The sequence below is a fragment of a genome, unplaced genomic scaffold (assembly GCF_019419815.1).
Source record: "Pyrus x bretschneideri cultivar Hongxiangsu unplaced genomic scaffold, Pyrus_bretschneideri_v1 Contig32, whole genome shotgun sequence".
Classification (NCBI taxonomy): domain Eukaryota; kingdom Viridiplantae; phylum Streptophyta; class Magnoliopsida; order Rosales; family Rosaceae; genus Pyrus; species Pyrus x bretschneideri.
The window spans coordinates 3,325,102-3,391,789 of NW_025999635.1; the positions used below are offsets into that span (position 1 = coordinate 3,325,102).

Here is a 66,688-nt window from a genome sequence, read left to right on the forward strand (position 1 = left end):
TGTACAACCAATGCTCTACCAAGAACGATCCCTGACCGACTTGGCTCTAGATACCAATTGTTGAATAAGAAGAGTATCCAAGATAACTCTAATGATCCCAAGAAGAAGAAAATAGAGCACACTCTTAAAGAAAGCTCACAAAACAAACTAATTAGCAAAGCTTTTCTTATTTAGCTTTAGGCTTTGTTTTTCCTTGGATGATATACAATGCTTGGGGACTTGGGTATTTATAGCAAACCAAATGAAAGCTACACCACACACTTACTTCACCTACAACATCCACCTACTTCACCTACAACCTTTACTTACTTCACCAACCTCACACACTTACTTCACCTACAAATGACATTGATTCTCAACATGCAATGTGCTGCAAAATTAAGTTCAAACATAGTATGTAGCTCAGCATGATCATGAGCATCAAGGGTTTAATAGAACTTTCCATTTACAGTCGCTGGAGGGTCCTTAAGGTATCATACTCTTTCTTTTATCTTTTTCCTCTTTCTCTTTGATACCCCACCAACTTAAGGAGGGTAATAATTTTCTTGTAATGAGTACTAATTTACAGTATCTGCTACATTGTCGGTCATATTATAGACAATGTAACAAATACTACAATTGGTACTCATGAGCAACCCATCCTTTTTAAGGGACCAGTAGATGTTAAACGCCATATTTACAATCCGTTGTTTTGGGTTCCTAATTGATATTAATTGCAGCAAATGGATCAACAATCTTATACTCAAATCGTCTTGTCCTCGCTGGGTCTGACCATGGCCATAACACCATTCATACGATTCTTGTGCATACCTCATGTACACCTCAGACAATCAAGTAGCAAAAACGACTGCGTTAGAAATATTCAATCATTACTGGCAAGCAACTCGGAAACATTTCAAATCCTTTGCTGTGTCCACAACGAAGAAAGTGTATGCAACATGATCGCCCTCCTGGAGGCGTCAAACCCGACAGAAGCAAGCCCGATTTGTGCCTACATTTTCCATGCAGTCAAACTCACTGGCAGCGCAGCACCACTACTAGTCCCTCACATGAAACAGAAGAAGAAATTTACACACAGAAGTGTACCCACGAATGTTCATATAATGCGAACCTTTGAGAATTACTTGAAAAATTCGAAAGGGCCGGTTGTAATTGAAGCCTTCACTATGACCGCCCCCTATAAAAGCATGCGTGAGACGATTTGCCTTGAAGCCAATGACAAGAAAGTTCCTCTAATTATCATACCATTTCATGAAAACCACAAGGATGTGATTGGTCCCAACTGTCCGACTAAGGCAATAGGCCAATTCAACATTAACGTACAATCATATGCTCCATGTGCAGTTGGGATACTAGTTGATAGAAGCCTGTCTTGCCGGCTGAGCTTGAATCACTTCTCTTACAATGTTGCGGTGTTTTTCATTGGCGGGCCTGATGATCGCGAGGCATTAGCTTACTCAGCACACATGTCGGGTAATACCAAAGTTTCCATCTCGGTGTTCAGGTTTAATTTGGCGGAGACAGTAATAGAAGAAGAGCAGCTGAAAGAAGCGAAGCTCGACCAGGCTTTGGTTGACGAGTTTAAGCTAAGCAACATTGGGAATGATCGCTTGAATTGGCATGAAATGGAGGTGGATGACGGCGTGCAGCTTATGGATGCCATTAGGCAGTCACATGGCGATTACGACCTTGTGATGGTGGGACGGAGACACTCGGAAATGTCACTAAGTAATGAAGAAATGGTAGATTTTATGGAGAACGCGGAGCTGGGAGTGATCTGCGACATGCTTGCTTCCTCAGATTTTGTGGTGGAATGGTGAATGTGTTGGTGATGCAAGAAAGTAGGGAATTCGAACTTCGAACCGCTTCTGATGAAAAATGTAACGAGGTATTGTAAGTTGACATACATTGCAAAACCAGCTTGCAGGGGACAAACTAGCTAGTCACCTGATAGAGTGGGTTTCGCAGGATATATTAGGATGCGAAGACCTCAAGTACTAGTTAGACCATAGGCTAGCTAGCTTAGGAGAATCAAATACAGCCAGCTAGTAAATTTTCAATTTTAGTGTGATTTTGCTGACTTTGGATTTTGATGATGAATATTCCAAGCCATAAGTTTTGCGCTATGCCTTCTAAATTCAGGAAAAGAAAGTGTCATTAAATAAAATACAAAATACTCCAGTTTCATTTTTATTATTGAAACTTTCATTTTCCTAAATTTTTGTACATACATACGTGTTTAATGATTGATGTGTACACAAATTTTTTTTATTATTTTACTTTTTTTAATGTCCATATGGCGCCAGATTGGCACGTGGCACCCATTCATTGTCTTTGTCGGCACCACGTCATCATTTAACGGCGGTTCTAACGAAAAATTTAACAAATGAATGAAAATATCGCAAAATTATGACGTTACTCCAATTCCATTTTTGTTATTGAAACTTTCATTTTCCTAAATTTATGTATAAAAGGAAATTACTTATGTTCGCATTTAATGATTGATGTATACACAAAAATGCATGCATAAGAAAATATGTATAAGAAGGTGTTTGGGTTAATATTTAACATCGTGCTTTATGAAATGAGGCCCAAGGGTGTCACAGCAAAATGAGGACTTGCCTGAAGCCCAACAAAGAGGCTTGAAGCAAACTGAAGCCTTTTCAGCCAAGGTATAGGCCATGTGCCTAGGGATGAAGTGACAAATGACAAAGACCAACTCAGCACAAGCCAAAAAACACTTTCTAAAGGCATTACAAGTAAATAGATGATGACTCACTACCATCCAAGAGCCCTCGACCAAGAGTAAAGCTAAAGCAGTTAGGCCAAATCGTCCAAAAAAGGAGAAAGAGATACCACAGACAAAGACACTTAAACAACACTCAATTAACATACAAACACTGCTCTCAAGCCAATTCCACCCAAAAAACTGAAACTTGTCCAGATTCATTCCTTTTTAGCTAAATTCCCCTTAGAAAAGCCATCTTTTGTCTAGTATAAAAGCTCTGCTATCTTCCCTTAGTGTTGTAGTATCGATTCCCTCATGTAAAACATATTTACCATCCATCCTTTTTAGCATATAACCCTTGTAAACCCAAAGAGAAGTGGCTACAAGAAGTTCAACCCAGTCTGACAAGGTTAAATCTTGCCCAAGTCTCTTTATTTGTACTTTAATTTAGTAGATCTGTCGCTTAATGTACTTTTTAGTATGTATTCAAGTTGTTTCCACCTGTTTTCTACCTAAGAGCCCCATTTGCATTCGAATATGGTTAAGTTAATGGATCTACCTTCATTAAAGTGAACTGTAATCTAGGAAATAGTATTAAAGGGGCCTGAACTCCTATTGTTTTGGACGTACAAGATTATGAACTAAAGGTCCTTGTTTACAAGGTAAGAAAAAGAACTTAATGCAAACTTAACTCATCTGTGACAATCTTTTGATAATAAGAAGTTTAAGTAATTTGGGGCACAAGTAATCAACTTAAATCACATATGTTCAACATATGTTATACTAAGATAGCAGTGGCACGCCAACATCCTTGTTAGTTTTAATTTTGAGCTACAAGGCCTACACCTGAGACCCCACAAAGGCACTTTTTAAAACTAACTACTAACCTATCTTGCAATACACTAAGCAAGAGTAAGCTCGACAACACAACAAGTGTCAAACCCTTGAGGAGTTGTGCGAGGGGAAATCCTTTAGCCCGAACAGAAGGCTCATGACTTTTGCATACACGAAAATTACGTATGTACGTGTTCAGTGAGAAGAGTATCCTCTTAATTTTATGAGAATGCGTGCCCTAATTTTGTAATTGTCCCACCTATTTTCATACGAGATGGATTGATAATTGTTCGAGATTTTTTATGTGCATTGGGCATAAGAAAAAATCCAGCCCATCAGTCTTTGGAGAAAAATTTTGCAATGGATCTTTTCTTCCTTTTGTTGTTAAAACTCTTTAGTGTCTACTATTATGCCTTTTTTTGGGCCTTTATCTAGTTTGGCAAGCATGTTGTGACAGTTTGGAAATTTAAAAATTGTTGCCTAATCAAGGGTCTGGAGTTTCTTGTAAAAAATGACCTGGTTTTCTACTTGCAGCTAGTATTTCTTCTTCCCTGTGGTTTTTACTTTATATAGTTGTAACTACATTTAATTACTTATCAATAAGTTGTTTATTTATATTTGTGTTTCTTTAAAAACAACGCTTAATGAATTATACGAAAACAGACTGAGATATTTTTGAATGTGACGGTCACATTATTATGTATTGTTACTGATTCATATATTATAACACACGTCGATTGGTAACCGTCGTACTGAAAAACTTCTCCACAAACGATGAATAGTGTTTGAAAATTGCCCTTGCTTGAAATATTTAGTTTGTTGGGTGTGATTTTTAAAGCTCTCACTTGAGCGCCCACATCAGTAAAACAGAGGAATAACAAGAAAAAGATGATTTCATTAAACCATAAGATTTATTTAACACGTTGCTTAAAAATACAAAACAATCTTGAATCAATGAAGGCATGTCTGTCTGACTAAATCGGATGGTGAGCTCAGTTTTTGAAATCCTAGCACCATATCCTCTATATCGGCTTTGATGTATCGAAAAAGAACTATAAAACAGAGCAAGAACTAGGCCCCCAAATGCAGGGGAACTCAAGACAACAATGAAAAATCATACAACTGATATAAGGGAAAAATGAAAACCCGGTAATCGGGTTTTTACAAAAGTTGATGTGGATATAATCTTCAGATTCTTAACACAGAGGCAGATCCGCTGGTGGTGGCTCCATCGTTTGCAGTTCCCCAACTCCATTGTCCACCAAGAACACCATGGCCAAACCCCAGTTGATGTGAACATCCAAGTGACAATGCATTATCCATGCACCTACATATATCAAACGTATTGGATAAAAAAAAAATACATATATCAAACGTATATTTAAGTATAAACAAATCCTAGAAACGTTGCTATTGAGTTTGAATAGTGTAGAATAGAATATTGTCCTGTGAAAAGAAAAATTAAAAATAAAAAATTGTTACCTGGATTGTCAGCGACGAATCGGATAACTGCCCATCCATTCGCAGGCACTGCCACTGTGTTCCTCATAGGTGGATCAATAAGGTTGAACTTTTGGGTATCGGTCTTGGCATTGAAATTTCCAAAACCTTCGGCAAGGATGTAAAAATCGTATCCGTGAAGATGGATAGGATGGTTTTCGGGTGTGACGATGCTTGTGTCCTGCAGCACAACCTGCACCCTTGATCCATACTTCAAGTTGTATCCTCTAGTGCCCGACAAAGGCTGCCATAGAGAACGGCTCACATTGCCCGTGTAGTCAAATTTCTTCGGAGGGTTTGCTGGGAAATCAGTGGTGAAAACTCCAGGGATGTTTTGTTGGTAAGCCTGAAGGATTGACATGTTGTTTGGAAGCACGAAGGACACATTGTTCATGCTGGGCAGTGAAGCGTGTCCCGTTTGGGCCTTGGCACCTTCTGGCTCTGAAATGTTTAGGGCAATTGTTGAGTCCAAGACCGATTATGAAGAAGAGGTTTTCGTCGATTTCAGTTGGGACTTCAACTTTTCTTGGACTTCTGAAACTCTTGGTGAAAGCAGAAGCAGTGTTTGTGTCATTGAAAGCAGGGAGTTGTGGCATAATCGGTTTGGCTGTTGGACCGTTTTTGCAACTGGGGCTGCAAGGAGCAGACCTGTATTCAAGAATGGCGGTGGTGGTGGTGTTGTCGAATGCTGCATTTTGCGCGCTGAAATAAGCACTCGCCGCCAAGTAGTACCGGGCTGGTGGCTGGTCACCCGTGATTAAAACATCGGTGGTCTGCCCAGGGCCTAGCATGAGTACCGTGGTGGTGAAAGGTTTGGTGTAGGAGGCATCAGCACTAACAACAGTGAGTTTGTGGTTGGCCACGGAGAAGAAAAGAGGTTGGTTGAGGGCAGCATTGATGACTCTAAGAAGGTTGGTCTCGCCGGAGTCTATAGGAACTATGACAGTGTCTGCAAAAATCACAATAAAATTTTATCAGTTCATACGTGGCACATAAGACTTACTTATTACATCAATTATTAGGGTCAGTTTAACTTAGTTGATTATTGCACGTAAAGCTTTTCTTGTGGAATTACCTTTGCTTGAGCAATTGTAAAGATCGCCAGGTTGACCATTGATGGTGTATGCATCAGAAACATTTGGAGCTCCTCCTGTCCTAGTAGCCTGCCTTATAACATCAATAGGGTTAGCATCCCACCATTCACCGAGAAGAAGGGTTGTTTCGCGTTTCGGTTTAGTGAAGGGGTAGGAGTCTCCTTGTTTAGGATGAATGATGAGTGCGCCGTAAACGGTGGCTCTAAGCCATGAACTGTGAGCATGCCACCAGAGAGTACCTTCTTGCCCTTGAATTGTAAATCGGTAGGTATAGCTTCCTCCTGGCCTAATCGGGCACTGAGTCACAAATTCTGGCCCATCTGCCCATCCAGTTCTAATCTGCCTAATCCCATGCCTGAAATGAAGAAGATAAGGCATGTTGATTAATTTCTTCGGAGAAATGAAGAAGATAAAGATTCTCTTGCGAGCCAGTCTGACAACAAAAGAAGCACGAGAGTAAAAACTTGTATTCATGTGCATGCACGCAGGCGTGTTAGTTACCAGTGAATAGTGACATTGTATCGAGCTTTGTTTGTAACTTTGATGACAAGAGTGTCACCATTGTTTACTTCCAAGGTTGGTCCAGGGTACTGTCCATTTACTGTGATGGAGTTGTGGGTTTTGCACAGCCTCTTCACTTTTGTTGCTTGAATCTGTATTCCATTTAAATATTAAATATAGTGAGAAATGAGTACGTAAGAAGAAGAAGAAACGTACGTGAAAAACAAGAGACGTAAAAATCAAACTTACAACAAACTCATGCTGGTGAGTTTTGGGTTCTGCCAAACACATTGTCGATGAAGCCAATAGAAGGCAAAGGCCGAAAAGGCATAAGGAGAGTCGGATTTTGTTGCTGAAAATGGCGTTGAGTACCTCCATCTCGATCGATTAGCTAGGCTATGAGCTCGCTGATGAACCCTTAACCTTTGAATGATCGAGAGAAGGTGGTAGTTTGAGGTAATAAAGTGGGGGGATGCTTTTATAGTAAAACTTTGAGGAGAGAGGTTGGCAGATTAGGTTTTGATTCAAAAAATGGTCCGAGCCTTGAGCAAACTTAGTTCAACCCGGTAAGAGTTGTTGCACCCACTGGCCTATCCCTAATACATTACGTCTCCAATGCAGCTTGCTTCTCAATTCTTCTTTCTGGGATTGAATAATTCAATAAGAATAATGTTAGGAAGACTAAATTTATAGACAAAGTTTTGAAAACTAAAATACATGAAAGTTGATAATTGGTTTATTACTTACACGTTGATAAACGTGCTTATTCTTATTAGTGACACGTCATTTAGTTTACAAATTTAGTATCCAAATTTGATCTCCCTAACATTACCCATTCAATAAAGCATTAATATTGGTATTTTTTTTTTCATATATGTTAATGCAACTACAAAAAGAGTAAAGTTAATCCTACCTTTTTTCCCAACGTAAGGACAATCGTAATGGTGAAAAAGACCAAAACTAAATTAGAAACATACTTATAAGTCAAACCCATTGTTCTAATCAACCTTAAACCCTCAAGTAATCCTTTGATGAAACAACATTATTTTAGTGATTTTCTGTGGCATCACGCAAATGGAGCTAGCACTCAGATTCAAGCACATAATGAATCATTATGCTAAACACATAATGAATCAAGATAATTAAATCGATATTTTTGGTCTCTCCTTTGGCTAGCTAAAATTATTTTTGTTTCTAAGAGGGTAAGGTTTATGCCTCCTTTCTATTTTCATGCATTTTTTTAATTCTTTTTTCTTTTAATATGAATGGTTAGGTTTATTTACCAAATAACGTCAAGGTTTTCTACAAAAAAAGGGACGGAGGTTAGAAGAATCAAGAGGGAAAGAGTATACCGATTAAAAATATTTGCATGAATTCGTCAAACCAGCTTTTTCCTTCCTAATGTGGTACGGGAAATCAATAAGCAATCTGCCTAAGGTCCATTCTTTAGAGAAAAGTGGAAAAGTAATTTAGCTTGAGAAAACTAAGTCGGATATGTGGTTGTTCTTTTCATTGTTTTCAAATATTAATTTTTCATAAAAGTTACGGTTTACCCATGTTTCATTTGTTGATGATGTTGTAATATAATAGGTTTTGTCATATTTTATCATCTCATAAATATAAGTTAGAAATATATGAATTATTATGCTCGCGTTTGTTAAAACTGTGACTAGATCGTACATTGTTTTTCAATAGAACCATAGATTCAATCGAAATCAAAACCTCAAGTAAGGCTACTTAATAAATTCATAAAATCAACATTCAGAAGTAATTAATTGAATTAATTATATTTTTCAATATCTATGATTACACTAACACCACCACCAAAAAAAAAAATGTTAAAGAAATTAAAAGCCCACAAAGCCACAATGAGGTTGTACTAGGTCACGATCGATGATCAATTAGTTGGTTAGCTACAACAAGAAGAGATGATCGAGTGCAGGGAATTTGAGCTAGGGTTTCTTAATTTATTATTAGTTAATTAATGTTAAAAGTGGACCACGCAGGATCAATTCTCAAGTTTGCCGTTAATTTGATAGGAAAGATGAGTAGATTAAGTCATCTCTCTACAATTAGGTGGCATATGTTGCATGCGTTACAATACATCAAGATTTGATTGGGTCTAACAAAATTCAGTTAGAGAGTGATGGATAGTTAAACAGAAAATTTAATATATATTTACAAGAATTCTGTTTAAATTAGGTAGCCTACACAGCAGAACACAGGGAAGGTATTATCCATGTAATTAATGTCTGTATTAGGTTTTGTGGCTATATACGAAGAGAATGAAAGGTTGAAGACCAATTAGTGGCTTCGTCATGGAGTTCACTTTTTCTGGGGCCGGAAAAACTCACAAAGACATTTCAACTTCTTCCTGACCACCATTGCGTGATTCACCAGCACCAAAAATCGAACACAACATGTCATGTGAAATAAAATTTAGAGGAAGCTAGGAAATGGCATCTTATATTATGTAATGTTAATTGATAATTAGGTTTTGTCTTTAAGCCAAGATTGGAACCATAGCGCATCTCAAAATGAGAAGATATAGAGCAATGCCTAGTTTAGCTACAAAATTTTGATTTGTTTTGTTAACCCTAGTGCTTTTGTAGGCAAAAATGAAGACGTGCGAAGATCATATGTCCTATCATTGATTGTATCGTGATGTAGGAACAACATCTACCTTATCATTGATTGTATACATATATGTGACTGTGAGTCCTCTCTTATTTACCGATCGATTGGTTGATATAGTATATGTATTAATACTTGTTAATAGAAAAAAATAACTATGGTGTAGCTATTGGTTTGATCCCAAATTAGGAAGCCTTAATGTTGTTTTGTTGTATCGTATGGTTGGGTATGTTACTTTGTATTAATGCAAATCACTTTCTCAAACCAATTAGAAGCCACATACACGATGTAGGCCTCATCGACCATAAAACTTACGTACTCTACAATGTCAGACAAATGTTTACACTACACTCATCACCATGTGACGTGCAATTGGTCAACCTAAGAGTTTTACACCAAATCACATAATATATAAGGGTGTATTTGGTACTCTACTTGAATCTAACTTTTTAAACTCAAAAACAATTTTCAATTTTTAGATTTTAAAAACTTGTTTAGTAAGATTATTTTAAAAAACTGAACTCAAGACTAACTCAAAAATATAATCTATTCTCTAAAAACATAAAAAAGTGAGTTTTTATAATTTTTAAATTTAAACTAACTCATTTCTTTTCTCTCACTCTTTCTCCCTCACTCCAAATCTCTCTCTCTCTCTCTCTCTTTCTCTTTTCTTCTTTCTCTCTCCTCTTTTTTTTTTGTTTTTACCTTTTTCGTCTCTCCTTCAATCCACTATCTTCATTCTCTCGGTTCTTTCTCTTTCCTTCAATAATCTTTTACTTTCTTTCCTTCTCTCTCATCTTTCCCCCCCCTCCTGCAACCCTATATTTTTAGATCTCTTTGTTTAGTTTAAGTCTTAAGATTTAAAATTTTTAAATCGCAAACCAATCAAGTTTTTGAGTCTTAAAAAAAATTGTTTTCAAAAAATGTTTTAAGAAATGATTAAAATCTTCAAATAGAATACCAAACAGATCCTAAGTGTTGTAGAAACCCTAATGAATGTCTCGTCACAGACAAGGATTGTCTGCCCTCCTACTTCCGTTGCCCTCCCGTGCCCTCCTATTTTGTGTGGTCACGGTTAAGCCACGTCAACATTTTATATTGTTTTTTTATAGAGATAATAAGACAAAATGAATAGTAATATAAAATGTTGATATGGTTTAACCGTGACCACATAAACAAGAAGGCATCGAAAATAAGAGCGCAGACAATCCTTGTCCGTCTCGTCACTCTCTTGCAGATAAGTTGTCCCTTTACCGGCATAAGTGTTCAAAGAAGTACAATAGTACATGCAAAGTTTAAGTGATAATTAGAGTGACAAGGCCAGACCAGCTGATTACCTAATTACAGGCAGACAGATGGTGACAATTCTGTTAGTCATTTTGAATGGAAGCTTTCAGCGATGTGTACACACCATAAACTAGAACAGCGAGCCAAAGAAAGAATGACGGGAGGTGTTGGATTGGATAGGTGAACAAATAGCAATTAACATATAGTTGGTAGAGTTTGTTATTGACTTTTATTTTCAAAATCTTCCGTTGACATCGGAAGTGCAATCAGAAATTGTTATGAAATATGCAAATAATTACAATAAAAATTGATTCACAATTTTATTATACTAGTCTCTTACACGCACGCTCCTTTACATTTTATTTTAATTTAATTTTTTTTGTGTTGTTTTAAGAAATAAAGGAAATAAAACTGCCTCTGCATAGAGCGTGTGACAATTTTCTCTTTTACTTCTTATTCTCTACCTACTTGTAATTTTTATTCTTTCTATTTGTTGAAAATATTTTTAAAATTTTTATTTTTAAACAAGTAAAGAAATAAAGGAAAAATAACTATCTACCACGTAAGTAGTTTTGTTTTGTTAGTTTGTATTTTTTTTTTTAAACTAAATTGTTTCATTTTAAAATCCTAATTGGGAGAGATAATTTTACAGATTGTGAATAATTCACTTTTTTTTCCTTTACTTTATATATACTAGCATATGGCTACACACTTTGTGTGTATGAACACTTTATTTTTGTTAAAAAAAAATGAAGGAAAGAGAACGTGGGTGGGAGTGGAAGGTTTTTTATTTTTTTAATAATAAATATATCTTAACATCACCTGTATGTGAAACTTTAATTAATAAAAAAAGTAAAATTTGGTTTGTGAAATTATATTATTACCCATCATTTTTTTGTGTGATAGAAGACTAAATAGTCTTTTTACCCTCTTTTGGTTGACAATGATGATTCTATTAATAAATAGTTTAGATATATATAGATATATTATTTATTTCACAATTGAATCAATTTAAGAAAGAGGTAAACCTAAGGACTTATCAATAGGTAATGTTGCTTCAATACCCAACAACGGCCTATTACAAAACCAGTAAATAAAAATTAAGGTCATCTCCAATAAAGAGAGCTAAAGGTCTTAAAGTTAAAAAAATGACCTAATTTGTCAAAAAACACATTTTCAATCGATAGCTGGGCTATACTTCTATGGAGTTCATCAGACCATTATTTGGCCAAATGGGCATCAGGCTATCCAAATATAGCCCCCCTAGCCTCTTTTTTGGGGCCAACTCTTTAGTTGCAATAATTGATTCAAATTCAACGGCTAGATTTGAAAAAAAATCCAATGGTGGTTTAACTAAATTAACCAATAAATTTAAAGTATAAACTCAAAACTAATAAATTATTAAGATGGCTATGTTTAGCCCCTTTGGTTGGATATGGTATATGAGTATGGCTTGACATGGATCATTAAATTTTTTTTTTTTTTTTTTTTTGCAGGGCTATGTTTATCCCTTTTGGTTGGAGATGGTCTAAGGTTGTCGCTATAAAGGATTCACTTTATTGTGATTTTCAGTTATATGCTTTTGCATGAAGGAATAAAGTGATTTTTCAAGATTAACTTGCATTTTCACTAAAGATTTGTTCCAACGGTATTTTTACCAAAAACACTTTCAATCATTTTTAAAACAGTTCTGAATGAGCCCTGATTCATTTTTGTAGAGTTGAAGAGAAATATCTCAATACATGTCTTATCTTTTTAGAAATTCATATTTGTAGTAATGAAATACTACTTTTCCTACCCCAAGTGATAAATGATTGATTTTTTTTTTTTTGACAAATAATAGTGTTATTAACTTGGTTAAATTATTAGTTGTTAGAGTGGGGGAGGGGACTGCGGGTGGGGGAGAGGACCGGAATCGAACTCGCACCAAGATGTATAGGCATCATTATTTTCCGCTACTACGGTAAAATGTCATCTATGATAAATAATCGATTACAAGATGGTATATATTCTTTATAAAGGAACAAAAACTACCTTATCATTGGAAAGTACATTAATATAAACACTTTGTAAGAAGAGTTGATGTAAACAAACGAGTCAAGGTGGATTGTTCTACACTAGCACTTCCACATAATAACTCTACCAGGATAGATACAAAATACGTGCAGAATCATCATAGATGAACTGATTGAAATAACCAACCAAAATTTACTGTCATTATATACTTAACAGAAGCAAAGCCCTCGTATGGGTAGGACAATAATAAAAAGCCATAGAAAACCGTTTAGATATTTAAACTAAAAAACAAATAATCGTAATTGTTTGATTCTCAAGACATTCTTTGAACCAATCGTAGTTTTGTTACTTGAGGTACACATATCCTAAACAATAAAAAAGATCGAGTAAGAAACTAGACCCCCCAAATGCAGGGGAAACTCATACAACAATGAACTTGAACAACAATGAAATCATACAACTGACAAAAGGGAAAAATGAAAACCCGGTAATCGGGTATTACGAAAGTTACTATCGAGATGATCTATAGATTCTTAACAAAGAGGCAGATCCGCCGGTGGTTGCTCGACTGACTGCAGTGCCCCAACTCCATTGTCCACCAAGAACACCATGGCCAAACCCCAGTTGATGTGGACATCCAAGTGACAATGCATTATCCATGCACCTACATATGTCAAATATTTATTTAAATGTATATAAATCTTAAAAACATTGACACTGAGTCATAATTTCAAAATAGAATAGTCTTGTTTAAAAGTGAAATTTTTACCTGGATTGTCAGCGACAAATCGAATGACTGCCCATCCATTCGCAGGCACTGCCACTGTGTTCCTCATAGGTGGATCAACAAGGTTGAACTTTTTGGTATCAGTCTGGGCATTGAAATTTCCAAAACCCTCAGCAATGATGTAAAAATCGTATCCGTGAAGATGGATAGGATGGTTTTCTGGTGTGACGATGCTTGTGTCCTGCAGCACAACCTGCACCCTTGATCCATACTTCAACTTGTATCCTCTAGTGCCTGACATTGGTTGCCAGAGAGAGCGACTCACATTGCCAGTGTAGTCGAATTTCGTCGGAGGGTTTGCTGGAAAATCAGCAGTGAAAACTCCAGGGATGTTTTGTTGGTATGCCTGAAGGATTGAAATGTTGTTTGGAAGCACGAAGGACACATTGTTCATGCTGGCTGTGAAGCGTGTCCCGTTCGGGGCTTGGCACCTTTGGGATCCAAAATTTTTCGGGCAGTTGTTGAGTCCAAGACCAATTGTGAAGAAGAGATTTTCATCGATTTCAGTTGGGACTTCAACTTTTCTTGGACTTCTGAAACTCTTGGTGAAAGCAGAAGCAGTGTTTGTGTCATTGAAAGCAGGGAGTTGTGGCATAATTGGTTTGGCTGCTGAACTGTTTTTGCAATTGGGGCTGCAAGGGGCAGACTTGTATTCAAGAATGGCGGTGGTGGTGGTGTTGTCGAATGCTGCATTTTGCGCACTGAAATAAGCACTCGCTGCCAAGTAGTACCGGGCTGGTGACTGGTCACCGGTGATTAAAACATCGGTGGTCTGCCCAGGCCCTAACATGAGAACCGTGGTAGTGAAAGGTTTGGTGTAGGAGGCATCAGCACTAACAACGGTGAGCTTGTGGTTGGCCACGGAGAAGAAAAGAGGTTGGTTGAGTGCAGCGTTGATGACTCTAAGAAGGTTGGTCTCGCCGGAGTCTATAGGAACTATGACGGTGTCTGCATACAGAAATCATAATAAAAATTTACTAGTTTATACGTGGCACATAAGATTTACTTATTACATCAATTAACGGGTAAGTTTAAACACATATTATGTGCGTGGCACGTTAAACTTAGTTGTTACATCGATATCATAATGTTTTATCAAGGATAGAATTGCAATTATGGTACCTTGGCTTGAGCAGTTGTAAAGATCACCAGGTTGACCATTGATGGTGTATGCATCAGAAACATTTGGAGCTCCTCCTGTCATAGTCGCCTGCCTCAAGACATCGATAGGGTTAGCGTTCCACCATTCACCGAGAAGAAGGGTTGTTTCGCGTTTCGGTTTAGTGAAGGGGTAGGAGTCTCCTTGTTTAGGATGAATGATGAGTGCTCCGTAAACGGTGGCTCTAAGCCATGAGCTGTGAGCATGCCACCACAGAGTACCTTCTTGCCCTTGAATTGTAAAGCGGTAGGTGTAGCTCCCTCCTGGCCTAATCGGGCACTGAGTCACAAATTCTGGCCCATCTGCCCATCCAGTTCTCATTTGCCTAATCCCATGCCTGAAATGTTTATTTTTTATGAGAAAGTGAAAAGTAGATAATTTTTAATTTCTTACGTGACTGTTAGACAGCATAAGAAATATGTTGTTAGTTACCAATGGATGGTGACGTTGTATTGAGCTCTGTTGGTGACTTTGACGATAAGAGTGTCACCATTGTTTACTTCCAAGGTTGGTCCAGGGAGCTGTCCATTCACTGTGATGGAGTTTTGGGTTTTGCACAGCCTCTTCACTGGTGTTGCTTGAACCTGTATAAGCGTATATCCCATTTAAATATTAAATAAATGGTGAGTAGTTTATTAAGTATATAAGAAGAACACATGAAAGGGTCTAAAACATATGCAATTATACAAGCGATACAGAAATTAAACTTACAATAAACTCATGCTTGTGAATTTGGGGTTGTGCCAAGGACATTGTCGATGAAGCCACGAGAAGGCAAAGGCCGAAAAGGCATAACATGAAGCGAATCTTGTTGACGAAAATAGCGTTGAGTGCCTCCATTTGTTTGAATGATAGAGAGAATGTGGTAGTTTGAGTGCTGAAATGATAGAGTGGGGGATGCTTTTATAGTAAAATTTTGAGGAGAGAGACTGTTGTTTGGGGTCAGCAGATTAGGTTTTGATTCGAAAAATGGTCAGATTCTTGAGCAAACTTAGTTCAACCCTGAGGGAGTTGTTGCACCCACTGGCCTATACATACCAAGCGAATTATTTCTTCAATGCTTGCTTCTCAAGTCTTCCTTCTAGATGGGATTGAATAATAATTCGATAAAAGCATGAATATTGGTATTTTTGCATGTATTTTATGTTAATGCATATACAAAAAGAGTGAAACTCCACATTTTTCCAACGTGAAGACAATCGCAACGGTCCACCGACCATAACTAAATTAGAGGCATAATATATCAATGGTGCGTTCTCTCTCTAGTGGCAAAAAGCGGTGCATATATACCTGCACGGTTAGCTATACCCCTAGAAAATATTTCACAGATCGATATTCGTCACATTCTGTGTTGACCATGCATATATATAGTCTTTTCTTGAAGTTAATTACATGAAGAATCAAGAGGGAAAGAGTATAAAAACCATATAAATCTTGCATGAATTTGTCGCACTATCTCCTTCCTTCCTACCGTGGTACGCGGAATCAAAAAGCAATGCGCGTAAAGTTCATGCTTTGGGAAAAAGTAATGCTAGGTAGATTAATTTTTTATACCACATTTGCATATCATGTGATGTACATGTATTATCAATAAAAAATAAATACAGTAATCAACACTTAAGTAATAATTTAATCATTAATAACTACATATGTATAGTTTATAAAATATAATTTAATTAAATGATCTCTCTAGTATTACCCAAAAAGAAAAGTGGAAAATAAAGTAGAGATGGTCGAGGATTTAGCTAGGTTATTATTAATTAATGTTATTAAAAGTGGACCAACCAGGATCAAAACTCAAGTTTGCCGTTTGAAAGGGAAAACGAGTAAATTAAGTCATCTCTCTACAATATTATAGGTGGAGTGTGTTGCATGCACATTAGCACATTACAATATGTCAAGATTTTGTTAGGTCTAAGAACAACTCGGTTACAGAGAGATAGATACTTAAACAGAAAACTTAATAAATATTTACATTAATTTTCTTTAAATTAGGTAGCCTGTCACGCAGCAGATACACTGGGAAGATATCATCCATGTAACTAATGTTCGTATTTCTTTTTTTTTTTTTTTTTTTTTTTGGTAATTAAAAGTTTAGGGGAGGGGAAAATACCCTATTTCAGGGCCAGGGCATACTACAAGCTTCTTTAAGGACTTAAGAGGTCTTAGTCCCTTTTTTGATATTTTACAGATAGCCCACTAAGAGGGATTGCTGGCAGCGGGACTCGAACATAAATCTTAGTCTAACAAATAGAACAATATTTACCAACTCAACCATATATAACTAGGTTTTGTATAGCTATATATATCTATATGGCAAACCTTTAAGGGAAGAGATCTCCATTTTTTTTTTTTTTATAAAAATGGGGATTAGTTGTGGAGTCCATACCACATCAAACTTTAACGATCCAAACCATCTATTTTTCAAGTTGCACCTCATATATCATCCTTGCAAAGCATTAGCCAAATCGTAAATATTTAAGACATCTAATTGAGTTCAAAAAAATTAACGAATACCTTGTTATACAAGAAACAATAAAATTTTATCTTGATAATTAAATAGGCAAATGGTTTTCAGATTGAATTGAATTTTTGTAAGAATGATCTATAAAACAAGACTTACAAAATAGACAGTTCAGATCGTTAAAGTTCGATGTGAAGTGAGCCCCACACCTAATCCCTATTTATTTTTTTCAAAAAATAAGGATCATTTTGCATAAAGGGCCTACATATATATACATACATACATACACACACACACACCCACTTTTACACCAAGAGAATGAAAGATTGAGACTATAGCTATGCCCTAGCGTTTATCTTTTAGGATAAAGTAGAAGTTAGAGGAAGCTAGGAAACGACATCCTATACATTTATGTTGTGTATGTTTTACTATATTGATTGTAAGGGTCTCTAAGCTATTAATGGAACAATAGCATCTCAAGATTAGAAGATATTAGCAATGCCTGGTTTAGCTACAACATTTTGATTCGTGTTGTCAACTACAGTGCTTTAACTTGTAGGCAAAAAATAAAGATGTAAGGAGATTAATTGTCCCGTCAATGATTATGTAGAGACGTAAGAAGAATATATGATCTATAATGATTGTGTACATATCAATCGACGAGTCTATCACTCTTATTTATCACGTATGTGATTGGTTATTACATATAGTACATTTCGTAATACTCATTAAAATATAATTTTACTTTTGTTTTGACCGCAAATAAGGAAGCCATCATTTTTCTCTATTGTATGGCTGGGTATGTCACTTTGTATTAATGTACAACATTTTTCAAACCGAGTCGAAGACATGCAGTATATATTGATTGGCCATAAAACTTACGTACTTCGATGTGATGGGATGATGATTTCGGAAGAGGATTCCCTCCGGATCTACTTTCTGAGGATCTTCACATTCTAGCCGTTCATCGTATATTGTGCAATCATATTTCGTCAGGTACTATTTGTGTTTAGTTTTAAATAAAAAAGGTGAAATGGTTTCTGACTGTACGATGCATGACGCACGATAAATGACTAAGATGTGAGGATTTCTAAAATTCCCACAATTTGGATCCAAATGGGATCCAAATCTACCATAATATCATGTCACATGTACCAATTCATGTGACGAAGTTACGCATTAGATCATGTGACGAACGCTTTTAAAACGTTAACAAATGCCCCGCCACTCCCTTATAAATATAGGTATATCTTCCACTTCTAAAATTAATGTACATCTTGGCATAAAGATTTGTCTCACTTTCTTGTTTTTTTTTCCTAACCTTGTGGTGTTGTTCGACTTGTTTTGTAGGTTTAGACCTTTTAAGTTTGACTTTAGAGAGATTAGGCTTCATATCCTCCTGTTGAAATGTCACACATCAATCGTATCTATTAGAAAAGAAGAGTTTAAATACCCTAGTCCCCTCTAACTAATACCGAGGTCTTTTGTGGTAAAACTGTACACCTGATGGATTGTGCATGTAATAATTACCAAGTTGGGGACAATATCGGTGTTGTTGAAAGTGGATCCTCGGCCCATCTCTTTGATAATTCTACACCCCCTCCTCTCTTTTTTCATGTATATATATTTTTTTCTTTGTTTTATGAGAAGTAAAGTTTATATTCCTCCTAACTAGATGTAACCCTTTTTTTCGTTATCAATAAAATTCTCCTCGTATTGCCGATATTTTCTATTAAAAAAATGAGTACATGCAAGCTTGCAAGTGATAACGATTGACAAAGCCAAATCGACCAACTAATTACCTAATTACTCGCAGACAGGAATTTAGTTAGTCGTCACTTTGAATGGAAGCATGTCATCTGATGTCCACACACCAGAAACTCGATCAGAAAGTGAAAGAAAGGAAGAAGATCGAGAGGGAGGGGAGGTGTTAGATAATTGGATTAGATAGGTAAACAAGATTACATGACAGCAATTAACATGTAGTTGGTAGAGTTTGTTATATATTGACTTTTAATTTCAGAATCTTCCTTTGACAACCACAATAATAGAATTCGTTATGCTAAGAAACCACAAGTTCTTCCTTTGACAACCCGCCACAAGTACAATAATAGAATTCGTTATGCTAAGAAACCACAAGTTTCCTTGTCAAACTTTGTCCATCTAGTACTTTTGTCTTGCTTTTTTCAAATGGGTCGATTTTTTTTTTAATTTAATAAATTATTTTTATTTTTCAATGTGATCGGTGCACAAGATGGTATATCACGTGTTACTATACAAATGGTGTACCATATGTGTTCAAAAATTAATAACTTAAAAAATAAAATTTTCTACCACTTATATAAAAATATATAATGTACAGTGTTCCGGTCATAATGAAAAATTTCTCATTTTCTTGGGTTTTCGATCGTTTTCATTGGTAGTTGCCGGTGGGTGTGAAGTTAATTACAATTCTAATTATGTCGTTAGTGCTTTCTTGACCCCAAAAGGGGACTTTTGCAAGCTTTTCACACCCTAAATGACGTGTGGGATACTTCCTTTCTTTTTTTGTGAAATGTATTAATTCTTATATCCTATAATGCTGCTCTCCTAAGCCCTCGTGTGAGAACTAAATTCATATTAACTAAAATATTATATTAGTTTAGATTCAAATATTTAAAATATTTAACAACTTAATAACCATTAGAGAAATTAGAGCCTATTTTGTATTCTACTTGAATCCAACGTTTTAGACTCAAAACCAATTTTTAAGTTTTACAACTTGAATACTTGTTTGAAAGGATTATTTTTCAAAAACTGAATTCTAAACAAACTTGAAAATTAGCCTACTTCTATAAAACACATAAAGTGAATTTTTAAACGTTTTAAACTCCAAAATTCACTGCCACTTAGTATTACGGTCTAGTGGTATTTCTCTTCACATGTAAGTGAGAGGTATTAGGTTCGATTCTGGTCAAACGCGAATTTGAACCACATTATTGCTAGTCCATTGTGAGGTTAAACCCACACTTTCCCTCTCTTTAATGTAAATAACATCGTTTGTTCAAAAAAAAAATCCAAAATCCACTACTTTTTCTCTCTCTTCTTTTCTCACTCCCTATTTTTCTCTCTACCATATCTCTCCTCTCTCTTGTTCTCTCTAATCTCCCCTCTGCTCTGACCTGCCAATTGGGTTGTTGTAGATATTTTATTTCCTTTTTAATTATTAAAATTTAAAAAAAAATTCAGTCTCATAGCAAACAAGTTTTTGGATCTCAAACAAAAGTGTTCTTAAAACATGTTCTTAAGAAATGTTTTGAGAAACTATGAATTTTTTTTTAAATACGACACCAAACATGCCCTCATTATATCGTTTTGCTTTATTAAGTTATTAAACATTTCAAGCATTTAATCTAAACTAATATAATATTGTGACTAATATGTATATGGTCATCACAGGTCCTCAATAATGTTTCATAGTTCATACTATGCAATAAAATCCATCAAAGACTAATCCTCAATCCTTTTGTGATTCAATCATATATCTCTTCAAGTTAATCTGCAATTTGGATGGAAACTACGTGCTTCCTTATAACCACTTATGTGTTTTTGAAAAACATATGAAAAACAAAGATACGTAACGTAATAAAAGATAATACAGAATTTAAATACGATAAACATCATTCAAAATTTGAAAAGATTTGAAACAAAATAAACACACACACAATTTCAAAGAAACATATGTGTTAAATATTCAACCTTACTAGCAATTATGTAAATCAAACATCTTTTCCAGTAGAGAGAGAGAGAGAGAGAGAGAGAGAGAGAGAGAGAGTTCTTATTTTCTTTTTCTCCAAGATAAAACAACAAAAAATCGGACACACTGAAATATGGTGTCCACTTAGGGCTTTGTCAAGCGAATCATAATTGTATGGCCTCTCAACCGATCATTTATCTGTTGAATAGAATTTGTAAGTGGTCCACTACCAAGTTCAATCATGCGTTAATGTTGCCTCCAACTTAACCAAATAGACTCAACAACAATGATAGGTGATAACTCTCACTCATGCTCTAAATTATTTCGAAATGTCTCGGTACAATTAGAAGTGCGTGGCCTACTTTCAAACTTTAGTATATTGTTAATTTGAATTAACCCAAACATAAAACTCAGATTGAGTCCTTGTGAAGTCAAATCTTGCAGGCCCAACCCTACAAAAGCTTCCGTTCCGGCCCACATTCTGTTTCATTCCGGACTTTTTACGTTGACGCCCAACCACCTTATACGATATAATTGGCTGTCGACAAAGCCCAATCAAAGCTCAATCAAGCCTACTTGGGCCTCTCAACAGAAGCCCAATAAAAGCCCAACTTCTCATGCATTGTCGTTAACACGTGGCAGCCTATGTGGCGGAAGCAGCGTCATAACCGCCACGTACGCAAAAGAGGTTGCCCATTGGGCCACCCGAGTCACTCAACTCGCTACTCACTAAAAACTCACTACCTTTGCCGTGTCATCCCCGGTTTCACACGCAGCAACAGCTCTTCCACCGCCACCACCACCACCTCCCTCCATTTATTCATTTATTTATCATTAATTTTTAATTTCCCGGCAAAAAATAAGGGGGAAAATGATGAGGCAGGAAAACCACGGCGACCAGGAGGCCGACCTACATGCATCCCAAGATGACATGGAATCTCTCGTCCTTGACGAGCCACCCTCATCCAACGGCCAATCCTCGCCCTCCGCGTCCACCTCCGTGGACCGCCACTCCGCCACCGGAACAACGGCCACATCCTCGCAAGGCTTCAATTCCATCCTTGAACCCCCGTCTTACGCCGACGCCATCTTCACCTCGTTCGATTCCTCCTCATCCAACGGCCACGAAAGCCCTAGGCCCTCAACTTATCAATCGGAGCCTCCGACAAGATCCGAATTTCTCAAGATATGGGTCTCGGAGCCTCAGAAGGAGCTCGAGCTCAACAATTCGCTCGTTCCCGGCGGGACCTCGTACTACACGTACCTGATCACCACCCGGACCAACATGCCCGAGTACGGCGGGCCCGGATCCGAATTCACCCTACGGAGGCGGTTCAAGGACGTGGTGACGCTGTCGGACCGGCTATCCGAATCGTTCCGTGGGTTCTTCATCCCGATCCGACCCGATAAGAGCGTGGTGGAGAGCCAGGTGATGCAAATCGAGCAGTTCGTGGAGCTGCGGAGGGCGGCACTGGCGAAGTACCTGAACAAGCTCGCGGTGCATCCGACGATCAAGAAGAGCGAGGAGCTGAGGCTGTTTTTGGTGGTGAAGGGGAAGCTACCGCTAACAAGAAGCATCGACATGGCGTCGCGGGTGCTCGATGGAGCAGTGAGGCTACCAAGGCAGCTGACGGGGGAGGTGGCTGTCGTGACAGATGTGAATGAGGCTGCGCAGCCGGCCAAGGGCGGCAGGGACTTGCTGAGGATCTTCAGGGAGCTGAAGCAGGCGGTGGTGAACGATTGGGGCGGAGTGAAGCCGATGGCGGTTGAGGATGATAAAGAATTTTTGGAGAGGAAGGAGAAGGTGGCCGAGTTTGAGCAGCAGCTTAGCAATTTGTCTCAGCAGGTATTGTTGCTAATTTATGGGTTCTTTCTGGTAATTCAACATAATTAGTATGTTCAAGTTCAAATGGTAGTTAATTATTGTGATGCACTTGAAGATTTAGATAGTTGCAAGTGCCAACTGAACTAGCGTGATCATTTCGATCAAAATGTATGAAATATTTCGACTCCAGTAGGATTAGTTACGGGATTATGAAGTTAAGAGCTTACCATTTCTGTTGATGAGCATTGTCTGTTCTAAATTTGGCAATTTAGAATACGGTAGAGGAGAATGAACGAGATTTTCGCTTTTTGCAGGCTGAATCACTAGTAAAAGCTCAGCAGGACATGGGAGAGACTCTGGGGGAATTGGGGTTGGCATTTGTGAAGCTGACCAAGCTTGAGACGGAGGGAGCCATGTTCGAACCTCAAACAGTACGAGCCAATGACATGAAAAATGTGGCTACTGCTTCTGTTAAAGCTAGCCGATTGTACCGGGAGTTAAATGCGCAAACGGTCAAACATTTGGTAACGTACATAAGCTATATATGTCTAGACATTAAATTTGCGGAAAAGGAGTCATATTTGATTCTCTTGTTATCTTAGCCTAATGTTACATATTTATCGCAGGACAAACTCCATGAATATCTTGGAGTAATGCTGGCAGTCAATAGTGCAATTTCAGACAGATCAAGTGCTTTACTGACGGTTCAGACTCTTTCGTCGGAATTAGTTTCGTTGCAGTCCAGGATTGAGAAGCTTGAAGCTGCAGCATCCAAAATATTTGGTGGAGACAGGTCCAGGATGCGGAAAATAGAGGAGCTTAAAGAAACTTTAAAGATTAGTGAGGATGCTAAATCTTGTGCAGTCAGAGAGTATGAACGCATCAAGGTAAGCTCTTAAGGCATCTAGAAATTACGCAATTCAGTTTGCATCTACGAGTTCTAGATTCATTTTGATGATAGTTACTAGCACCCTATATAGATTTCCCCTCTTCCTTTTTATGACCTAAAATCTGCAAACAGTTATGCATTGTGCTAGTATTAGTTATTTTTAGAAATCTTACGTTTTTAAGTACATATGATGTAGTATATAGCTTGATTAAGACAATAAGCGGCTTAGCGGAAGAAAAACAAATAAAAGCAACAAATAGAAATAACAAGAGAGGGTCTGGAATCACTCCAGGGGCTTCGCCTCCGAAATTGAGAAGTACACCCTAGGGAGCTGTTATTCTGAGATTTCACCGTGATATGTTTTGCATTGGTGTTTCAAATTGAGAGAAATCTAGTCAATACCAACTGACGCAGAACCAAAAGTGGGTAGGGTAGGTTACTTCTACACCCAAAGAGAATCTTCGAATCCACCACAGGACCCTTGAAGCAACAAGGAAAAGATAGAAGAAATACTCTCTAGAACATTCTTGATTGCATGATAAAAGAATATTACGTTAGTTCTCATAGGCCCAAGTACTAATTGAGAAAGGAAGCAACAAAACTAATCAACAAGATAAGAGAGTTATCAGATGGAGCTGTTATTCTTCTTTTGGTCCTCCGCCGTTAAAGCATGTGCTACTTGCCGTACTTCAGTAGCATGTTATTCAAATTTTAGATGGTGAAATGTGGTAAGATACACCATCATGTATAAATTGCTTTTGTGCATGCGCACCTGACGGTTCTTCATTCTTACTGAACTAACATGAAAATATTTGTGTGGCTTCTGTTTCTGGCAACCAATTTTTATTTAACATTCATTCATGCTGGCTTTTGGTCCACGTTAAGCTTGTGCAGCTGGACTAACTGGTCAGATTATCTACCCATTCTCTAAACTAACTTCAAAACCGTAGTTCTTTCCTCTTCCTCTAGTCTTTCCATTTTCTCATGACATTTAGTGGAGGCGGGCAAATGCCAAGGGATCTCAAAATTCATGCCCTAGATTTAGGGATAGGATTGGAAACACGTTGTGGTCATTTCGTTGCCCTTCATGTGTTATCTAATGCATTCAGCTCATGCCGCTGAATATTCTTTATCTTGTCATTCGATTATAACTACTAGAATTCCTTGCTAAGCAAATGTTTGTTTCAGTTCCCATTTTGATTAGTCACAATGCCAAACTAAAGAGTTCTAATTTGATTGGAAGAAGAAAGATCTCATTTTATACACAATGTGTTTGTGTACAATCTCGAAGCATGATTGTTGGTGAATCTACATGCAGGAAAATAACAGGAGTGAGCTCGAAAGGCTTGACAGAGAGAGGCACGAGGACTTCATGGGCATGCTGAGAGGATTTGTTCTTAACCAGGTATCTCCTGCTCTAAACCTCATTCATTGTTCGTGCTCTTGTAAAGTTTTCGCTTCAAACGGCATCTCAACTTCATTTTGTAAGTCCTTGAATAATAGTTATGGTACGTTCTTCACATCTAACAGGCTGGATACGCGGAAAAGATGGCGAATGCTTGGGAGAAGCTTGCGGAAGAAACAAGCGGGTATGCGAATGAGAATGATGCCAGCTGACATTGTTGGCCGTAAAATTTTCGTGTTTAGCTTTTCATTCTGTGTCTCTGCATTTCGTGCATGTACACTAGTTACATCCCATTTGCGATATACCCCAACAAACTTTCATCCTAACCAACCAAAAATAGGCCTCAGAAGACTATTTTAACCTTCAATGCATAGTTTTTATGTTTGATCCAAGCAGACCTATAGTTGACTAGAGATTCTAATATCTACTCCCGGTAGATCGCGCTATTAGTATCTCTCTCATCACGCGACTGGAGAATTATAACATATCGGTGATGAGATGGATACTAATTTTGTGAGAGAGGGGTCTGTTTTCTTGCATTAAGTATCGAACACTGCGTCTTAGTGGATTAATAAGAACAAATTGAGGTTAAATAAGTTAATATGATTAAGACATCATCAATCATTAGACTAGAATTAATTCGATCAATTCGATGTGAAACTTTAGCAAAACGTATGTATGCCTTTGTTCTCACTCTAAGTTGGCTTTTTGGCAAGCTATGTCGTTTTTTAAGGTGGGATGTGCAATTTTCGATGATTGTCAATAAGTCGTTGATAAACTAGACTTCATATGCGGTTGCACGGAGGACTATTTAAACCTTGTATTTTAATTTTTAATTAAGTATGCCTTAGAGGTTAAGAGTGAAAAAGGTAGAGGAAGAATATGGTGTACTTGGAATTAACAAAAGACTTGGTGCAAAATCGAGTGCAATGACGATTTAAGATTCTACGACCGATCTCCCTTAGCACGATAAGACTTTGAAGTTATTGTATAATTAAATATGCCTTGGAATTAGAACGACCACACAATCACAAAACTCTTAAGTTATGCAAATAAATCATTTGTGACCAAAATGTTACAGATTTGAGTCGTGGAAACCTCTTTGCAAAGCAAGAATAAGGCTGCGTATGATATAGGGTTGGAATCGCCCTTGCAAAGTGGGAGAACCTTGTTGGGTTGGAATCGCTTATTTAGAAAATTGTATCTACGAACACTGATGAAGTGTAACAAAAGCAAAATTAATATTCAAGAATGAAAGAATCTTAGACTAGCCATAGCCTCTTCCTAATATGCCTACCGAACCCCTTTTGCTGGAAACCATTTTTCACTCATCACTTGCTGATGGGGCTCCAGCTCAGTCATCGCGGGAACTGGTGGCTGTTTCGGGTCTAATCTCCTCTAGCTGCTGCAGAACCCGTTGAACTTCCGGCCTTGCAGACGGCGAAGGATCAACGCAATGCAGAGCTAGTTTCAGTGTGTTTAGCAGCTCGTCGCCGATCATAGAAGCGTCCCTCATCAATTCCAAGTCGAAAACTTCATTAGTCCACTCCTTTTTTACAATGGAGGCAACCCACTGCGGCAAATCCAAACCGTTCAACGGCTCACCAGGAGATTTCCCTGTAAGGAGCTCCAATATGATCACCCCAAGGCTGTAAACATCAGTTTTCGTGTTGGCCTTCTTGAGCTTTGTACTTGGAATTAACAAAAGACTTGGTGCAAAATCGAGTGCAATGACGATTTAAGATTCTACGACCGATCTCCCTTAGCACGATAAGACTTTGAAGTTATTGTATAATTAAATATGCCTTGGAATTAGAACGACCAACACAATCACAAAACTCTTTAAGTTAATGCAAATAAATCATTTGTGACCAAAATGTTACAGATTTGAGTCGTGGAAACCTCTTTGCAAAGCAAGAATAAGGCTGCGTATGATATAGGGTTGGAATCGCCCTTGCAAAGTGGGAGAACCTTGTTGGGTTGGAATCGCTTATTTAGAAAAATTGTATCTACGAACACTGATGAAGTGTAACAAAAGCAAAATTAATATTCAAGAATGAAAGAATCTTAGACTAGCCATAGCCTCTTCCTAATATGCCTACCGAACCCCTTTTGCTGGAAACCATTTTTCACTCATCACTTGCTGATGGGGCTCCAGCTCAGTCATCGCGGGAACTGGTGGCTGTTTCGGGTCTAATCTCCTCTAGCTGCTGCAGAACCCGTTGAACTTCCGGCCTTGCAGACGGCGAAGGATCAACGCAATGCAGAGCTAGTTTCAGTGTGTTTAGCAGCTCGTCGCCGATCATAGAAGCGTCCCTCATCAATTCCAAGTCGAAAACTTCATTAGTCCACTCCTTTTTTACAATGGAGGCAACCCACTGCGGCAAATCCAAACCGTTCAACGGCTCACCAGGAGATTTCCCTGTAAGGAGCTCCAATATGATCACCCCAAGGCTGTAAACATCAGTTTTCGTGTTGGCCTTCTTGAGCTTTGTACTTGGAATTAACAAAAGACTTGGTGCAAAATCGAGTGCAATGACGATTTAAGATTCTACGACCGATCTCCCTTAGCACGATAAGACTTTGAAGTTATTGTATAATTAAATATGCCTTGGAATTAGAACGACCAACACAATCACAAAACTCTTTAAGTTAATGCAAATAAATCATTTGTGACCAAAATGTTACAGATTTGAGTCGTGGAAACCTCTTTGCAAAGCAAGAATAAGGCTGCGTATGATATAGGGTTGGAATCGCCCTTGCAAAGTGGGAGAACCTTGTTGGGTTGGAATCGCTTATTTAGAAAAATTGTATCTACGAACACTGATGAAGTGTAACAAAAGCAAAATTAATATTCAAGAATGAAAGAATCTTAGACTAGCCATAGCCTCTTCCTAATATGCCTACCGAACCCCTTTTGCTGGAAACCATTTTTCACTCATCACTTGCTGATGGGGCTCCAGCTCAGTCATCGCGGGAACTGGTGGCTGTTTCGGGTCTAATCTCCTCTAGCTGCTGCAGAACCCGTTGAACTTCCGGCCTTGCAGACGGCGAAGGATCAACGCAATGCAGAGCTAGTTTCAGTGTGTTTAGCAGCTCGTCGCCGATCATAGAAGCGTCCCTCATCAATTCCAAGTCGAAAACTTCATTAGTCCACTCCTTTTTTACAATGGAGGCAACCCACTGCGGCAAATCCAAACCGTTCAACGGCTCACCAGGAGATTTCCCTGTAAGGAGCTCCAATATGATCACCCCAAGGCTGTAAACATCAGTTTTCGTGTTGGCCTTCTTGAGCTTTGAGAGCTCCGGGGCTCGGTACCCTAGTGCCCCGGCGGTTGCAATCACATTTGAATTGGCAGCGGCGGTCATGAGGCGGGAGAGGCCGTAGTCCGAGATCTTGGCGCTGTTCTGCTCATCAAGTAGAACATTGCTGGATGTGAGGTTTCCATGGATAATGTTCTCATTGCCGTGGAGGTAGGAGAGACCTCTTGCCACGCCCTTTGCTATTCCCATTCTTGTTGGCCAATCAATCGGAGTTTCCGGCCCTCGAGCTGCAACGAAATCAAACACAGCGACCAAATTGAGAAAAATCAAAACCCGATAAACCGAAATTGAATACAAAGTACTTAAAATCATTTGCATTAGGCTTACCATGGAGGAATGCTGCAAGACTCCCTTTCGGCATGTAATCGAAAACCAGAAGCTTTTCTCCCTTAGGTCCCAAGTAATAAGCCCTCAGAGCCAGAAGATTCGGGTGCCTGATTTTCCCAAGCACATTCACTTCCGTCTCGAATTCCCTCTGGCTTTTCGTAATCTTCTCTCTCAATCTCTTCACTGCAACTTCACTCCCGTCCTCCAATGTCGCCTTGTAGACAGTCCCAAAAGTGCTTTTCCCCATAATCTCCGCGGTTGCGCACAGAAGATCATCTGCTGCGAAAGCCATTGGGCCGTCAAAATGCACCAGTTTTCCTCCAGCCTCTCCGCCGGATTCAGCTTCTCCCCCAACTGCCGGAACACCCTTTTCAGTCCTCGCAGCTCCAGCCCTCCCCGCGCCTGCGCCATCCTCGCCTTTCGATGCAGCTCTTCCTCTTATCAAACAGCAGAGCAGAATGCAACAGAGTAAAAACAACACTAACAAAAGAACCCCTGCTGCTATAAGAATTTTATCTTTGGTACTAAGTCTGCGGCGGTGCTTCGAAGTCTCCGGGCCCGGAGGCGGGACCCTCTGTGATGGTGCCTCGGAAGGGCATGGAGTTGAAGCACTGTACCCGCACAGCTGAACATTCCCGGCGAAAGAGCTCGAATTGAACTTCTGAGAGAGAAGAGCGGGGACAGCACCAGAGAGGTTGTTGTAAGAAACATTGAGGAAACCAAGATGTGATAGACCGGCAAGAGAAGCTGGAATTTCACCACTGACATTATTCAGCGACAAATCGAGGCGGGTGAGCGTCGAAATGTTGCCAAGAGCTGCAGGAATCGGACCCTGCAATTTGTTCTTCCTCAGGTTAAGAACAGAGAGGTTTTTCAAGCTTCCAAGACCTTCCGGGATTTCGCTTTCGATGTTGTTTCCTTCTAGATTCAACTCGGTTAGAGAGGAGAGATTGGAGAAGCTAGAAGGTAAGCTTCCATTGATGGCATTGTTAGAAATATCTAAAATTCTAACCCTCGAAAGCCGCCCTATTTCATTCGGTATAGCTCCATCGAACTGGTTATTTCCAAGTTCAAGCTCTTGAAGGTCACTCAACCTGCCTAAAGACTCCGGGATCAAGCCGGAAAGATTGTTGTGGTCGAGAGAAAGGAATATGAGGGAACGTGAGCGGGAGAGACTACCCGGGATGGAACCCGAAAGCGAATTGAAGCTCAGATTCAGGCTGTAAAGTTTGGTGGAGTTAAAAATGCTGTCTGGGATGTTATCAACGAGCAAATTGTTGCTGAGATCAAGATTTTGAAGCAGAGGACTGAACCCTAAAGAAATTGGGATTGAACCAGAAAGTTTATTGTTAAATAATTGAACTCCCCTAAGGCTTGGAAGGTACCCCAAAGATTGAGGGATTGACCCTCCAATCTGGTTGTCATGGAGGCTGAGCTTCCTCAGAGCCTGCAGCTGTCCCATTTTTTCGGAGATTCTGCCACCTAACCCCTTCCATGGAAGCTGGATCACAATCACCTGCCCCTGAGCGCACTTGATTCCGGCCCAGCCGCCGGAGCAGGCTCCGTATCCGCTGTCGTTCCAGCTCCTTAAGAACCCCTTTGGGTCGTCGAGCTCGTGCTTGATTGCTTGAAGGGACTGGTAGTCCGCCGCCGTGACAATGACGCCGTCCCATATTTGGGGCCGGGCCGGGTTGAGGAAGGAGAGGAGGAGGTGGAGAAAGAGGAGGAAGTGCGCGCACTTGGATTGCAGAGTAAGAAACTTCCATTTTTCCTTCTTCTTGTCGGAAATCTGGTGCCAATTTTGAGATGGGTTGTCGGAAAATGTGTGAAAGATTTGATCTTTGCTGTCCATGGTCAGAAACAGACCACCAACAACGGCGAACTGTTTGTGTTGGATTCTAGAGAGAGAAAGTGAGAATGCTGGAGGGAGAGGGCGAGGGAGAGAAGGAGGGAATGGAACAGGAGAAAAAGAAGTTGGTGGGATTGAAAGCCTGAAGGTGGGTGTTTTAGTGACGACTGGGACTGGGCACGTGAGGATTCTCTGAGTTTAGAGAGAGAGAGAGAGAGAGAGAGAGAGAGAGAGAGAATCTTGATTGTTACTGTTGTATTGGGTGGAGAGAGAAAATGTCATGTGGGTGGCGGACGCTCTTCTTCCTACAGAAAATCCTAACGGCTAGTTTCGATTGCTGAATTCATAAATGGCAATGGGCCAATGCCTAGGGTTTTTATATTTCTTTTCTTCATGCATTATATATATATATATATATATGTGTGTGTGTGTGTGTGTGTGTGTGTGTGTGTGTTTGTATAATAATTTGAACATCTCGATGATCTCGTGGATGGAGGTGGGAAGGTTGAACTGAACTTGTTGAAGTTGGGGTTTTTTTATTGCTTCCACTGGCTCCTCCTCCCCCTCCAACGGCTATCTTTCCCTCTGGCGGGTCCCGCCGTTTTAAACATCGTCAGGTGCAAAAGCCTGCAGCAACTACTACTGCATCCGGCAACTTCTTAATTTTTCTGTCATTTTTGTGGAATGACTGTTTTGCCCTCATCATCGATTCTATTAGTAAAATTAACCGATGTGGTGGAAAAGACTTACAGCTCAAGTAATAACGAAAATGAAAATTGTTACTCTGCATTAAAGGTCTTAGATTTGAATTTACTCTTCTACACTATCGTTTGTATAAATAAATAACCATTAGAGGTGGTTGGTGCCTTACACGTTGACAAAATTTCTCCTATTGTAAGTTGTATACAACTATGTGACATGTGAAGAGTAAAATGGATACGTAATTATGTACAACTTATAGCGCTGATGATGATTTGACCTCATCGCAATATACAAGGCTGACCCAGGCCCAATGCGGTCAGGGCGACCTTCCGATACCCAAAAAAATTAGGGGCACTAAAATTATTAGTGTGGCATATTTATATACATTTTCATAAGAGTATAAATTTATAAAATTTGGTTTAATGACAAAGAAATTTAACTAGAACTGGTGATTTTGTTGTTTGAAATTAATGAGAAGGTCTTGAGTTCAAAACACCATGTGTGCTTATTTAAATTCCAATTTTTGCGAATTTCCTTTCGTAACAGTATAAATTTATAAAATTTGGCTAAATGATCAGAAGTTTGATTAGAAACAATGCTTTTTGTATTTAAAATTAGGATGAGAGGTCCTAAGTTCAAAATGCTATGTGCATGTTTATTTTTTTCAATTTTTACGAATTTTTGTTTGGTTGTTAATTTATTTTTAATTACTAGCTAGTAACTATGTGGGTTGCTATTTTTAAACATTCATTCTATTTCAAGTCTAATCTCCAACAAAGGGTAATGCGTAGACTAAATTTTTAGACCAAATTGGCAAATCATATGACGTGTCATTAAAAGGTTTAATTTGGTGCCTATTCATTATGTATACATATCCTTAAAAACTCGAAAATATCATTATTTTTTTTAGTCTTATATTGACGAGGTTAGTAAATAAGAAAAAAATACCTCACCATTTATACAAAAACACTTTAAAAGTTCAGATGGAAGACAAAACTCATAATCTATCTACTTGTAAGCCTGAAGTTTTTTTGTTTCCTTTTCTCGAAAGAAAATAAATTAGTTTTTCCATGTTTAAATTACTGAGTTTGAAGTGTTTTTGTAAATATAATGTTATCAATATCTCATGTGTAAAAATAAATAATTTTTTTTTATATGAAGTGAGGGCACTTTTTTTGGCTTCGCCTGGGCGGTATATCGCACTCTCTTTAAGAGAGATTTTGTGTAGGGCGCCCGTGCTATGTCACATATTCTCTGCACTTAGGTCTTCCTAATTTGGTAGAACCAAGTTTATGAGGTCTTCCTTGTGTGCTTCTTTAATGATTACCACAGACTTAGATGGTCCTCTACCCAATGGATTGTGAATCCACCGTGTGAGAGTTCAATTCTTGTCGTTCGCTGACAAATTCTAACCGTTTATGCGGCCATTAATGGATGATGGAAAACCAAATGGCTCGAATGCTAAGAAACATTGTAAAGAAAGTCGTCTTAACAATCATAACCGTTGTACATAAGAATTTCTCTTTTATTTCTTTGAGGAGGAGAAAAAATAGGAAGTCATCGTAACAATCATAGCCGCCGTACATAAGAATATCTCTTTTATTTCTTTAAGGAGGAGGAAAAAATAGGTGAGGGCTCGAGAAAGTGGTCCATTACGGCTTAACCTCTCGTTTCATCATTCATGTTGGAAAACAAAAATGTTAGGTTTTGACTATTTGAGGACTTGGGCCCGACCTCATTAGCCAATGGAAGCGGGCCACGTCATGGTCCCCTCAAAATAGAGAAGTTTTAGAATGATGTGGTGGTCCAGATTTTTATTTAATTTTTGACAGAAAGAAAAGATAGAAGAAGAAGGTACATCCTTTTCTCGTTTTATTTTTTGTTGCGGCTGATGAAGAAGAAATGAATCATTTATTTTAGGAAATTTTAACGAAAAGTTTCTAATACTGTTTATTTTAATGAAAAATTATATTTTTACATTAAAAAGTCAATCATTGTACTATTCACTTTAACATTTATTTTGTCATTATCGTTAAAACTTAAAGTTTTCAAGCCATTTTCATTAGTTTTCCTTTTATTTTATTTTATTTAAAACTTATAACGGTTTTGGAAGTACTTTTGAAATGATCGACAGTGATTTTAACATAATATTTTTGGAATTAATCCTTAAAAAAATACAAATAAAACATGAAAAAACACTTAAGTACTTTTAAAACTCAAAATGTACTTCCACTTATTTTAAATGAATTTCTAAACGAGCTCTAGGCAATCATCATATTTCACAATGATATGGTTTTTCATTAAAATGTACTTCGACTCAAAATAAAGGGTAAAATGAATAGTATAAGGATTGACTTTTTAATGTAAAAATGTGATTTTTCGTTAAAGTGAACAGTACTGTGAGTTTTTTGTTAAAGCTTCCTTTAATTTAAGCAACTGATTTTTCTATGGGGTTTGATAGTATGAGGAAGTACGAAGTCCACTTTGATTTCTGTTTTTGGGTTGGCCCAAAACGCACAACTGGAGAAAAGTTTGGGCAGGGTGGCTAATTACATCATCTATAAGACACCATTCACAATAAAAGAGAATTTCTAAACTTCAATTCGCGAGATTCTCACTTACAACCAATACGTAATTTCAATGGCTACGTAATATGACGATCTAGTGGTATTTTGCTTTACTTGCAAGTAACATGTATTACGTTCAACTCTCGCCATAGGTGAATTCGAACCAAATTACTATGACTAACCCATTATGAGTCTTGGTTCAAAAATACATAATTCAAGTAATGTCACCCATTCAATAGATGTTTATCCTGAATATTAATCGTTTGCCATGTGGTAAATTAGTGTACGTTCAATTTTGTTCTGTTTTGAAAAAAAAATACAATTGCATGATGTAATCATAGTACACGTATGCAAGTGGTTTTAAAATGACTGAAAACGTTTTTAGTAAAATTGATTTAAGTTCCAAAAGCATTTTTAGTGCTTTTTGAAAGAAGCACAAGCACTTAAAATGATTTTCCAAGATTCACTTGAATTTTTATTAAGAATTAATTTCAATCATTTTAAAAACACTTGTAACCAAGCCCGTAGTTAACATCAATAGTCTAGTGCCACCTAATTTCCGGTAGATATAAAGGTAGTAGTTATTCGATAATAACAAACTGACCTTGTTAAGCCATTCATTGTATTCATCTGGTAACAAGCCAACCAATTGAACACAATCAACGAAGCAAAGGAATCACAAGAAGCATTATTCATACTATGATATTGCGGGTGGGGATATGGCGACACAATCGACCAAATATAATTACGTGTCGAGCTTATAACTTCTCACTTACAAATAATGAGAAATACCAGACCCCTAGTACTAGTGCCGGTATAAGAACAAACATTAAGACCAAGAAACATGCATAAAACAAAGTCATTGTTCCGAAAATTTATTCAAATCGAGGACCGTGGGGAAATAACAGATATTCATTCGAAGCAATCAGCATAGATGTTATTAACTCAAAAATGCAGGACAAATCTTGCAGGATGGCTGCAGAATGAGAGCAGCCGGTCAACTGGCTGCATTCTGTCGATTGATCAACTACTCAAACCCCGCGTTTAAGAAAATCCCGTCTTATGACTACTTCAAATCAAAACAAAATAAACGAGTATAGTCAAGTGCAGCTAACAAGTATTTCCCCAACCTAACAATGAATCAATGATGCAACCCACCTGGCTTAACAACACTAGCCGGCTCAACTTATCTACCAGAAACAAAACATGGGCACAGAGAGAGCATCGTTTCAGAAATAATCGTATTCCCGTCAATTTGGCTTCATCAACTCTAAACTTAACAAGTTTGCGCTTAGTTAATCATCATAATGAAATGAAATTCTATCAACACAAGATGTTTGAAAACCGCCATGATTGAAACCACCATTACACCCTCCAACCGTGGCATCAATGGCGGATCTTCGAATCCAATCAAATATTGTTATCATCCCACAATTCAATACCGCCATGACCAAAACCACCATTACACCCTCCAACCGTGTCATCAATGGCAGATCCCCGAATCCAATCAAATATTGTTCTCATCCCACACTTCAATACCGCCGCGACCAAAACCACCATTACACCCTCCAACTGTGTCATCAATGGCAGATCTCCGAATCCAATCAAATATTGTTATCATCCCACAATTCAATACCACCATGACCAAAACCACCATTACACCCTCCAACTGCGTCATCAATGGCGGATATCCGAATCCAATAAAATATTGTTCTCATCCCACAATTCTTTAAGTAATACCTATTGTCGTACTATAACACACCCAACAATGAACAAGTACATTGATGCTGAAGTTTTTCTTATCCGATCGAAATTCTAATGAACTTAATCTAAACTATGGAGAGGAAGCACACTGCCCTGGCTTTTCCTAAGTTTTCAACAAGCAAACCTTCATCCAGTTCTACACAAATTATTCATGTGAATCTGGAAAATCAAATTACTCATGATTAAGCACTAATCACCAAATAATCAGAATAATGAAATGAATTAATAACTAAATTCATCATCATCAAAATTTGACTAAATAAATAAAACAGAAATAAAAACTTCAGGCAAATCTACATAAAACCCTACAATTTCCGCTCCAAAATTCCCCAATCAAATTAAGTTTCTTTATACCTACAAGAATACCAATTGCACAGATCAGTACACAAAGGGTTTGGCCTCACCAACCTTTACAGCGATCAATCCGACGCGTGCTTGAGACGAGATCCATTTAGACACGTCCGGCTACGGAGGCAGCGGCAGACGAGGTGGCGCCGCCGAGGAAAGAGAGAAATCCGGCGTTGGCGGGCTCCTGCTCGTCGAGGAACAGGTCCTCTGGAACCCTGAACGCCCCGTGCGCGCAAACAATGGCGAATCCGATCAACAAAGCCGAGATCAGGAGCGAGCCGACGCTGGACATGAAGACGACGACCACGGTCAGCACGACGAGTCCGATTAATGTTTCCGCGTCGGAGAAAGTGCGGCCGAGGATGACCAGGGGCTGATCGGACGCCCGAAACAGGTAGAGGAAAGCCCACGCGCCGAGGAGGGAAAGCAGGACGACGAGAGAGAAAGGATGGGTGAGCAGCGAGAGGGCGAGTACGAGGGTGAGTAGGGAAACGTAGTTGACGCGAAAGTAGGTGAAATTCTTGCGGATCCGGGAGTAGGCCTCGGTGAGGGAGTCGGGTCGGGCCAAGGCGCTCCGGTCCACGAGCTCGTACCAGGGGCGGCGCTGCGAGAAGCCGTGGCGGACGGAGGAGGATAAGCGCGAGATGAACGCGCGGAAGGCCGGCGTGGCAATGGGAGGCTGCGATTGGGCGCCGACGGTCGTTTGGGAGTTGGAGATCGGGAGTGTCGGTGGGGCGGCCATTGTTGGCGCGTGGGATGGCGGGTGTCTTGGAGGGATGTTTTCTATTTCACGAGGGAACAGGAGTCAACAAAAGCTGTTTAATTGGAGCGAATTTAGTTACGGTGATGGGGAATGGGGTAAAGATCGAGTATTTCAAGGTGTACGCTATCTAATCTTAGGTGGTCGCTAGTCAGAGAAGGCCCAACTTCAATCTTGGGCTCAAACCTAACCAGCCCAATGTGAAAACTTTTATTGTCATTATAACATCAATGCATGGAAAAACTTTTAATGTAATTGTCGCACAGTTACGTGATGTTAAAATTCATGAACGTATTGGTAATATTGCTTTCCTCACATCATGATGCTTTGTCAAAAGGCGGATGTACATTGGGACCAAGGTAGTCCCATAATGACCCAGAGTTCTAGAAATAAAGTGGAGGTCTTCCGAAGATCCTTGAATATTTGGTACAAGTCTCCTTTGTGCTCAACAAGTATTTGATGTAATCCATACTAGACATATCTTGATAGGTTACGTCGGTAGCACTCTGCAAATTCTCTCAATAAGCTCATCAGATTGCTTTGGTATATATTGATATCTATTGACATATATGCAATATGGTTTGGTTGACGATAATAAGTGCGCTTAGTTTCTATTTAAAAAACTTGAACCTTTAACATTAAAACCCCAAGGTTCGAATCCTGGATATGCCACTTGCTGTATCTAAATGGATTGCGATGAATATAACAATGTGATAGTCACACTACGGTGATATCGTATATTGTACAATAACCTGATTGGATATGTGACGATATTATCGTGCTACCATCAGACTGAAAAGTATTTATCATACGTATAGTAAGTAGTGCTGGAGAAGTCAGTTAGGCATATCTCGACTATAGGAGGATATATTCACATTCCTACACAATAGGAGTATAACTGGATATGCTGCATGGATTGGATAAGTTAGGCCAAACACAGTACTTGACGCATTTCTTCAGGGATTGGTTTAAGTTTTGGTTTGGTCTAACTTTGATCAACTCACGTCAAATAAAAAGCTTTAAAATATTCTCCAAAACTCGGAAGCGGCTGCACGTAATTCTGGATGCTGCAGCACGCTGCATATCTTTCATGGGAAACACGGAGGGAGTTTACTTGCCCCGGACCAGCACGCTGCATATCTTTCTTGGAAACACGGAGAGAGTTTGCTTGCGCTAGTTATATACATGCATGCAAGTTTCATATATATATCTTATCCATCTCAGATCTAACTATTCTTTGTCAAACATCGCAATTATGTACTTCGAGAAGACATTCCAAATTATCATCACATGACGTAACCATATAAGCTCATCATTCACTTTTATTATAACACGTTAGTTAAAACTACAACATCATAGTCTAATGATATCGCACACAATTTTTTTCTGTAAATGAAGAGAATGCATTGCTTGGATTGCACTGCATCACCCTGATAGAGATTTTACCACATATGCAAACGGATTAAAAACTCATATATTACTTGCAAGAAAGACAAGGTTGTTACAGTATAAAATGGTTCTCGCAAGGTCGTTCTCCACAGGGATTATTAAATAATTTGAAACAAACTAAATTCCAATTAATTATTGTAAAGCAAAAAATTGAGATGATTGGTTTTATAACCTACTTAAATTAAAACGAATTTAATTAATAAAAATAAAATAATCTGCAATATTAAAAATGAACTGGTGAAGAAAACTGTTTTGGAAAAATCAAATTAAGAAAGCACTAGGGTTCCACCATCACCTAGCAATCCTATGTATTATTACCAATTACTTATGATCTACACATGCCACTTTGAAAGTTAGGTTTTCCTAATTTATATTCTACTTGGAACCTCTAACATAGAACGTATATCTAACATGCAATCCGTCCAGACGTTCGGATCAAATCTGAACATGAGAGACTCATTATGCTTTATGAAAACCCTTTGAAAAACCATACAACCCTTAAAACGTGGTGTTCATCTTAAGTGAAATTACAATTATTAATCACAAGAAGCCAGCATCAATTTTAGGGAACCTTCCGACCAAAATTGCATCAAATTACTTTTCTAAAGATCCTAATGGTGATCAGGCATTAAGACAATTAGATAGTTTTAATCACGGTGATCAATAATTCAAAGTATGCGTGCAATCAATCATAAGCACTTAAATAAAAATCACATATTCATGTTAAGGCTTAAGGCTTCACCCTATCAAAATGAATTAGTTATGCATATTCAGAATTGAAATCATAGAAAATATTATTCATAATAAAAAGAATGAAAATACCTTAAAGTAGAAAATATTCAAGAACCCTAGCAATTCTCTCTAACTCGCCAGTTGCATCCCAGAAAACCCTTCTTTGTTTTTAAGATTAAGAACGGCCAAGCCCCCTCACGTTTTCTGAGCCCCCTACAAAACCCTAAAAAAACATAGGCCACCTCATTCCACTAGGAAACTAAAAATAATAAAATATCTTAGGAAATAAAACCTTAATTAAATTAGGAGAATCTGCCAAGTACTTGTCCAACCATGTTTTCACTTCAAATCTCCTCTAAATCCGACCCATAATAGCTTGTTTTAAGGATCAAGACGTTCTGAACACATCTCCAGAAGGCCACGGACCCATCCGAGGTCATCTTGGACTCCAAAAACGCAATTCAAGCGCAAAACGTCATTATTCCAGCACTACATATTGCTCGTTTATTTTATTGTCAGAAAATCATCGCATGGTAGAAAAATATGATATTTTGATACGATCAAGCCAGGTGACTCACGAACGTCCTTCAATTGGAATTACTCCAAAATTCGTCCATTTGACCACGTTTTGCTCCAGAAGAGGTCGAAAGTCCTATATTAGAAATACAATTTAAAGTATCAAAATTCTTCCAAATTATTAACCAAAATATACTAAGAATAGGGTAAAATATATAATATAAAATATACTCATCACACCCTGCCATACATAGTTTAGGAAGAAAGAGGTGAGCCATGCGTTCACTTATATCATATCACCAGTTGTATGCAAATTAAGATGTTTCTATATCTTTTATCTTGTGACTAATTACATGATGCAATAGATTAAAATCTAATTGTACGTGTACAACCGGAAGTTCGAAACTAGTTCAACTATATGAAACAAGGTCATTTTTATTTAAGAATGATTGATACTTCGTCAGTAGTTTGTAGCAAAGGAAATACCTAGCTACATGTTGTTCCGACGTTATCAATACAATATTAATACACCACACCCTTTTTATTATAAACAAACGTCCTACAAACAGAATTTATGCAACTGAATTCACTACTGTATACAAACTTGCATAAGCTTCATGTGCTCATAGATTGTTGACCAAATATTGTAATTAACCAAAAGTAATCTCTATCATACACGACAGCTAACTACTTTATTAAGAAATGATTCCTCTTTGCATTATTTTTTATTCTGTTGGATTACAATCAAGATATGTAATCCAAGTCAAAACCCATTAGCCACAATGATTCAACTTTGCATTCCTTGTTCGATGGCTAGTTGAGATAGATTGTGACCAATTAAAATTGACTTAAATCCAATTTTTTGTTTGTTATTGTAAAATGTAAGATGGATAGGACTGAACCTGATGGATTATGAATCGATAATAAAATAAGTTATTTAACATATCCTTATAAATGGGTTATAAGTCATGTTTGTAATCTCCCCGTCAATCCAATCATATCGTTAAAGCTTAATGTCATCCAGCTCACCCAACGTTGCTGAGATAATTAACCAAATCTTTTTTCTTCTAAGTTAATCATGCACCAATTAAAGGCTTGATTAGACATATTGAATATATCCATAACATGATACACACATCAATTGCATTTTTCTTGCACAACTTTCCATCCAAAGGTTTCTTCACCAGTCGAACAACACCCAACCAATTATATGCTTTTGCTTTTGACTTTTCGTCACATCAGAATCTGCTTTTTTCCGGTTTGCTTCCATTTACGCAGGAAAGTGTTTACAAGTCTATAAAAATGGACATCATGTTTCAAGTCCTTAATTAAAAGAGAAGGAAGGATATTAGTTAAAACCTAATTAGTTTTAACTAATCTGCTTAGTTCAATGGCTTCTTGTGGCTCTCCTGACATATTTTCCTGGATTCAAACCCTCCCATCGATCGCTCAATGGCCAACACCTTCCATGTCCATATCCATATGTTCTTCAAGTTCATCACAACCATCTCTCAAACTCTCTATTTCCAAAAATCTCCAAAACCCTACTTTCTCTTTTGCTATACTTGCAGACTTCAATCTCCCCATCTCCCTTTGGACCTCAAAGCAGTTCAAATTCAACCCTAAATCCACCAACTTAATAACCCAAGAAGCACTTTCCAGCCTCTTAGTCAATTTCATTGAAGATGTCCTTCGTTACGGCTCGAGCAAGAACAATTTCCTGATCAAATTTCTCAAACTCGACTCCATTGCCAACTTTGGCGATGTTTTTAACCTCGCATTTGTCACGCTCGTCTTTCTTGTTTGCATCTATGAAGCCCCCGCGGGTCTCCGGTCAGGATGGCTCAATACTCTCAAGAATTACTTGGCTAATTGTTGGTCAAGACAATCATCAAAGACCCTAATGAAGTTATTAGGATCCAATTTGGAGGAGGAATGGATGAGGTCAATCAATCTTGCAATCACTAATTGGATTCTTGAGCTCCAAGCCACCCAAGGAGCCCTCATGAAAACACCTTCACCACTCTTCTCTTATGGTTTTTCAGCATTTGGGTTGTGGAAAGTCCAATTGTATTGTCCTCTCATAGCCATGGACGTTGCAAAATCCAGCAATCTCTCTGTTGATGAAAGGCTCCAATTCTCTCTGAATTTCCACCAGCTTGAGGGTGTGCTTCAATTCAATTACAATGTCATGGTTCAAGAGAGGTGGATTGATGTGATGCTAAACATTGATAATATAAGGTATCTTTTGCACTCGTATTATATCACATGAACTGATTATTTATACCATGTAGATCAACAAAATTTTTGCCAAATTGATCGCTGACTCCAAAAACTACAGGTGTGATGTGATCAGTCTTGTGAATGAGAGACTAATGAACGAACAAGGTGCCGGGGTAGCTGAAAAGCACTTCCCTTCAAGAATTTCATTACAAGTTACTCCAACTACACAAACCAACGTGCTAAGCGTCTCGGTGGGCAAGTCTTCTGAAAACCCTGCAATAGAGATCGGCAAGGAAAAAGGCATAGAAGGCTCGTTCGAACCCCCAAACCCTTACTTGGCGCTGAAGGTATCAGCTAGCGAGACCATAACAATGAGCTTAAAACCCTGGAAGTTTGAGGAATCAGTGTACGGATATAGCGCAAATTTGAACTGGTTTCTTCATGATAGTGTGGATGGAAGAGAGGTCTTCTCTTCTAAGCCATCAAAGTTTCAATTGATCAACCCTAAGGCTTGGTTCAAACATAGATACTCTAGTGCTTATAGGCCTTTCACAAGGCAAGGAGGGGTTGTTTTTGCTGGTGATGAGTATGGAGAGGGTGTGCTTTGGAAGGTGGACAAAGCTGCCATGGGAAGAACAATGGATTGGGAAGTTAGAGGGTGGATTTGGTTAACATATTGGCCTAACAAACATAAAACATTTTATACTGAAACTAGAAGGTTGGAATTTAGAGAAATCCTGACCCTTACAATTGCTTAATTTCCCTTTGGAGCCAACAATTACTATTGCTTAATCTAGGATACTCATTTTCAAGTGTAATTTGATTTGCATTTTTACGGCAATAACGTACTTTGAATTGATTTGATCTTATCGCCTTTATGTTTCTTTTTTTAAATTGATCTAACTTTTTAATGCAACGATATATTTACACTGAATGAGTGGCGCACTAAATTAGTTGTGTACTCGTCATTTACTTGATTCGCATATAAAAACTCTCGCTTAGTTGTATATTTCTCTAGTTTCAAGTTTGAACACTCCCTTCTCCCACATCCAAAAAAATGAAATGTCTCGTGGAAGAACTAAGCTATATTGGGGTTAAAAAATATTGGGCTAATCGAACAAACTTGTCTGGCCGTGTTAAATAAAGGAAAGGGATTCTCTCTGGATCACTTCTATCAAATTCTGTCAATCAATAAATCCGCATCTTTAAAATTTGATTTAACGGCCAAACTTATTATAACTTTTAAAGGAATCCTTTGTTTTTAGCCGTTTAATCAAATTACAAAAGTCTGAATTAGTAAATTGACAGGTGCAATTCTGCAACCCGCCGCACTCAATACTTCCTCGATCAAGGAGCGACGGATAAGTGCCACGTGAGAGGGAGCGCTCCCCGGCGCAAGTTAGCGACAAGCAATGAAAACTAAAACGGAGAAACTGATGAGGGAGGCGGACATTTCGAAGATCAATCTCCCCAACAACTGTGCTTAACCAAACACACCGCATAGTATCGCTTCATTTTCTTCAAGCTCTCGATTTTGCCCCCCAAAACTTCTCTATAAAATTATAAATTCCCGTCTCGTCCCGATTCCACCGTTTCTGGTTCGTCCAAATCACCGGAAATCTCTCTCGTCTGCATTTTCCTTCTGCCAATGGAATCCTCCGCCGCTCTCCGATCCTTCAACTGTAACTCTCTCTCTCTCTCTATGTTCATCCCTACATACATGCACACATGATATAAATTTGTATATGTTTGAAGCTTAAGCATTAGTGTTAAACAATTTGAGCTTTTATTTTTTTTTTTTTCGAAAAAAACTATTTTAGCTGTTTAATCGTCTTAGATTTTGATTTTCTGAATGAATTGATTCGTGAGGAATCGAACTGTGGTGATTTTTGAGAAGAAATGGAAGATTTGAGTTTATTTTGATTGTTTCTGGAGGATTAAGCTTAGTTGGTTCTTGCGCACACTGTTTTCGTGAAATTAAGGTAATGCTAGAAGAAATATGGATGTTGAAGTAAGAAATTAGGTTCCAATTGTTTGAGATCTGGTGATTTTTTTTTGTTTTCCTGTTATCTTCAACCGGCACGGATTTCTATGATGAGGAATACGAATATAGACATCGTTTTTTTTTTCTTCCTGGAGCTGAATGGATCTAATTTAACAAAGCATGCTGAATTGAAACTTGTTCAAATGATGTGGTAAAACTTGAATTGTACCGTCATTTGCTTCATTCAGAAAGGAGTAGCGAATCCATAAGACATACCGCGTGAAAAGGCTTATACGTGCCTTATCTCTTTGAATGCTGAATTTTGAATGCAACATGACAATTTTTGTAATATTGTTGTAATATTCGTTGTTGTGTGAAACAGTTTTACATATTGCCTCGCAATCAATCATTCAATTTTATCATTTCATGAAACCGTCCTGTTTGGAATAATAAAGCATGCATACGAAGGATTTGAAATTGTATATGCATAATCTTTTTACGTTACTCTACGAAGTGAAAACTGTTCAATGATCGTTAAACCTTGATCAATTGTTGGAATCTGACATGACAATGTCACATTTCAGGTTCTGTCGGCACAGTTTCCCATGTCCGGTCCTTGCTTGACAAGCCTGGTGTGTTGCCTGTGCACAATACCAGAAGGCCCGTGCCAAGTAGGTCATATTTCCAAGGCTCGATGGTTAGTGAGAAGTTCATTTATTCTTCACAAAAGCGAAAGGGAGTGCTAGTATCATGTGTGAAGACATCTGATGCTACCAAGAGTGAAAATTCCAGCGGTATGTTTATGTCTATACAATATTCAGTTAGCAAGTTTGTATTTATGAGTGCAATTTGAATTAATCAATGACTCGTGATGTTTTCTCTTGGATATTTGTAAAGCCTGATTTCCGTTACATTGTTACATGTGAAGATAATTTTTTTTTTTTTTTTGGAGAGAATATAGTTTACATCGGGATTTGATTTCTTTCTTTTTAGTTTCTGTTTCTTAAACATTGGGTTATCATTTTTCTTTAAATGTGCTTATACATGCTAAAATGTCAATATATCAAAGTCTTGAGTAAAACTTTAAATTTCCATCTTAAAGATACTTGATGTTGGGCAGTTTCAGCAGATGGTAAACCACAAGGCTCATCAGAAAAAGCTACCCAACCTACAATTTTTCCTAGAGGATTTGAGGTGAGAATATTTACGATTTTACATAAACAAAAAAATTAATAATTGAACCAGGAATTCTTGATTTTGTTGTATGACCCTTTGTTCTTTGTGATTGTAGCATAATTAATTTTTTCCATCATTAATAGATTTGTGAAGGTATTGTATGTTAACAATTCACAATTTCACATAGAGAGATTAATCATTATATGTTTGGGTTATACTGAAAGTAATCCTAAATCTTGCTTTGTTATGATTGTTTCTTATGTTATGATATTGCAAATTGTTACTTGAACGTTTTGATGCAAGATTCTCAACTGCTTTTGAACTTTGAAAATTGGTATAAATTTGATCGACTTGTACTTCATGCTTTAGCTTTGTCCCCGACTGTGCTTCAACTATGCTTCTGTCTTATTCATTAAAATTTTATTAGATTCTTTTCATATCGATATTGATCCTGCTTCTAATGCTTTTGCACAACCGTCTGGTTTGACACGTCGTTGTCTTTATCATCAGGCACTGATGCTGGAGGTTTGTGATGAGACTGAGGTTGCTGAACTGAAACTTAAGGTAAATATCAACGCCCATCAAGCAAATTGGTACTCCTGAAAAATCTATGTTGTTGCTTCATGTGTACATAAAGCATGATTTTATAGTAAAAACAAAGTCAGATCTTTGTTAAGAATCCAAAAAGCACTGCGTACTCAATATGTTAAGGTAATAATGAGTACATTTTTTAGTGTATCCATGGAGTTAAAGGCATAGGGGACATAAATAAAACATTGTAGTGGTAGATCATGGATTCAACACCTGGTTAAAAGTTCATTAGTTCTCTCGGGCTTCTACTATTTTACTGGGGTGTCTAGAGTTGATTGTCATCGGCACATTTTGGTTTGTATTACGTTCTCTTCGTTGATTGGTCATGCATATCTTTGTGTTAGGTTGGAGACTTTGAAATGCATTTGAAGCGGAACATTGCAGGCACCAGTGCCCCAGTGCCTAGCATCTCGCCAGCAACACCACCACCTGTTCCATCTGCACCTATGGATTCAACTCCTGCTCCCCCTCCAGCATCACCACCAAAATCTTCTGAAAAGACCACTCCATTTACAAACTTATCTGCAGACAAGTCATCAAGATTAGCAGCCTTGGAGGCTTCCGGTGCTAATGGATATGGTCTGGTTTCTTCTCCAACGGTATGTGTTATTCCTATGTTCGAGCAACAATTTGGTTCTTGAACCTCTTTTACTCTGTCCAGAACAATAACTACGATATATCATCTAGGGTTCACTTTTATCTTTCGTTTCTTGTTGGTTCCAGGTTGGTTCATTCCGCAGGGGAAGAACGGTGAAAGGAAAGAAGCAACCTCCCATCTGTAAAGAGGTATCACTTGCATACCTATGTTTGGTTCAACATTAAATTTTTTCTTTTTGCTGTAATTTTAATAGGAAATTCACTTAATATGTCATTCGTGCGTTATCTAGAAAAAGATTTCTACATAATATATTACTCCCAGAGGATTCTTCTAAACTCGTCATTGAGTTGGGTAAATCAAGAACTCAACTGATTAGTAAGTTAGTAAGTATGCATATCTATCTAGAAGATTGCGTTTCTGGTAATAAGATTCAAGTCTAAATAAGTCCCATTTTATGGACTACCGATTCTGTGGGTGCTTTTATTGCAACTGCTATTACGATTTAAGTCTCATAACAGTGTCTCGGAGGGTCACATTTTGTATAACCAACTTGGCAACATAACATCAATCTCGCTTCTCTTGATTCCAAACTTTACAGGGTGATTTGATCAAACAAGGACAGGTAGTCGGATATGTGGATCAGTTTGGCACCGAACTTCCTGTGAAGGTACGTTTTCCATTTCAGTTCCCTTAAATAGCAAGTGTTTCATGATAGACATATCACTCGTGACGGATTCTTGATGTGTTGAGCAGACTGATTTGGGTGGAGAAGTTTTGAAGCTCCTCTTCAATGACGGAGGTATAGTTACTATTATCATTTTTCAATCCAGTAGTTTAATGTTATCAAATTTGTCATAAATAGGGTCGTATATTGTGAACTTAATCTAAAAGGCTACGATGGCTCTCATATATGTTTATTTGGATTGTTAATGATTTGCAGAAGCCGTTGGTTTCGGAGACCCCCTTATCGCTGTCTTGCCCTCATTTCCCGGTATCCAGTGAGCTCCCTCTCTCTCTCTCTCTCTCTCTTCCCTGTAATCGCTGTTGAAGAGCTCCGAAGCTTGCAGTTTTCCAGAGTCATTCTTTCCGTTGTCTATTTTACCTTGTCGCATTAGAGGTCAAGCGTATTTTACGATTTGTACTTTGATATTCTGGTCAGTAAAATTGACTGTTGTAGTCTTGTAGTTCAAGCAATAACTCGATTGAGCTTGTATAATCGTTGTGTTAGACGTACTGTTTTGTTTGTTGTAAGAGGTTACTTGCTAGATTTGTTTGCTAATGGAGGAAAACTTTACCACTAAACGCAGCTTTGTTCGGCCAACATCTTTCGCAAAAATCCCTGGGTTTCAAAAATTCTTGGACGAGACTGTTACATTGGCACGTAATCTTAATGAAAGACTTAGAAGGGTTATAGAGAGAGTATATCTGCTATAGCCAACGGACAATGTTGATGCATGCCTCCTGCTCGGCGTTCTAATTAAGAATCAACAAGAAAACGAAAACAAAGACTAAGGAAAGGCTAACAAAATGTTTTATATTATTTAGACAATGGTTCTATAAAGCGCTATGCTAGTTGGACGGCAAGTAGGGGCATAAAGAAAGGGATCAACTTCTGATCATTTTCACCAAATTCTACCAATCAACAAATCTAGGCCTCCTTGTTTTTAGCTGTTGGATCAAATTTCAAAGGCCCGAATTTGTTGATTGGTAGGATTTGGTGGAAGGGATCCGGAAATGATCCCTTTCTGGGGCCTAAAGCCTAGGCAAGGGTCTAGGCCCTTCTTTTAGCTTTAATTTAGCAAAATATAGTGACATAAATTATAAAGTATTACAAAATATTGAAAATATAGAGAATAAACATGCATATAATGAATGTTCATCTAAGCATTCAACAAGTCTATTATAATTTATTGAAAAATAAAATGTAGTTATATATTTTCTATTTAAGTAATAGTCGTGACCTAGATAGGGACGCCTAGCCAAACCAGGCGAACATCTGGACAGATCTAGACGTAATTTCTTAAATTTAAATGCCTAAGAATTAATCGGACTAGTGGCACCGTAAACGAAGATTTTTATAACAATGATTTAGACTAACAAAAATGATTTAAAAGGAGAATTGTATTTGGATAAAATTGACATAACAAAATGTTCAAATTGGCACCACTCAAAACCTGTGTACCTGGCGGATAAGAATGAGAAGGTCAAGAAAACTCGGATAAAATTGATATTTTATTTGGTAAAAAAAAAAAAAAAAAATTTAAGGAGGAGGGGAGGCCACCGCAATCCTCTTTGAGACCAAATTGATAATTTTTTTGTTTTTCCCATCCAAAAAAGTATTTTCCAAACATTTTCGAATTTATGTGACAAAGAAACACTCAACTATTGAAGGCGCGCTAAAATATTAACGAATAACAAACAGAAAAAGCCCTTATTTCTTAATATCGGAAAATTCTCTCTCTCTCTCTCTCTCTCTCGCGGAGAGATATGTGTGACTGAGCAGTTGAGCATTTGCGGTCGCGGCGAAAACAAAAATGAAGCCCCACACTAACAGAGGATTCGCCACGACTGGCCCGCTTCACGTAACATCTCCTCCACGAGCCTCGCCGGAGCTCTCTCTTCGCCGGCAATTACCGGCCACAGCACACGTTCCCCGGCGAGTTTCATACGGTAAACGCCGCCGCACCAGCATCTCCGCAGTTCTCCGCCGAAACCAGCCCGAAATTTCCGATCAGGATACCGGTAGCTCAGTAGAAAATGCTGATTATTCCGACGAAGCTCGACGGGGCCCGCTCCATACGAGGCGGCAAGTGCTACTCGCGCCAACGCTGGCGCTGGGCGCGTGGTTTCTGAAATCGACGGTAGCGAGCGCCGAGGACGCGCTGTCTACATCGCCGCCGCCATCACCGTCGCAGACAGTACCGGTGCCGAGAGCAGAGGAGAAGGAGGAGGAGGATGCGATAACGTCGAGAATATACGACGCGTCGGTGATCGGAGAGCCAATGGCGATGGGGAAGGATAAGGGCAAGGTGTGGGAGAAAGTGATGAATGCTCGGATTGTGTATTTAGGCGAAGCAGAACAGGTTCCGATTCACGACGACAAAGAATTGGAGCTGGAGATTGTGAAGAATATGGGGAAAAAGTGTTTGGAGAGTGAGCGAGCATTATCTTTGGCTCTTGAAGCATTTCCTTGTAATCTCCAGGACCAGCTCAATCAGTACATGGACAAAAGGTTAGGAAGCACTTCTGTTCATAAGCACTTTTGCAAGAAGTGTTTTTATTAAATGCGTACTGAAATTTCATATCTAAGTGCCTGAGGTGTAAGGAGGCGCTTCTCCATAAAGCACTTTCATGATGCAGAAGCATTTTAAATTTTTTTGCTAAATGCTGCCAGAAGCACTTTTGGTTGTTGGAAAGCGAGTTACAATTCACACTGGCATGTATATTTCCGTATTGCATGTATTGATGTCTGTGTATATATGATGGCACAGCATAGATGGAGAAGCTTTGAAGTCCTACACATCACATTGGCCATCTCAACGCTGGCAGGAGTATGAGCCTCTCCTGAGTTACTGTCGGGATAACGGAATTCGGCTTGTGGCTTGTGGAACTCCACTCAAGGTACTCTTAAACTTTGTTCTTGTAACTTGTAAGTCAAATCAACTAGCATCAATGAATGATGGTATATAGGTTATAATCCAAATTTGAAAAATTGGGTAACATGAGAAATGTGAGTATTTAAGATTGTGTTGTAAGATTGTTTGATTCTGCCTTGTAAATTTAGAGTGTGTGTAGTAGGTTAATGAGTGAATAATTCATAGGTTTTAAGGACTGTCCAAGCAGAGGGAATTAGTGGGCTTTCAGAGGCTGATCGAAAAACATATACTCCTCCAGCGGGTTCAGGCTTCATATCAGGCTTCACTTCTATCACACGCAGACCACCAGTTGATTCAAATTCCCGGAGTCAATCTGTTCCTTTTGGGCCAAGCTCGTATCTTTCTGCGCAAGCAAGAGTGGTTGAGGATTATACTATGTCCCAGATTATTTTAAAGGCCATGGCGGATGGAGGAGCAAATGGTATGCTAGTGGTGGTGACAGGTGCAAGCCATGTTAAATATGGGATTAGAGGGACTGGGCTGCCGGCCAGAATTTCAAAGAAGTTGCAAAAGAAAAACCAAGTAGTTATATTACTTGATCCTGAAAGACAGCACATACGACGAGAGGGAGAAGTTCCTGTTGCTGATTTCCTGTGGTATTCTGCTGCCAGAACCTGCAGCAGGAATTGTTTTGATCGTGCTGAAATTGCTCGAGTTATGAATGCAGCAGGCAGGAGGCGAGAAGCCCTTCCACAGGTCAGTACGATTCTTTGCCAATTTTTAACTTCCAAGAAAAAAGAAGGATCATTCTAAACCACATCAGTTGCTTATTTAACTAAAACTTCACCTTTTTCAAATGGCATTTGGGACTTTACAAATGACATTTGGGTAACTGGGGTGAGGTGTCTTATGCAGTGGCTTTGCACATTACATCTGCTTTTCGAAAATATCAACTGACTTTAATGGTGTTGCTTTCCATCTCTCGAGAACACTAAACTGTGGCATGCTTTTCAGGACCTTCAGAAAGGACTGGATCTTGGTTTGGTATCCCCAAAGGTATTACAGAACTTCTTTGATCTGGAGCAGTATCCTCTTCTAGCAGAACTTGCTCAACGTTTCCAGGTGTGCGAATTTGAAACTTTTGATCTTTAGAATAGTTTGTCATATTTATATCAGATCGAAAGGTGAAAACCAATTGATGACAGTGAAGCAAATTCTGAAGAGCACACAAGTTTACTATTGCTCATCTTCGTGCAGGGTTTCAGGGAAAGATTGTTGGCAGATCCTAAATTCTTGAATAGATTAGCTATAGAAGAAGCTATATCATTAACTACTACTCTCATAGCACAGTATGAGAAGCGCAGAGAAAATTTCTTTGAAGAGCTGGACTATGTTTTTACAGATACTCTAAGGGGAGTAGTGGTTGATTTCTTTACAGTGTGGCTTCCCGCCCCAACATTGTCATTCCTTTCATATGCCGATGAGATGAACGCGCCTGATAGCATGGATGCCATTAAAGGTCTCCTTGGGTCCATCCCAGATAATGCGTTTCAGAAGAATCTTGTGGGGAAGGATTGGAGTATCAATTATAGACTTGCATCTGTGTTTCTGGGTGGTTTAAAATTAGCTGGTGTTGGATTCATTTCAAGCATTGCGGCTGTTGCTGCCTCAAATGGTTTGTTTGCTGTTCGCAAATTCATTAATCCAACTCTGATTAGTGATCAGGAAAAGAAAAGAACTCCAATACTTAAAACAGCAATAATTTATTCATCCTTTCTTGGAACATCAGCAAATCTCCGTTATCAGGTAAAGAAAGTACTTGCCATCTTGTTTTCTTGTTTTATTCTTTTTTTGAGAATAAAAATGGAAGATACAGAGAAACAGTTTTTTTACAGTAATGGTGAAACCCATGAGAATGAATAAGGAAAATGGGTATATATCTCAACATTCTTGTGAAACCGATGCCCACAAAAATTCTTTCTTTTTTATCATTCAGCCGACCCCACTTAGTGGGAAAAGGCTTTGTTGTTGTTTGTTGTTGAAGTGAAAGCCAGCTACAACCTGTGGGACATCCAAAGATTATAAATCGAAATGAAGCTCATAACGTCAACCAAAGATTATCTAGGACAAGTTTTCTCTTCAATATAACAAAACGAAAGCATATTTATACATCGTAAATTCGTAATCATGTATTATGTTTCCTTTTGGCATTAACTTGAAACTTAATTCTGATGCAGATTATTGCTGGAGTAATAGAGCATCGAATTTCTGACGAGTTTGCTTCTCAAACATTACTTGTAAATCTGCTGTCTTTTGTTTCTCGGACAATAAACTCGTATTGGGGAACTCAGGTCAGAATCATCTTGATATTCTGCAAGTTAAAATTCCTTTAATTTTTCAAAGATCAACTTAGCCATGGTAACCATATTATCACTCTTACTGGAAGCATAAATACCTGGCTCATCCCGTTACTGTATTTGTAATTATGGCTGCTATGTTTTTAAAGTGTATATTTGTCAGAGTGGAAAGTGCAGATCTTTTCAGAACGTCTTTTAGCAAATAATTTGTAGTTATGTGTGTATGTGTCTTAGAGTATCTGGCTTGTCCCATTATTGTATTAATTTGTAATTATGTAGACTGATGATAGTGCACTGTTGTTTATAAATACCTTTGGTAAACATCGTGACACACTTAGTTTGTATGCCGTTAGATCAATTTTTCTCCCAATGTCATTTTCAATGTTTCATTTTTACTGCTGCAGCAATGGATTGATCTTGCACGCTTTACTGGATTGCAATCTCAGAAGAGAGAGTCATCCTCTCACCAAATGCCAGAAATACCCGATTCTACTAACCAAATGCCAGCACTGGAAGGTAACAACACGGAGGAGACAAGTTTAGATGAAATCCAAAGTAAATGAGGTGATATTTTCCCACTTTAGATCTTCATACTAGTTTGCAGAATTTTCTTTAAAATCTGCTGGGAGAGATCTCAAAGAAACGGATTTTGGTCCTTAGCTTTACATGTATCACGTCCCCTGTTGTAAGTTCCTTAATGTAATACAGTTCTGTCGATAATGGTGATCACTATTCCAATTCTGTCAATTTTGGTGATGACAAAAGCAGTATTATGGAATTAAATGCTCAGTGCATGAGAATAGTTTCCGAATCTCATCTAATATGTAGGTAGGAGGTACTAGGAAAGAAAATAGATTGAAATTATCTCATAAACAAAATGAATGGAGAAACCTCGACGTGCAAATATTTTTTCTTCAACATTTGGACATTTCTCCCCGGATGTTACTGAACTAATCGAAATATCAGAGACTGATACTTTGCAGGTGATCCATATGCCGCAAGGGGAGGAGGAGTTGATTTTCTATCAAAGGTTTTTTTGTGAATGTACTAGTATGTATGTAGAGATGTGATGAATATAAATTCCATCTTTGGTTAATAACACTCGCTTGTTAAGAATTTTGTTTTGTTTTTTCCTTTTTCTTCGGAAAATTACATTATGTTACTCTTGAAAAACAAAGTACAAAAAGAACCCAAAATGGTATCATTTACAGAAAAATGAATGGGGGTTAAGTTGATAGAGAAAAGAAGAATATGAGAAAGGAAGAGTTTCTAAACTCTATTTCCTATTCATTAACTGTAATTGTCCAGGATCCTCTTACTGTTTCCTCAGGTGGTGCATCCTGAATTAGCGGTTCTCTGTCAACTGGTTGATTCCGACTAACTGGTTTCCCTCCTATTCTCTGTTGCTGCAACACTAGTACAGAAACTGAGCAATGAAAATCCGAGGAAGCAAGCATATCCCCAATGATTCCAAGCTCTGGGCACTCACTCCACTCACCAAGCCCCGAAAGAAGTGGGGAGTCCTGATGGTGCATGCCTACCAATATCAAATCAAAACAATCCACCATTGATTTGATAACAGCAGACAATCTTGCTCCATCTCTTACCAGCTCTTCCACGACAACAAACCGCTCATTGTCTGCATTAGCTAGCCGGTATTCATCAACCAGGTCAGTGTCCCGCTTCCGTTCTTTACTGTTTTCATCACCAAAGAGAAGCAACCGGGCAACTGTTAAATCCACACTCCGATGTCTTGCCATGCGAGCACCATAGGCTAGTGCCTCTGCATCGTCTGCACCACCAATGAAGATCACAGCAACATGGAATATATACTGGCTGGTTAGAACTGACACCGTCCCTGCTAGCAGTCCCCGGTCAATGAGAATTCCGACAGAGCAAGGCGCCATTTCAAGGACATTCTTGTTCATGGACCGGAGAGCTCGGTTCACTGCCCCAATGCTGCCATCTACTGCCCATTGCTTGTGAAATGGCAGGATCACCAGGTTAACTCTATTCTCTAATGCTACCCGGCAAACATCCTCATGCATTGTTATATACTGTGAGATGGAAGTGAATGCTTGGAGGGATACGCACCCTTCGTTATGCTGCTCGTACTGCCTCAGTGCTTTGACAATATGGCTGGACATGGCTGTATTGTTGTCCAAGTTGTCATGCGGTTGGTGTGCCACAAGAATAGGGTTGGTTCGCCCCACAAGCTCGGTGAGGATGAGTCCTATGACTGCAACAGGGTTCTCTTCTGTGGCATTTGATACCTCCAGGACGTTTATGACAGTGGGAACATTGTCGTGGTTGTCGATACAGGCCAGGATTTGGAGCTCTGACTCGCGCTTCAAATGCTGGATAGTACTTCTTTTAAGTGCTGTGTATTTGTTCGAAGGATCATAAAGAAACTTTATCAAAGGTGTTACAATTGCTGTCATCACTATCACTGAGAACACGGACAGCGCGAATTCTTGATCAGTCAGAATCTGTAAAAGATTCATCATATCATCCGAGGTGAGCATCGTACTGAAAACAATTAGAGAAAAAGATAGTTTAAATTAGTGATTGAGATTCAGACCTTGCCTTGCTTCCAGATATTGAACATAACAAGCTCAGTGATGCCCTTTGCATTAAGGATAATGCCGAGCACAAAAGCTTCATGCGTAGGGACATCAAAATAGGCGGCTGGTAACATTACTGCTCCTATCTTCACCAGGGCAGAAAAGAGAACAAGAAACCCCATAATCCACGTAGACCGAGGATTAATCCTGAAGATGTTCGTCCTCAGCCCGCTATTGGCAAGGTAACTTGGGTAGAACAATCCTGTAGCCATAATTTCCAACTTCATCACCAATGCAGATCCCAAAGGCGGCCCTTCAGGCACGACGAAACCAAGCACTAGAGGTCCCAGCAGGTAATGCTGGCTGACGAGCTCACTGAGAAATCCGCACACAAGAACAAACAGGAAAATGGTAATGATATATGACTCCTTGACAGATTTCCCTTCCTCTATACGGTTTAGCATCCATAGAATTGTTGGCCTGAACACATATATAATCGAAAGAATAAAAACTGCTGCTGTTATTATTTCCAAAACTGGAACTAACGCACTTTTTGTCTTGTTACCCAAAATTGCCATGGCAATCCCAACCATGCTGATGCCAATAACATCGGCAAACATTGTTACAGAGAGGGCCAGGCGGCCAAGGTCTGTGTTCATTAGCTTGAGCTCGGTTAGTAAACAACCAATCACAGGGGAACCCGTTACAGCCTGTGCTGCAGTTATAGTTGGGAGAGCTGTCTTAAGGGTCTCGTCCATTGCGACATATTCTCTCATTGTCATGGCTAGGCATAAGGGGAGTGCCAAGGTGAAGAAGAACATTGAAAGTGCAATGGCAACCACTCTTCGTTCAGGCCTTATCATTCTGCCTGCATTCATCTTCACTCCTATTGAAAAAAGGAAGAACATGAGGCCGAATGTTGAAATCGTTTCAAACACATTAGCGCCTTTTATCGGGAAGATGGTGTTTGCAATTTCCTTTCTGTGCCCCAGAAGTGATGGCCCAAATATTACACCACCCTGAAGAAGGTACACATTTTCGATTTGTTAGATACACACGGAATATATAGCTACATAATCATCCTCTGTTCATACAGAATAATACACGCTGATTTTCGAGTTAATTTTATACTGTGCTTGCTTTTAATTTTACCCTTTTTAATGCAACAAAAAGAAAGCATGGCGAATTAGTTCATATAGAAATGGTGTCCAAATGTAGGTACAGGTTTTGTTAATGTAGAGATTGAAATCGTACAAACATCTGAGAAACGATGGTGGACTGTCCCATGGGTTTGAGGCAGAGATTGATCAACTGGGAAACAATGGCAATGGCAGATAACTGCAGCAGAAAAAGAGACGTAGAGGATCTGAGAGGGTTGTGATAGCGCCCTAGTCCACCGGAAACAATGCTGCCGTGGGGAGCTTGGCACACCAAACTCACATTGTCTATGGCCTGTTCGATATCTGTAACCAACGTATTTATCTCCAAGCCCATCTGGGCTGGGCACCACAAGGAAGAGGAAGAAGAAAAAGAAAGGAAGAACGAAAGAAAGATACCGAAAAATCGAAGAAAGAAGAAGTGAATGCAACAGGTACCATACACAAACACACAGAGTCGGAGAGAGGAATGGGAGGTGAAGCTGATATTTTGGGAATTTAAGTCTTTGACGGGTGAGCTATATCCTACAAAATAGATAATCTAAATTCGAGCCTTTAGAAAACTGCGGGTGTTTAGCTATAGCATGCATGATTATTCTATATATTTTTTTAAATTTTTTATTATTTATTAACCTAAATATAACGTAATTAGTAACATTAATCCAAAGATTAATAAGGCTACAATTTTATTGGCTACAAGGTGATAGATTAGGAAAGAGCGTACTGATACGACTGCTAGCTAGTGATTGATGATGTTAACTAATGAAGCACTAGAAAGAAGAATTGGTTAATTTTGATCTATTTGGATTTTTTGATAATTAACGTAGTCACATTAGCAAAAGGAGGTGTGCTTGAAAGTATCTAAGTTTGAATCTTTCCTTGCAGTTTGAACTGAATTTTAACTTTCCACGATACTCAAACCCATTCGTCACATGATTTAGCAACCACAATTTGGGGAGCAACTCACAATACATTGTTATTGTGCAACTCAATGTCTATTAGACAACGTTACATGAAGCAAATGCAGGTGCGTTATACCATTAGCATAAAATGGAGTTTTAGCTAATTATACATTAGAATTCCACCTTTCAAGAGCGTATTATGGTTAATGTCAAAATCAAGATTGGAGATTATTCGAGAATGAACCGGCTCATAACATAGCTCTAAATCTTTAGTTAAAAAAAAAAAAAAAACGCACACACACAATGACTACTAATAAGTATCAAACGGCTAAAAATCCTGGAGCAGGACATGAAACGATGCATTCTAGGTTCTCCAGTGAGCGGATAAGACCGAAGTGGCTTCCTCGTGGCATGAAAAAACAGTGGGCCTGCGTCACTCTCTGCCTATATGTCACAAAGTAAAGAAATTTCCAGGCCTCAGTGGGCAAATTGGGAAATCCAGTAAAACTGCGGGTAGTTACCAAAAAAAAAAAAAAACTGTGGGCCACTAAAAGTGAGTAACCGACCAATCCCCCTATTTTTACGCTTTTCAATTAAAATATTAACTAATTTGTCTGCATTTACTCATTAATTTGCCTATTTATAACAAGATATTTCCACTCTTAACCTTATCCGCTCCTTCATCTCCTTCGTATCTCTCTCTCTCTCTCAGTGACGTCGTTTCGAGATTGACAGCAAGCAAAGCAAACAACGAACTGGCCATGGACGTGATCTCCAGGAGCGCGACGACGTCGTCGAATCTGAATCCCAACGCTCCGATGTTCGTGCCGCTAGCGTATCGGACGGTGGAGGACTTCTCCGCCGAATGGTGGGCCCTGGTTCAGTCCTCCCCTTGGTTCCAAGACTACTGGCTTCAGGAGCGCTTCCAAGATCCCCAAAACGACGCCGCCTTTCCCGATATTCTCGATCCTGACCTCCTCCCCGACATCGACGCCTTCTTCGACGACGTCGAGAACCACCACCACTCCCCCAGCACTCAGCGTAAGCATTTCTTACTGTACCTGCTTCTAGATCATAGAAGCACTTGTGCCTTCCCAGTAAACAATCCAAATGCTTTTTCAAGAGTGAACAAAAAATTTCAATATTTTCCAACAAAAGCACTCCTAGAAAAAGCAGCGGAAGTGCTTCCTACAGAAGCAGTCCCTAACGAGTCTAGTACCTTTTACTTTGAGTCAACTCGATCGAGTTTCCGATCTGACTCTGTTTAAAATCTTGTGGTGTGCAGCGGCGGTGGAGGAACAAGAGAAGGACTTGAAGAAAGAGCTGGCGTCGTTGGGATTGCTGAAATGGCGGAAGGGCCGACCCGCGGCGGAGGCGCCGAGGTACATCGAAAAGGCTCCGAAGATTGTCAACGTGAAAGTGAGTCCGAGGCCGATTCAGCAGCCGCGGTAGACCGATTCGGTCGGCTCTGGATCACCGAGTTTGATGTAGCCTTTTTTTTCGTAGATAAAGCATGTATCCAGCTTTCACTGTCTGTTCACTTACATGTGTTCTACCGCTTGTAACTTTGATTTGAGCAATAAATTAAATCTAATTAGCGACTAATTAGATCTTGTTTAAGCAACTAATTTACTCTGGGAAGGAAAATTATTTTATTTAAACCGAAATTAAATTACAAAATTGAAGGCTGTGAGAAGCCTGATTACATGGGCCGCAGCTTAGCTCAAGCGCTTAAGAGTATTCATTTCTGCAGTGGTTAAGAGTGAAGATCGAGTCTCTCCTGACCGTCCGATCGAAATATTTGATTATTCTCCGTTTTGCTAGCAACTGAAGGCTGTGTGATTGAATTCTGATTCAGGAGGTTGCTTGCTCTCCTTCCCAAGTGCTTGCCATCTTTCCAATCTTTTGAAGAACCCTAACGACTTCTTCCTCCGTAACGTTTCCGGTCACCGTGACCTTGTTGAGTTGTGTGTCCACGTTGTATGTTTCAATATCTGCTAGCCAGAAAGAGCAGAAGCAATCAAAAAATGGGTAGCAAGTAGTTTAAGGGACATGTTATTTGCGAGTGTTAGGATCAGTCGTGCAAGCGCGCAAGCTAGTTATGGTTGCTTCTTGCTTCGCTTGTGCGCACATTTACGGTGTGGATCCTGACGCTCTTCGCCGTAGTTTAAAGCATGAAAGTAGACATGAATTACCTTCAATCTTCTTGATGGCCTTCAAGATTTTCTTGATGCATTCCTCGCAGTGCAAGCCCACCTTCAATTCCACCACCTAAAACAACAGAAAAATAGGCTCCATTAGTTCAATCAAGATCAAAAGCCATAAAATTTCAGCAATTTAAGATGGATCTGGCTTACATTTCCCATTTAATCTTGATGGATTTGAGCAAAAAAGTGGAAACCGTTGAGTGTGGAAAGAGGTGGAAGGGGGAAGGAGAAGAGATAAGGCTGCTGGTTCTTGATGTGTTATCATAGTGAACCGAAAGTTGAGACATATTAATAAACGGTGGTGAATGAGGTATTGGATTCTTTAATTGATTGACTGGACTTTTTCCAAAAGCGTAGAAGTGGCCGCAATCAAGAAAAGACGAGATTTAGGCATGCGAAATAAAGATCTACATATGCTATATGCGGTTATGAGACAGAGGATCAGAGCAATGGGATACTTGGAATAAACTCAGAAAATACATAAGAGTTCTTGAAGTTAACGAAAGACTTGAAGCGATACTGAGCGCAACGATATTACAAAATTTATACAGTCGACTTCACTTAATGGAATAAAACTTTATTGTTATTTTAAATTTTAAATTTTCCACTTTGTGTGAAGCTGCTCTGTTCTTGATTTCTGGCTTGAAAGCAACAAGGCCATGTAGGGCGGGCAAATATCATGAAAGCTGCCGGGTTTGGTTGGGGCAAAGAACGGGAATATATTGTTTTATTCAAAACTTATTCAAGAACGAGGGCCCATTATATTGACGATTTTCATTCAGTACGCGTCCACATTAAGTGCGTAAACTTTGCGAAAAGTAATAATTTTGGTGTTTAAAATTATCGAGAGTGGTGACGTATTTCTAAAAGGCAATGTATCGTTACAACGATGTGAAAAATTGTATGTACTTTGTGTCGACATGTATTTGAAGGAAACCGAAACTTTGGAGGGTTGCAATATTCGGTTCACACGGAGAAATGCACAATGAACCGTGAATTTTGGTGGAAGAATAGCATGGAAAAGGACCACTAATAGTCTTCCACCATGAACATTTCTTTTTAGTTTTATTTTTTTAAGGGCATTTTCGAGTTCATGATCCCAACTTAGTGCCATTATTTCTTTGCTGTCATCCATTGTTATGTTTTTTAGTCAAAATAGTCTCTGAAATTAGTATAATTTTTCACTTTAATCTCTGATAATAAAAATTAGAAGTGTTTTCTGAGTTTGTCCAGCGTTAATCATTTTGGCTTTCTGTAAAAAATTTATTAATATCCTTATAAATTGATAGAATTTGTCCTTAACGAAGATATTGACAATTTTTTTTTATGAAATAATCAAAATGATTTATGATAGATAAACTTATGACCATTTCTATCAATTTTTAATGTCAAATATCAAAATAAAAAAATTAAGAAAAACTAATGAAAATGGTTCGAAAACTTTGAGTTTTAATGATAAGGATAAAATAAAGGGTAAAGTGAATAGTATTAAGATTGACTTTTTAGTGTAAAAATATGATTTTTCGTTAAAATAAACAATACCGTGAACTTTTCGTTAAAACTCTCTAAAAATTATGCTAATTTGAACCAAACGTGAGTGGACAGTGTGGATGGAAAGGAGGCTCGTGACTTTTCTGGCAGGTCAACAGATTTTGTTGCAGGCCTTGAGATTGGAAATCCTTTTACTCTTGGGGTACATGAAAACTGGGCTTCTTTGGACAGTTGGGCTGAAATCCTTTACAAGCCGCTTTATATTTAATCTGACTACAGCACTCATCACATGCATAATTCTTTTCTGTATATTATTTTTTATGATGAGCGGTTAAGATTTAACTAACTCTTTTTAGTAAAATTTTAACCGTTTATTATTGTCTTTTGATGCTTAGGAGACCCAAAAAAGATATAGTCTTTGGTCGCATAGCAGTTAGTCATGTGCAAGTTGCGTAGACAAAAAAGAAATAAATCGTGATAGTATACTTGTAAAGCTTATTTAGCTATATACAATTATACAGGGAACAATCTGCGGCACTAATTTTTTTTACACAATTTTTTATGGGACTCAAGATTCGAATCGTTGATCTTTTAGATCTTTCTTCAAAGATCATATGTCTTCCAAAAATCACAAATCTGAAATCATATGAAGTCTGTCTTTTGCTTGTGTAGTTTATGTATTTGGGGAGAGGATCCTCTTCGGACCCAAACTCTCCCGATCCTCCTTCTTCTTCTTTCTTTTCTGCTGCTGCTTCTTCTTCAATTCCTTTTCTTCAATAATCCTTCTCCTTCACTCCTGGGTCTTCTTCTTCACTTTTTTTCTTGTATGTTTATAGAAAACTTCTATATAGAAGATCGTCGACAACTATTACGACATTGTCGGTAACTAGCTCCGAAGAAGTCACGATGCTGACTTTGAGAAGCATGACGCCAACGCGGCCTTTTAAGAAGAAGGATCCGGAGGGTTTGGGTCCGGAGAAGATCCTCTCCCATGTATGTGGGTCTTTAATCATGTAATTAAGTTGTGTTTTACTAATAAAGTAACCCCTTTACCAAACAAAAAAACAAAAAAAAAAGACTGATTTCAGTAACTAACCAAACTGAACAAATATCTTCCAGTTGGGATGCTGACATTAACCGTTGACCAACAACACCACAACACGCCACGTGTCCAACTGTTAATGATTCGTTGCGTCCTCTCTCCGCTTCCATATCTCATCGGTTGGCAATTTCCTGTTTGCTTCATCCAATTCACCAAAAACCAATGATTTATTTATAATCTCCTTTCCATCAACCTAAAACGTCTTCCCTTTTTCTTGCTTGTTCAGCTTCTTCTGGGTCCAATTACTTTACAGCTCTGAGCCTCCGGAGGCTCAGAAGATTGCTGGGAAATTTGAGAAATGGGGTTGTTGGGAAGCTTCATAAGGTTCCTCTTTGGCCAATGCTGCAAACCCACCACCACCGGCGGGGACTACTCTGATCCACTTGGCCATCACGGCGTCTCCGCCACCACTGTCGGCGTTTCGGCTCTTGCCCAAGACCTCTACAACTTCGAGATCACCTCTCAGGTAACCTTTTGACCACTAATTCAACCGTTCAATCACTTTTTCGGTTCTTAAGGTCGGAAATGCAGTTTGTTTCTTCGCAATTCTCGTTCTTTCGATATGTAAAAAGCTTAATCTGAGTAAATGGATGATGATTTTTTGGTTTTTAGGTTTCTGGGTTTTGTTAATTTTGATCGCATTTTCTTCAAGTTGACTTTTTTTTTTCTTCTTCTCAATTTTGTATATTTGTGATTTTTAAGGTCCCAGAAGGGCTCGGTCAGCATGTTGTCTCGTCCAGGAAAGCTCAAGCTAACTGGTAATTAGCAAACGATTTGCAATTTATCTCATTACGCTCGTTTGAACGTGCTTTTAAAATTACTGAAAGCTCTTTTTCAGGGAAAGTGTTTTTTTGGTTCTAAAAGTACTTAAACTTATGCTTCTTCCAGGAAGCATGTAAATGTTTTTTCAGAATTTACTTGTATTTTTATTAAGAATTGGTTCCAAAAATATTTTCATCAAAAGCGCTTTCAGTTATTTCAAAAGCATGTCTAAACGAGCTCTTAATCTGCAATTACGAATAAAAAAGGTCAGACTGTGGAGAAATTTATATCCATATGAGTTAAATTTCTGTAAATTCCCAACTTTGTAAAGGTATAGAAAACTAGTTGTGACATGGAGGGAAGCAAAACCGCTACCAAGAACACCCGAAGAAGCGGCTAGTCTTGTCATACAAACCCTGAAAGGACATCGAAAGGCGGATGTTGAGGTACATTGCCACAAAATTCCAACCATTACATGCTTTTCACAACTTTAATGAAATACAGTAACGTAAAAGTGCTTTTGTGATTGCTTATCTGTAGGGTGTGTTGGCTTTCTATGGCCTCAATATTTCCGCTGAGGATCCAACATCATTGCCTGAAGGAGTAAAGTTTGAGTTCCAGACGCTACCGGTAATATAAACTATTGCTTTTAACCACAACCAGGTGCCTGCAAAGTAGTTAGGAATTCTGATAGGTGATTCATTTTGATGAACCAGGTTGATGTAAAAGCGATTGCAGATGGCGATACAGTGACGGTCTATGTCAGCACAGAGGATCCCAGGGAGTCATCCTGTGTTCCGAGCAATGTGCAAACAGCTGCCATTGAAAGATCAGAAGCACGCGCCGTGAGGAACTATACAAGGGCAGATGCACTTCACCAGAAGATCATTGATGCTGGATACCGGTTGGATATTCATGTGCCACTTGCATTAACTTCGTTTAATTAATCATTTCCAATGCAGAAAAAGGTTTCTAATTGCTTTTCCCCCTCCATTCAGGGTACTGAACATTGAAAACGAGGAGGTCCTTGCCCGAAAGTATAGGATCCGACTGAGGTAGTATCATCCATTTATATGATTTCAACTAGCTGCAACATATCCTACTAGTGAAAGTTAATTGAGTCTGAAGAGAAAACAGGGGTATAGATGCGCCGGAGAGTTCAATGCCCTACGGAAAAGAAGCCAAACAGGAGCTGGTTAAGCTTATTCAGGGCAAGTGCTTGAGGGTTCTTATCTACGGGGAAGATCGTTATGGACGCTGTGTAGGCGACGTATACAGCAACGGCACATTTGTACAGGTATTATATGGCAGCTAACTTTAATATAGCACCAACAAGTCTTGATATCCGTTTACAATCTCATCCAGGAAGTAATGCTCAAGAACGGGTGTGCATGGCATTACGCAGCCTACGACAAACGCCCAGAATTCGCAAGGGTGAGTAGAATCGTACTTTAATTCTGTATCTTATTTGATGAGGTGCGCGATTAATACAACGAAAAACAACATAATGTCAGCAAGAACTCGTATAGAGCTACATTTGATTTTCGCATGTTTCAATCACAACAGTGGGAAGAACAGGCTCGGACGGAGCGAGTTGGGTTGTGGGCTTCATCAAACCCTGAGAAGCCATGGGATTGGAGAAAGGATAAGCGTCAAGGCAAATGAGGAGCTATTGTAAGGAAATTATTCAGAACATAAGATTATGTCTGTAACAGCAAGAAAGTAGGTTTATATAGGGCGAAAAAGAGGTGTCTCTGTCTCCGGACGGTACAAACATACACATCATTTGATTTTTACAATAAGATTACGCATATACTCAGTCCATCTCCAAATGAAGGGTCCAGAGAGCCAAAAATAGCTCGAAAACCGTCTTCAACCGAGGGCTAGGGCAAAGGGCTCGTGGGCTCCACTGGACAAAAAAGGACCAAATGGCCAACCGGCTGGCCCAACTCAGCCAACCAGCCCTCCGGGCTGGCCAAAATTTTCATTATTCCTGTCGGTCATATCCGACAGCATTGTACTTATTCATGTCGGTTATATCCGACAAGAATAGTAGGCCTTTTTTTTTTTTTTTTTTTTTACAAAATTTTTAAATTCTATTTTTTTTTCCTATAACTTCCTAAGCCATTATATAACATTAAATTAAATTAAGTAACATAAAACAACATTAAACAACTTGAAACAACATTACACAATATGAAATAACATTAAATTTAAATAATAAATTATGTTTGGCTCTTTGGCCCTCAGTTGGATACGGTTTTTTATGACAGAGCTAAAATGAGCCCTATGGCCCTTTGACCCTTGGTTAGAGATGAAGGCAAATATGATCATGTACTATTCATTAAAATATTAATATCTTGGATGACCATAGGGTTAAAATGAGCCATCAGGGCTAAAACAAGCCTTCTGGCTAGCCTTCGGTTGGAAATGATCTCATATATCTTTTACTTTGTCATCGTTGCGAACAAATCCATATGTTTTATTGTCAAGTATAGTCGTGAAAACTTCGTGATCTTTCTAAGTTCATGTCTTTCGCTTTCTTATAATGAATTTTTTTTCATCTGTCATAGCAATTACAATAACACTGTCAGGGTGGGAGATAGTACCTGGAGGCGTATCACTCACTATCCTAACAAGCCATGAAGAACACATTCCATGAATGTTTTCGTCATTCGTAGTAATGCCCCTAATCAAATGCACAGCCCATCAAAACCCAAAAGCATATTACTTTGTTTGATTGATTGGTTTTGTCATTGATGGGAAGGACACTTGCTTCACCGATCCGATTCCAAAACTTAGATCCGAAGTATCGTTGTTGACAAGGGAGGGCTAAAGCAGTATTTTATAATGTTGACATATAAATTAACGTTAAATAAGCATAATATTTTATAACATTTGCATTAAGATTAATGTTAAATTACGAGGTACAGATAATAAGAATTTCGCTTTAAAAAACTCCTTAAGGTTTTTCTTTTCAATAAACTTGGCTTAGTCCTACACGCCAAATCTACCTTAATATCTACTTCTTCTTTTCCCATTTTATTTAAGGAAAATTTATGAAAAAGATTTGAAAACTTTGAGTTTTAACGAAAATGACAAAATAAAAGATAAAGTGAATAATACAAAAATTAATTTTTTATCGTTAAATTATGTTTTTTCGTTAAGATAAACAGTACGAAAACTTATCGTTAAAGTTTACTTTTATTTTGTCTATTCATATTAGTATTAGTATAAAAATCGAAAAAGCTCCAAAGATTATTAAGCAAACACGTCTTTATTGAAATAGAAGAGTACCATAACACCGCTACAGCCGCGTCCAGATATGACCAAAAGGACCTCGACCCCATGGTTACACCACACACAATCTAACTTTCAGAAGAAAAAAAAGAAGAAAAAGGCAAAAAGCGAAAAAGAGTACAGTAGGACTTCAGCTCATAGCGAGTAATAGGCAGCCAATGAGGCTATGACACCTCAGCTCCCGCTTATTTAGTAGTACTAGACTCCACTGCACAGGACCGCAGGGGATTATGGCTTTTTAGATTGCGAGGACCAGACCCGGCATGGACTTCCCGGCCCGATTGGAGACGCTGCTCTCCCAAACCGACGGGAGATGGAACGAGGTAATCTCGGCCGCCGACGACGACGACTTGTAGGAAAACCCGGACGAGGATTTATCGGAGGAGGCGGGAGAGTTTCTGTGGCTGTTGTTTCCGAGGCGCGTGACAGTGAGGGTAGTGTTGAAGTACTCGCGGACGCCGGTGACTACACCACTGGCGACGGTCCAGGCGTGGACCCAGGAAATGGAGCAGTCGCGGTCGCAGCCCTCGACGAGGACGGTGGGGCCGAAGGAGGCGATGGACTCGGGGACGAACTGAAACGATTCGTTTTGGGAGCCGGTGAGGAGGCGCATCAAGAACTGGTGGGTCGGCGGACCATGGAACCACCACTCGAGGTCGGGGGCGACGATCTGGAGCACCGTGTCGACGTCGCGGGAGCTCAGGGCGTCATAAAGGGCGAGCACCACCCTTCGATTGCTGGACTCAGCGTCTTCCAGAGCTTCCAGAGAGTTAGCCAGTTCTTGCCTAGGCCTCTGTAGCGGGTTTAGAGCGAGAAAGTAAGGGTTTTAGAGAGAGAAAGTGGAGGTTTTGGAAAGAGAGATGGAATTGGGAGGAAATGTGAAGTGGGATCTCTGGTAAGGAAATGAAGGTGGGGTTTTATAGCTGGTGGATGGTGGAGGTGCCAGGGGAGTATGGCCCTTTTCCCGCCAATTACGCGGACATGACAACGAAAATCCAACCTTATCGTAGGCCAACAGGATCCTCTCCTGATTTTTTGTTGAGGATCAGATATACGTGAATCGTGTTCATTCATCGTTGTGCAGTTAGTTTTTATCAAATAAAATTTATGTTTAATTTTAAATAAAAATATTTAAAATAATTTTTAATCGCACAATGTACAATGAATGATTATGATTGACGAATCCTTGGATTTTCATAAAAAGAATCCAACGAAGATCCGGGTCCTATTGTTGGGGATAAGATAGGGGGTATGAATGACGTGGCGTGCTCTTATAGGCTTTGTGGTGAGGAACAGCTGGCATGCGATGGAGTGGCCCTTAATTTTCAGGCACGCGCATCGCCAGGGAGAGAGGAAGGTGAGGGAAGGAAGCAGTCGAGCCAACTTTTCTTGACCATTTTGGCGCCACCTGTTTCTTCTCTTTCCGTTCGGGACCCACCTAGTTCCGTTACTCCGTTAATGTATCGGTGGCTCTAAAGTCT

General features: G+C 38.8%; 13 protein-coding genes and 1 pseudogene across 18 annotated transcripts; 7 read left to right on the plus strand and 7 right to left on the minus strand.

Annotated features, from left to right (window-relative positions):
- The first annotated feature begins 773 nt into the window (after positions 1–773).
- On the plus strand, positions 774–1,857 carry LOC125480199 (cation/H(+) antiporter 15-like). The gene has a single exon (XM_048590772.1). The coding sequence runs from the start codon at positions 774–776 to the stop codon at positions 1,818–1,820; it is 1,047 nt and encodes a 348-aa protein (XP_048446729.1). The 3' UTR covers positions 1,821–1,857.
- Positions 1,858–4,437: 2,580 nt separating this feature from the next.
- On the minus strand, positions 4,438–7,158 carry LOC125480268 (annotated as a pseudogene).
- Positions 7,159–12,876: 5,718 nt separating this feature from the next.
- On the minus strand, positions 12,877–15,423 carry LOC125480267 (laccase-12-like). Its single transcript, XM_048590887.1, has 5 exons — positions 15,252–15,423; positions 14,973–15,124; positions 14,504–14,877; positions 13,364–14,329; positions 12,877–13,258 (listed from the first exon to the last, which is right to left on the minus strand). The coding sequence occupies exons 1-5, from the start codon at positions 15,378–15,380 to the stop codon at positions 13,128–13,130; spliced, it is 1,752 nt and encodes a 583-aa protein (XP_048446844.1). The 5' UTR covers positions 15,381–15,423; the 3' UTR covers positions 12,877–13,127.
- Positions 15,424–21,611: 6,188 nt separating this feature from the next.
- On the plus strand, positions 21,612–25,251 carry LOC125480192 (sorting nexin 2A-like). The gene is made up of 5 exons (XM_048590762.1): positions 21,612–22,586; positions 22,880–23,089; positions 23,192–23,452; positions 24,773–24,859; positions 24,985–25,251. The coding sequence occupies exons 1-5, from the start codon at positions 21,612–21,614 to the stop codon at positions 25,069–25,071; spliced, it is 1,620 nt and encodes a 539-aa protein (XP_048446719.1). The 3' UTR covers positions 25,072–25,251.
- A 1,449-nt stretch (positions 25,252–26,700) lies between these two features.
- Positions 26,701–30,396, minus strand: LOC125480128 (probable leucine-rich repeat receptor-like protein kinase IMK3). 2 transcript variants are annotated; one of them, XM_048590451.1, is made up of 3 exons: positions 28,511–30,396; positions 28,145–28,410; positions 26,701–27,339 (listed from the first exon to the last, which is right to left on the minus strand). In XM_048590451.1, the coding sequence occupies exons 1-3, from the start codon at positions 30,360–30,362 to the stop codon at positions 27,019–27,021; spliced, it is 2,439 nt and encodes an 812-aa protein (XP_048446408.1). In that variant the 5' UTR covers positions 30,363–30,396; the 3' UTR covers positions 26,701–27,018. The 2 variants fall into 2 exon arrangements, with proteins under 2 accessions (XP_048446408.1, XP_048446407.1); XM_048590450.1 differs by lacking the exon at positions 26,701–27,339 and having other exon boundaries at positions 27,506–28,410.
- Positions 30,397–34,477: 4,081 nt separating this feature from the next.
- LOC125480219 (PRA1 family protein B1-like) lies at positions 34,478–36,561 on the minus strand. 2 transcript variants are annotated; one of them, XM_048590806.1, is made up of 2 exons: positions 35,801–36,561; positions 34,478–35,551 (listed from the first exon to the last, which is right to left on the minus strand). In XM_048590806.1, the coding sequence occupies exon 1, from the start codon at positions 36,480–36,482 to the stop codon at positions 35,844–35,846; it is 639 nt and encodes a 212-aa protein (XP_048446763.1). In that variant the 5' UTR covers positions 36,483–36,561; the 3' UTR covers positions 34,478–35,551; positions 35,801–35,843. The 2 variants fall into 2 exon arrangements, 1 of the variants encoding a protein (XP_048446763.1); XR_007260607.1 differs by lacking the exon at positions 34,478–35,551 and adding an exon at positions 35,594–35,697 and having other exon boundaries at positions 35,747–36,561.
- A 3,955-nt stretch (positions 36,562–40,516) lies between these two features.
- Positions 40,517–42,289, plus strand: LOC125480178. The gene is made up of 2 exons (XM_048590705.1): positions 40,517–41,438; positions 41,539–42,289. The coding sequence occupies exons 1-2, from the start codon at positions 40,588–40,590 to the stop codon at positions 42,176–42,178; spliced, it is 1,491 nt and encodes a 496-aa protein (XP_048446662.1). The 5' UTR covers positions 40,517–40,587; the 3' UTR covers positions 42,179–42,289.
- Positions 42,290–42,885: 596 nt separating this feature from the next.
- Positions 42,886–47,071, plus strand: LOC125480172 (biotin carboxyl carrier protein of acetyl-CoA carboxylase-like). 3 transcript variants are annotated; one of them, XM_048590666.1, is made up of 9 exons: positions 42,886–43,102; positions 43,989–44,198; positions 44,525–44,598; positions 45,091–45,144; positions 45,516–45,770; positions 45,895–45,957; positions 46,368–46,436; positions 46,523–46,568; positions 46,710–47,071. In XM_048590666.1, the coding sequence occupies exons 1-9, from the start codon at positions 43,069–43,071 to the stop codon at positions 46,769–46,771; spliced, it is 867 nt and encodes a 288-aa protein (XP_048446623.1). In that variant the 5' UTR covers positions 42,886–43,068; the 3' UTR covers positions 46,772–47,071. The 3 variants fall into 3 exon arrangements, with proteins under 3 accessions (XP_048446623.1, XP_048446624.1, XP_048446625.1); XM_048590667.1 differs by having other exon boundaries at positions 44,531–44,598; XM_048590668.1 differs by having other exon boundaries at positions 44,534–44,598.
- On the plus strand, positions 46,774–57,950 carry LOC125480173 (protein EARLY RESPONSIVE TO DEHYDRATION 15-like). 2 transcript variants are annotated; one of them, XM_048590669.1, is made up of 3 exons: positions 46,774–46,794; positions 57,041–57,386; positions 57,631–57,950. In XM_048590669.1, the coding sequence occupies exons 2-3, from the start codon at positions 57,107–57,109 to the stop codon at positions 57,795–57,797; spliced, it is 447 nt and encodes a 148-aa protein (XP_048446626.1). In that variant the 5' UTR covers positions 46,774–46,794; positions 57,041–57,106; the 3' UTR covers positions 57,798–57,950. The 2 variants fall into 2 exon arrangements, with proteins under 2 accessions (XP_048446626.1, XP_048446627.1); XM_048590670.1 differs by lacking the exon at positions 46,774–46,794 and adding an exon at positions 48,234–48,248 and having other exon boundaries at positions 57,040–57,386.
- On the plus strand, positions 48,255–52,463 carry LOC125480171 (protein RETICULATA-RELATED 5, chloroplastic-like). The gene is made up of 7 exons (XM_048590665.1): positions 48,255–49,001; positions 49,261–49,390; positions 49,591–50,121; positions 50,380–50,487; positions 50,623–51,171; positions 51,603–51,716; positions 52,127–52,463. The coding sequence occupies exons 1-7, from the start codon at positions 48,304–48,306 to the stop codon at positions 52,283–52,285; spliced, it is 2,289 nt and encodes a 762-aa protein (XP_048446622.1). The 5' UTR covers positions 48,255–48,303; the 3' UTR covers positions 52,286–52,463.
- Positions 52,619–56,236, minus strand: LOC103958665 (cation/H(+) antiporter 15-like). Its single transcript, XM_048590672.1, has 3 exons — positions 55,541–56,236; positions 54,304–55,305; positions 52,619–54,211 (listed from the first exon to the last, which is right to left on the minus strand). Exons 1-3 carry the CDS (start codon positions 55,778–55,780, stop codon positions 53,006–53,008), a joined length of 2,448 nt encoding a protein of 815 aa, XP_048446629.1. The 5' UTR covers positions 55,781–56,236; the 3' UTR covers positions 52,619–53,005.
- Positions 57,951–57,973: 23 nt separating the features above from the next.
- Positions 57,974–58,950, minus strand: LOC125480174 (copper transport protein ATX1). The gene is made up of 3 exons (XM_048590671.1): positions 58,703–58,950; positions 58,541–58,616; positions 57,974–58,339 (listed from the first exon to the last, which is right to left on the minus strand). Exons 1-3 carry the CDS (start codon positions 58,709–58,711, stop codon positions 58,200–58,202), a joined length of 225 nt encoding a protein of 74 aa, XP_048446628.1. The 5' UTR covers positions 58,712–58,950; the 3' UTR covers positions 57,974–58,199.
- Positions 58,951–61,277: 2,327 nt separating this feature from the next.
- On the plus strand, positions 61,278–63,726 carry LOC125480161 (staphylococcal-like nuclease CAN2). Its single transcript, XM_048590630.1, has 9 exons — positions 61,278–61,611; positions 61,848–61,903; positions 62,239–62,353; positions 62,448–62,537; positions 62,624–62,811; positions 62,906–62,962; positions 63,045–63,204; positions 63,273–63,341; positions 63,474–63,726. Exons 1-9 carry the CDS (start codon positions 61,444–61,446, stop codon positions 63,570–63,572), a joined length of 1,002 nt encoding a protein of 333 aa, XP_048446587.1. The 5' UTR covers positions 61,278–61,443; the 3' UTR covers positions 63,573–63,726.
- Positions 63,727–65,165: 1,439 nt separating this feature from the next.
- LOC125480162 (wound-induced protein 1-like) lies at positions 65,166–66,187 on the minus strand. Its single transcript, XM_048590632.1, has one exon. The coding sequence runs from the start codon at positions 65,818–65,820 to the stop codon at positions 65,446–65,448; it is 375 nt and encodes a 124-aa protein (XP_048446589.1). The 5' UTR covers positions 65,821–66,187; the 3' UTR covers positions 65,166–65,445.
- Positions 66,188–66,688: the final 501 nt, after the last annotated feature.

What these genes read in the sequence shown, in the direction of transcription:
- LOC125480199 (XM_048590772.1), top strand. Translation starts at nt 774, where the DNA reads ATGGCCATAACACCATTCATACGATTCTTGTGCATACCTCATGTACAC.
- LOC125480267 (XM_048590887.1), bottom strand. Translation starts at nt 15,380, where the DNA reads ATGGAGGCACTCAACGCTATTTTCGTCAACAAGATTCGCTTCATGTTA. An exon ending in TACAACGTCACCATCCATTG is followed by an intron (nt 14,878 to 14,972) that starts GTAACTAACAAC and finishes TAAACATTTCAG; the next exon opens with GCATGGGATTAGGCAAATGA. An exon ending in TTACAACTGCTCAAGCCAAG is followed by an intron (nt 14,330 to 14,503) that starts GTACCATAATTG and finishes TTCTGTATGCAG; the next exon opens with ACACCGTCATAGTTCCTATA.
- LOC125480192 (XM_048590762.1), top strand. Translation starts at nt 21,612, where the DNA reads ATGATGAGGCAGGAAAACCACGGCGACCAGGAGGCCGACCTACATGCA. An exon ending in CGCAAACGGTCAAACATTTG is followed by an intron (nt 23,090 to 23,191) that starts GTAACGTACATA and finishes TATTTATCGCAG; the next exon opens with GACAAACTCCATGAATATCT. An exon ending in GAGGATTTGTTCTTAACCAG is followed by an intron (nt 24,860 to 24,984) that starts GTATCTCCTGCT and finishes CACATCTAACAG; the next exon opens with GCTGGATACGCGGAAAAGAT.
- LOC125480128 (XM_048590451.1), bottom strand. Translation starts at nt 30,362, where the DNA reads ATGGACAGCAAAGATCAAATCTTTCACACATTTTCCGACAACCCATCT. An exon ending in TCTTGCAGCATTCCTCCATG is followed by an intron (nt 28,411 to 28,510) that starts GTAAGCCTAATG and finishes ATTTCGTTGCAG; the next exon opens with CTCGAGGGCCGGAAACTCCG. An exon ending in AGCTCTCAAAGCTCAAGAAG is followed by an intron (nt 27,340 to 28,144) that starts GCCAACACGAAA and finishes AAGCTCAAGAAG; the next exon opens with GCCAACACGAAAACTGATGT.
- LOC125480219 (XM_048590806.1), bottom strand. Translation starts at nt 36,482, where the DNA reads ATGGCCGCCCCACCGACACTCCCGATCTCCAACTCCCAAACGACCGTC.
- LOC125480178 (XM_048590705.1), top strand. Translation starts at nt 40,588, where the DNA reads ATGGCTTCTTGTGGCTCTCCTGACATATTTTCCTGGATTCAAACCCTC. An exon ending in CTAAACATTGATAATATAAG is followed by an intron (nt 41,439 to 41,538) that starts GTATCTTTTGCA and finishes CAAAAACTACAG; the next exon opens with GTGTGATGTGATCAGTCTTG.
- LOC125480172 (XM_048590666.1), top strand. Translation starts at nt 43,069, where the DNA reads ATGGAATCCTCCGCCGCTCTCCGATCCTTCAACT. An exon ending in AACCTCCCATCTGTAAAGAG is followed by an intron (nt 45,958 to 46,367) that starts GTATCACTTGCA and finishes CAAACTTTACAG; the next exon opens with GGTGATTTGATCAAACAAGG. An exon ending in GCACCGAACTTCCTGTGAAG is followed by an intron (nt 46,437 to 46,522) that starts GTACGTTTTCCA and finishes TGTGTTGAGCAG; the next exon opens with ACTGATTTGGGTGGAGAAGT.
- LOC125480171 (XM_048590665.1), top strand. Translation starts at nt 48,304, where the DNA reads ATGAAGCCCCACACTAACAGAGGATTCGCCACGACTGGCCCGCTTCAC. An exon ending in AATCAGTACATGGACAAAAG is followed by an intron (nt 49,002 to 49,260) that starts GTTAGGAAGCAC and finishes ATGATGGCACAG; the next exon opens with CATAGATGGAGAAGCTTTGA. An exon ending in GGCGAGAAGCCCTTCCACAG is followed by an intron (nt 50,122 to 50,379) that starts GTCAGTACGATT and finishes CATGCTTTTCAG; the next exon opens with GACCTTCAGAAAGGACTGGA.
- LOC103958665 (XM_048590672.1), bottom strand. Translation starts at nt 55,780, where the DNA reads ATGGGCTTGGAGATAAATACGTTGGTTACAGATATCGAACAGGCCATA. An exon ending in CCATCGTTTCTCAGATGTTT is followed by an intron (nt 55,306 to 55,540) that starts GTACGATTTCAA and finishes TACCTTCTTCAG; the next exon opens with GGTGGTGTAATATTTGGGCC. An exon ending in ATATCTGGAAGCAAGGCAAG is followed by an intron (nt 54,212 to 54,303) that starts GTCTGAATCTCA and finishes AATCTTTTACAG; the next exon opens with ATTCTGACTGATCAAGAATT.
- LOC125480173 (XM_048590669.1), top strand. Translation starts at nt 57,107, where the DNA reads ATGGACGTGATCTCCAGGAGCGCGACGACGTCGTCGAATCTGAATCCC. An exon ending in CCACTCCCCCAGCACTCAGC is followed by an intron (nt 57,387 to 57,630) that starts GTAAGCATTTCT and finishes TGTGGTGTGCAG; the next exon opens with CGGCGGTGGAGGAACAAGAG.
- LOC125480174 (XM_048590671.1), bottom strand. An exon ending in GGCCATCAAGAAGATTGAAG is followed by an intron (nt 58,340 to 58,540) that starts GTAATTCATGTC and finishes TCTGGCTAGCAG; the next exon opens with ATATTGAAACATACAACGTG.
- LOC125480161 (XM_048590630.1), top strand. Translation starts at nt 61,444, where the DNA reads ATGGGGTTGTTGGGAAGCTTCATAAGGTTCCTCTTTGGCCAATGCTGC. An exon ending in ATCATTGATGCTGGATACCG is followed by an intron (nt 62,812 to 62,905) that starts GTTGGATATTCA and finishes CCCTCCATTCAG; the next exon opens with GGTACTGAACATTGAAAACG. An exon ending in AACGCCCAGAATTCGCAAGG is followed by an intron (nt 63,342 to 63,473) that starts GTGAGTAGAATC and finishes CAATCACAACAG; the next exon opens with TGGGAAGAACAGGCTCGGAC.
- LOC125480162 (XM_048590632.1), bottom strand. Translation starts at nt 65,820, where the DNA reads ATGCGCCTCCTCACCGGCTCCCAAAACGAATCGTTTCAGTTCGTCCCC.